The following is a 72,089-nucleotide window of genomic DNA, read 5'->3' as shown; positions in this document are numbered from 1 at the left end:
CACTTATAACCAGAGGCTCCAACTTGTGAAGGAGATTGGGGGCCCCCGATGATGTGCATGTGACATCACACACATGACATCACACACACAATATCAGATGTTGGGAAGAGCCATGGGGCAGAGCTGAATGTTATGGCAGCATGGCTTCGATGGCCAGTGGTTCCTCTTCTCCGACACTTGGCCTCCTTCTTCTCCTCCTCTCCCTCCTGCCACTGGCTGGGGGCTACTCCCTATGCGGCCGGAGGAGGAGGAGGAAGACATGGAGGAAGAAGAACCAGCCACTGAAGGTGTGCTGCTCTTGGCTCAACACTTGGCCTTCTCTGCCGCCTAGTTTTATTCTTCCACATTGGGTGGGGGGTCCTGGCTTCTCCCAAAAATTATTGGGGGTGAGGTGAGCAAAAGAGCTGGCCCCATAAGTGTTGGCACCTATGCTTCCGACAGATTCTACCAGTGCCCTCAGCAGCGCACCATTTTCCATTATACTGCTTTAAGCAAACTGGGAAGAGCTGCCTCTGCCACTTGTGGACTTCCAGAGAGATCACACCAAAATCTCCTGCACGCCGCAAGATCTTGTGAGATCTCACTGGAAATGTGGACGCATTTGGGGTTGGTGGGAACACCGACGGTGACAGTGCCTTGGGAGCTTCCATCATCTGAGGGTTCCCATTTATTTTACAACCCTGGAATATCAGGATTAATAGCTGCAGACCCTCCAGGTGTCCCTATTTTCCAGGGACAGTTCTGGATTTACCGAAGCTCTTCCGGTTTCTGGTGGTGTAGTGGTTAAGAGCGGTAGTCTCCTAATCTGGGTAACCGGGTTCGCGTCTCCGCTCCTCCACATGCAGCTGCTGGGTGACCTTGGGCCAGTCACAGTCTCTCAGCCCCACTCACCTCACAGAGTGTTTGTTGTGGGGGAGGAAGGGAAAGGAGAATGTTAGCCGCTTTGAGACTCCTTAAAGGGAGTGAAAGGCGGGATATCAAATCCAAACTCTTCTTCTTCTTCTTCTTCACGTCTCCCTCTATGAGTTGGAGGCATGATGGGAACTAATGAGGAGGACGACTGGGTTTTTGAACAGGGAAAAGGAATGCCAGAAAAGGACCAAGTGTTCCATCTATCTGAAGTTAGGGGAACACTGCTGCTGTGTGACTCGATATTCGTGAATCTGTTTGTTCCTTTCTGGTTGCCCATGTTTATGTATGTGGACAGAGTCAGCTCCAAAGGGGGGGGGGGCTGTTATAAATAGGTATAGCTGTCAGGTTGGGACATCTGGAGGAAGCCATGAAGGGGCCGTGGAAAAAACAAATAAGGCATTCCTGCTTCAGCTCAGACTGTCTCTGTAGTTACAACTGTATTCCTAACCTCCCCGACTTCTGAAAGGTGCCCCTTCAGGCCGGGATACGGTTTTACAAGGTGTTATTCACAAGGTGGACTAGCACTTACTAAACACTTAAGAATTCATCTGAACGGCGACGTCGAAAACTCACCCTTCAACTTCGTTTCGCAGAGTGGAAAGAGGAGAAAAAGCAAGCTCTATGAAGCTGCCCAGAATTGACCCTCACAACACCTTTGAAGCCATGAAGTCACCCGGCAGGAATATGATGTCAGAACTGTAAAGGGAGAGAGAAAGAGAGAGACTAAAAATTAACACCAGCTCCATTGCTGACTTCATATTAGCAACCTTTATGTTTTACATGGAACAGAAAACGCTCAGTGCTTCTCTTCCCCCTGACCTTCACCTCTTTTACAACGCTTCTGCTGGAATCACTAAGGGAGACAAGGGACCTGCCATTTCCCAGGGTTCCCGAGGGAATAGGCTCATTCTTCAAAAGGAGCACTTGCACCTTCTCCAAATGGTTTTTGCAGAAAGTTTTCAGCTTTTTTAAAAAAAAAAAAGTACAAGAAAGAGGCTATTTTTGGTTTGGGTTCTCAGTTATTGAAGGAGGAATTTTAAACTGTGTTCGTCTACCATTGGGGCTCATTTTCTGGGAAACAAAAAAGGTAGATCGTTTCTAAAATGTTATGTGCAGGTGTCTTTGTAGACACTTCTGCCACCTCTGTTGATGAAAGAGTAGCGAAATCACAGCTAAGAAGCTCAAATCATATATATGACTGACACCCTTCTTTGGAAAGTAAACCAATGTCCCGACTAACATTCAAAAACTTTACTTATAGATGAATTAAATCACAATATTTACAGCCACGTGCTTGTTCAAGCATGGGACTCCAGTCTCTTCTTGAAACTTCCAGAGCCAGTGTGGTATAGTGGTTAAGAGCGGTAGACTCGTAATCTGGTGAACCGGGTCCGCGTCTCTGCTCCTCCACATGCACTGCTGGGTGACCTTGGGCTAGTCACACTTCTCTGAAGTCTCTCAGCCCCACTCACCTCACAGAGTGTTTGTTGTGGTGGAGGAAGGGAAAGGAGATTGTTAGCCGCTTTCAAATCCAAACTCCTCCTCCTCTTCTTCTTCTTCTTCTTCTTCTTCTTCTTCTTCTTCTTCCTCTTCCAAATGACTATATTGTCCTCTCTTTCCAGAGCTCAGAACTCAGTTAGGCCATGCCTTTCAGCTTCTATAAGGGATTTCCACTAGTCCTACAGCTTTGCTCTCTTTCAAGCAGAGAAGAAGCACTCTGACGCTCTATTCAATTTAGCAGTGTTCACAGTGGAGTCTAAAACCCAACCATCTTGCTTCACATGAAATGGAGCGTGTCCTTCACTAGATACCTCCCATGTGATGAATGTTAGCCAATCACATGAGAACTGCTAGAGAACTCTCTAGAATTCAGTCACCAACCAATCAAATTTAAACACATAGCAATGTATACAAGCATTCACAATTTCAGTGAATTAAACTACTATACCAAACAACCTCCTGAAGGAAATTCACTGGTTGAAACACCTTTGACATCACAAGAATGTTCTTGGATGTTTTGCCTGAGGAATCCCTATGTTTGTTTCACATTTTGCTTCAGGTGAACATTCAGGAATAGGATGCTGAAGAACATGGGCCACTGGCCTGGAATCCTACTTCTCTGTGTCTCAGGATGTAAGCCCTTCTGTGTGGGATAAGAGAGAGGACCTTTCCAGTAGCTGCACCCACCCGCTCACTAATTTCCACTGGCTATGGAAAAGCATTTCATTCTGGCACACATTCTTTTATGAAGCAATGTTTCCTTTAGTAGCATTATCCTTTTAGCTGCTGACTCAGTCTTTATTTTTCAATTGATTCTTCTTTAACGTCATTGAAATTTTGTGTGCTATAAGCTGCCCTGAGTGGTGCAGTTAAATAAATGTAAAGGAATCAGTGTGTGGCAAGAGACCTGGCTCTGAGGTTTGGCACAATTCCCTGCATAAAACTTATATTGATAAAATTGGAAAGTAATGTAATTCTTTGCTCAATCTCAAAGTTTCTTTCTTTCTTTCTTTCTTTCTTTCTTTCTTTCTTTCTTTCTTTCTTTTCTGTAGCAAATCATAAAACACCCAAAAGTTGATTGTTTAAGAGAATATAGATTTCAGTGCTTGAAGGTGTTATCTGAATTAGGAATGTTTGCTTGTGTTTAATTTATCTCCATTTCCCTAATCGGCCCATTTTGGTTTCTCTCAGTATCGCACTTCCCTCCCCAGTCTTAAATTCAGTTTGCAAATTTCTGCAACAGTTTGTGATTCTATCTTGTTTTATTTTAAAAAAGTGTTTCGCCCAAAGCCTAATACAGTGGTGCCTCGCAAGACGAAAAGAATCCGTTCCGTGAGTCTCTTCGTCTAGCGGTTTTTTCGTCTTGCGAAGCAAGCCCATTAGCGGATTAGCGCTATTAGCGCTATTAGCGGTTTAGCGGCTATTAGCGGCTATTAAAGGCTTAAGGGATTAGCGGATTAGCTGCTAAAAGGCTATTAGCAGCTTAGTGCCTTAGATACAGGGGGTGGGGAGCAGAAAAAAAAACCCAGGAATCACAAGGCATTTTCGTCTTGCGAAGCAAGCCCATAGCAAATTCGTCCTGTGAAGCACCTCCAAAACGGAAAACCCTTTCGTCTAGCGGGTTTTCCGTCTTGCGAGGCATTCGTCTTGCGGGGCACCACTGTACACACATTTTTCAAGCAATTTTGTCTAGCGTAAGGCTCATTTGCATGTTGTTGTTTTTTTTAAAAAAAATGCATGCTTTTTATGCAGATATCACCCTGATATTCACAGTTTCACAATTTTCATTTTTAAAAAAATTTGGACTGGGGAACTGCACTGCAAAATTTGAAGAAGAAGCAGTTTCAAAAGAGAGCTGTGTTTCTTGTTTGAGCATTGTTCCAGGAAGCACAAGTTGTTCCAGGAAGCACAAGTAATTTCGCATTAAAAAGCAAACTGAACTGAATCCCTACCTGCCTCACAGTATATCTGTTCTGGTGGACAAGGTGCTGTGTTGAACACTCATTCCTCTTGCTATTATTGTGAGCTGCTTGGAACTCGACATTATTGTTGGGAAAGCAGAGTACAGTGGTACCTTGGTTCTCAAACTTAATCCATTCCAGAAGTCTGTTCCAAAACCAAGGCTCACTTTCCCATAGAAAGTAATGCAAAATGGATTAATCTGTTCCAGACTTTTAAAAACAACCCTTAAAACAGCAATTTACATGAATTTTACTATCTAACGAGACCATTGATCCATAAAATGAAAGCAATAATCAATGTACTGTACTATAAAATAAATAAGACAGTATTGTAGATGATAAAAATTAAAATTAATTTCTTTTCTTACCTGCACTGATGATAGTCATTGTTTGGATGGGGGGCTTTTATCCATAGGCACACAATCAATCAATCAATCAATCAATCAGTAGCTGAACTGGGTTCCACACAGTCACAGTCACAAAAACAAATTAACCAAAAAATCCTAACCCTCAAAAACAAAAAAGCAAAATAAATAGCAGAAAGAAAAGCACCAAACTTAATCTGTTCCGTAAGTCCGTTTGACTTCTGAAATGTTTGAAAGCCAAGATGCAACTTCTATTGGTGCAGGCATCCCAGAAACAATAGCTGACAGCCGCATCAGACATTCAGCTTCCGAAAAACATTTGACAACTGGAACACTTACTTCCAGGTTTTCAACGTTTGAGAACCAAGGTGTTTGCGTACCAAGGCATTTGAGAACCAAGGTACCACTGTACGCATATAAAATCTAAATCTAAATCAGAGGTAGACTGGCAATCCAAAAATCATTGGATGGCTGACTTTCTGCTATATGTTGACTGTGGCTAATGCAAGACTTGCCTCCATTTTCTGGATCCATTTTGAGACCTTATTGGTTTCCCCAAAGGAAGCATCTCCCTTAGGCTCAGACCCTTTGATGGTGCCCTTCTGATTACGCTATGAATATGAGACACACAAAGTAAAGCAAATATTTCTACTCTCCCCCCCCCATGGTTGACTTATCTTACTTAAATTATTCTTTCATCATCTTCTTCCCAAATGCCAGAGGCACAGGCAAAGAGGACGGCGCTTTTGGTAGGTGAGGCAATAGAGACGCAAGTGGGTATTCCCAACCTCACACGGCTCTAATTAAGAATAATTCTCCGTAATGGACTTTGGCTGCGGGCTAAATAAATATCGTTCCTGAATATTTTCTTCTTAAATCTCACATAAAATGTGCTAATTGAAAGTCTCACATCTTCTTCCAAATTGAATCCAACTCCATGTCCTTTGAATTGCTTCCTTTCATGTCCATTGTTCAGGCAGCTTCAACTAATTCCACTGTAGTTAAAGATCTCTCGCCATGTAGAGCTACAGTTCCCATTCCTCCTCTCCTCCAGGGAGATCTATTCATAGTCAGCCTGAAGCTGGGGGAAAACCTGAGACACAGAATCTCACACCATATTTGCACCTTTTGTAGCATAGATATAAATCCCAGAGACCAGCCAGTCTTAAGGACATCCAATCAGTCTTAAGGGCATCCATATCCATTCCTCCTGGCAAATAGAAGGGGAAGAAATGGAGGCAGTGAGAGATTTTACTTTCTTGGGCTCCATGATCACTGCAGATGGTGACAGCAGCCACAAAATTAAAAAACGCCTGCTTCTTGGGAGAAAAGCAATGACAAACCTAGACAGCATCTTAAAGAGAAGAGACATCACATTGCCAACAAAGGTCCGTATAGTTAAAGCTATGGTTTCCCCAGTAGTGATGTATGGAAGTGAGAGCTGGACCATAAAGAAGGCTGACCGTTGAAGAATTGGTGCTTTTGAATTATGGTGCTGGGAGGAGACTCTTGAGAGTCCCGTGGACTGCAAGAAGATCAAACCTCTCCATTCTGAAGGAAATCAGGCCTGAGTGCTCACTGGAAGGACAGATCTTGAAGCTGAGGCTCCAATACTTTGGCCACCTCATGAGAAGAGAAGACTCCCTGGAAAAGACCCTGATGTTGGGAAAGATGGAGGGCACAAGGAGAAGGGGACGACAGAGGACGAGATGGTTGGACAGTGTTCTCGAAGCTACCAGCATGAGTTTCACAAAACTGCGGGAGGCAGTGGAAAACAGAAGTGCCTGGCATGCTCTGGTCCACGGGGTCACAAACAGTCAGACACAACTAAAGGACTAAACAACATCCATTCCTTGCTAAGGGTGAAACTGCAAGTTACCGATGTCCTTCTCATCAACAATAGGACTCTACTTTCTTCAAAGCTGCAGCCCTAGTGTTGACAAGCATTGACATTTTGCCTGGGTCCGACTACACCTGGAGTACTGTGTTCAGTTCTGGGCACCAAAATTTAAGAAGGATATTGGCAAGCTGGAATATACGCAGAGGAGGGCAACGAAGATGATCAAAGGTCTGGAAATCAAGCCTTATGAGGAACAGTTGAAGGAGCTGGGCATGTTTAGCCTGGAAATGGGGAGACTGAGAGGAGATATGATAGCCATCTTCAAAGATCTAAAGGGCTGTCACATGGAAGAGGGAGCAAGCTTTTTTTCACCTGCTCGGGGGGGGGGGGGGTAGGACTCAAACCAATGGATTCAAATTAAAAAGAAAGGAAATTCCAGCTCTACATTCAGGAGAACTTTCTGACAGTAAGAGTTGTTCAACAGTGGAAGGCGGTGGACTGCTAATGATAGGTTGTGTCCAGGAAGGTTTCTCTTCCATGTGGCCGGCCCTACCATTAGGCAAAAATGACGTAGGCAGTTTAGGCAGACACCACCACTCTACTCAGTACAGTTGGGGTGCCCCATGCATTGAAACTCAACTGAGAAGCTGGGCATGTTTAGCACGGAAACGAGGATACTGAGAGGAGATATGATAGCCATCTTCAAATATCTCAAGGGCTGTCACATGGAAGAGGGAACAAGCTTGTTTTCACCTGCTCTGGAGGGTAGGACACGAACCAGTGGATTCCAGTTACAAAAATGGAGATTCCGACTAAACATCAGGCAGAACTTTCTGATAGTAAGAGCTATTAGACAGAAGAATGGACACCCTTATGGGTGGATTCTCCATTTTAAGCAGAGGTTGGATGTCCATCTGTCATAGATGCTTTAGCTGAGATTCCTGCATTGCAAGGGGTTAAACTATAGGACCCTAGGGGTGCCTTCTAACTCTACGATTCTATATTTCTGTGATCCTCAGGTGGTTGTCTTGGCTGCAGTGCCACTTTGAGGCTGCGCCTCACTTTGAAACGGTGTTGTGGAGCTACCTTTGAAGGTGACCCGGAAACAACAACTAATCCAGAATGCGGCAGCTAGACTGGTGACTGGGAACAGCCACCGAGACCATATAACACCAGTCTTGGAAGACCTACATTGGCTCCCAGTACGTTTCTGAGCACAATTCAAAGTGTTGGTGCTGACCTTGAAAGCCCTAAATGGCCTCTGCCCTATATACCTGAAGGAGTGTCTCCAACCCCATCGTTCTGCCCAGACACTGAGGTCCAGCGCCGAGGGCCTTCTGGTGGTTCCCTCACTGCGAGAAGCCAAGTTATAGGGAACCAGGCAGAGGGCCTTCTCGATAGTGGCACCCGCCCTGTGGAACGCCCTCCCACCAGATGTCAAAGAGAACAACAACTACCAGACTTTTGCAAGACATCTGAAGGCAGCCCTGTTTAGGGAAGCTTTTAATGTTTGATGCATTACTGTATTTTAATATTTTGTTGGAAGCCGCCCAAAGTGGCTGGGGAAGCCCAGCCAGATGGGCGGGGTGTAAATAATAAATTGTTGTTGTTGTTGCGTCGAGTTTAAATCAATCTGAGGTTTTGGTTTGGATTGCAAGGCCTTTGCGGGGGGGGGGTGTCTTTCCGCACACTGCCTTTCCAGCTATTAGTATGACATGACACAATCATGATAAAATTATACTGGGGTTTTTATTTGACTGTCGGTTGAAAAAATCACCAAATTACAAAGCTGGCAGTGATGCTACCAGCATCAGTTAATGTCAGCTAATGTGCTTTTTCCTCAAAAGGAATGTCATACTTAAATGCGGTTGAGAAGACTGCTCTGTCCTTGGGCACCCAGGTGAGAAAGATGAAGGAAGGCCTCTGTGGGTGCTGTTCTGTCCCACAATTTCAATCAAACACATTATCTTCCCCCATCTCTCACTCTTTCTCTCTCTCTCTCTTTCAATTCCATCCCAACTTGCTTTGGCTCTGCCTTGATCCCACAACATATGGGCTCCCTAGATGTTCCGCTGTTAACATGGAAACTTTGGGGAGCTGGGAATAGCAGATCACAAATAGATTGAAAAGCCCTATTAAATACCCCCTCAGGTGGCCTGGGCAAAGATTCATTTCAGAACATTAAAAAAACAAAAAAACAAGATTAGATGAGAGAGGGATTGTTTTGTCCATAAATGGGGCTGCATTAGCAAAGAGAATTGCAGCGTGCACCGTACACCATCCATAAAGGAAGTCAAATGAATCTTGGCTACCTTCATCCTTCCATACAGGTGGGTGGAGGGGGCAAGCAGAATATTCCAAAAAACTCAATTTATCTCTATTTTCACTTCACCTTCTCCCGGATATAAATACATTCCCTCATTTCCTTGTCTATTCTTGTAAAAACCAACAACAACAACACTTTGCTGACACACATATTGGGGCGAATTAGCCCCAAATACAGATGCATTTGCCAAACACTTCAGTTTCATTAAAATATAAAAGAGCCACACAAAAACTGTCCTTAAACAGAACAAAGCCAACGTGACTCAGAGCTGAGTCAATGAGACTTACACCCAGATTAAGTGTGAGGATGCTTGCAGATTTAAGGATTATTGTTCAATCATACAGGGGTACAGCAACATAGGGATGGTATCTGGGGTCCTTAAAGATCCCTGTGTTGGTTCTTATGGAGTCTCACAGACCTTATCTGTGTGCTTTCTCCTTGAACTCAAGACCTCATAGCGTTATGAATTTTTTTTGTTGTTTAGTCGTTTAGTCGTGTCCGACTCTTCGTGACCCCATGGACCAGAGCACGCCAGGCACTCCTGTCTTCCACTGCCTCCCACAGTTTGGTCAAACTCATGCTGGTAGCTTTGAGAACACTGTCCCACCATCTCGTCCTCTGTCGTCCCCTTCTCCTTGTGCCCTCAGTCTTTCCCAATATCAGTGTCTTTTCCAGGGAGTCTTCTCTTCTCATGAGGTGGCCAAAGTTTTGGAGCCTCAGCTTCACGATCTGTCCTTCCAGTGAGCATTCAGGCCTGATTTCCTTCAGAATGGATAGGTTTGATCTTCTTGCAGTCCACGGGACTCTCAAGAGTCTCCTCCAGCACCAGAATTCAAAAGCATCAATTCTTTGGCTATCAGCCTTCTTTATGGTCCAGCTCTCACTTCCATACATCACTACTGGGAAAACCATAGCTTTAACTATACGGACCTTTGTTGGCAAAGTGATGTCTCTGCTTTCCAACCATCTCGTCCTCTGTCATCCCCTTCTCCTTGTGCCCTCCATCTTTCCCAACATCAGGGTCTTTTGCAGAGAGTCTTCTCTACTCATGAGGTGGCCAAAGTATTGGAGCCTTAGGGACATTATTATTATTATTATTATTATTATTATTATTATTATTATTCAGAATAGATATGTAATAAAAATAAAGGGGTAGTCTTAGGTTCCATCATTCTGGAGGCATTTAATCCCCCCATTAACTTTGATGTGTACCATCTCTTATCTCTCTCTCTCTCTCTCTCTCACACACACACACACACACACACTGAACACTTTATTTTAGCTTGATCTGACCCGTGTCATTTTATTGAAATTTCTTTGGAGAGGCTAGAGACTTAAGAATATGAAAAGTAGGTAAAGGATAAATATGAATAAGTATGAATAAGTAAAGGTAAAGGCACCCCTGACCATTAGTTCCAGTCGTGGACAACTCTGGGGTTGCGGCGCTCATCTCGCTTTAATGGCCGAGGGAGCCGGCGTACAGCTTCTGGGTCATTTGGCCAGCATGACTAAGCCACTTCTGGCGAACCAGAGCAGCACACGGAAACGCCGTTTACCTTCCTGCCGGAGCGGTACCTATTTATCTACTTGCACTTGGATGTGCTTTTGAACTGCTAGGTTGGCAGGAGCTGGGACCGAGCAACGGGAGCTCACCCCGTTTGCAGGGATTCGAACTGCCGACCTTCTGATTGGCAAGCCCTAGGCTCTGTGGTTTAACCCACAGCACCACCTGTGTCCCTAATATGAAAAGTGGATCACACCAAATGCTCATCTAGTTCAGTATCCTGTATCCCAACAAGATACCTATGAGAAGTTCTCAATGAGGGTGCGAGGCCAATATTCATTTCCTGGTAATATCCCAGAACAATCAGCCCCTTCATATTACAATACACAAAGCACGACATGGATGAGGTTAAAAGGAAAAATTTCAATATGGACTTGTATGCTGTTGGAGGGGATATGCATGCAAACAAGCCAAATTGCAACCAACTGAATGCAACCATCGAAGCTCTGGACCCCTAACCTCTTACAGTGTGTGTGTGTGTGTGTGTGTGCCTATCCACATGATGCTGACAAAACCCACTACACTAACACTATGCAACAGAAGGAAAAAACAACACCCCCATCTCTCTCTCTCCCTCTCGCTCTCCCCTCTCTCCCCCCCCCCTTGTACTTTTCTCTGATTAAGGTTTTAAATGACAACTTTAGGTTTTATTTTAGTGATCAAATTTAATATATATTTTTAACTGCCGCTGTATCTGTATTGTCTCTGTTATACCCAACTGCAACTCAATGTATCCCTGTTGTGTTTTATGATTCTCCTGATATTGTAAGTGAGCCGGAACTGGTCTGTGACTGTAATAATAAAATTCATTCATTCGTACTTTTCTCTGCTCATTTGTCTGTTTTGTAACACAAGAAAATATTTAATAAAAAACATTTTTTTTAAAAAAAGGAAACTTTTCCCATAATTATCACCCCCCCCCCCCGCCGCACAACCCTTAAATACCACCTAGGCTAAAACCAATTGATAATAGTATTTCATTTCTCTAGTTAAAAAAATTAGTGCATATATATATATATATATATATATATATATATATTGCTATACTGTATTGCTATAAAGCACAGTGCATTAAAATATGCCCCTTATACTATAATGACACTTTACAGTGAAGCATTTGAAAGATTTAGACTCATGAATTGCTCCTATCGGAGCCCTCCAGCCCACCTGAGATAATATATATATTCCCTTCCATTTTTAGTGAATATCTTGACAGGTATATTGTAGTGGTTGCAGGGCTTTCAAATGAAACATAGCACCCAGAAAAACCAAGGAAGAACAATATCTAAGCTGTACGTTTGTGATTGCTAGATATTTACTTCCTGGAAACGCCATATATTTCTCCCTCCCTCCCTCTCTTTCCACTGGAGGGTTCAAACGCAGTCCAACAACAATTGGAAATGCCATCGTTGACCTCCAGTTAAGCTGGAAATACGAACAATATACTTGACAAAGGAAGGCAGATGCTCAGAGTCCCTAAGAATCTGTTGCTTGGTCGTCGTTCCCCCTGAAAACTGTTTCTCTGCGTTTTCCATTCAAAAGATGCATTGAAAACTACAGTCACAAGTGGAATGCTGTACCTTCTCCCCCTTAGTATGAAGGAGGCTTGACCTAAGTAGCCTTCAAAGACTTACATAAACCCCAGTGCAGACCTGGGACTGTTATAGTTGACATGTAATTTTCATTCAACTTTGATAAGAAATCAATATTTTAGTGTGGCAGCACCGACACTTCAGAATTCCCTTTCTGTTGACATCCGGCACCCACCCACACAGCCCTCTTTTCAGCTCCTGTTAAAATACATTTTTGTTCAGAAACGACTACTGAGATGGGTAGAACATTCACATGTGCTTTTAGTTTATCATTTATTTTAAATATTTTTTGAATGTTTTAATAGCTGTTTTTCCTGATAATGTTATTTTTTATCCTTTTTATAAACTTCTTTGAGGCGAGTTGTTGTTGTTGTTTCCAGCCAAGCAGTATATAAATTTTATGAAATAAAGATTTGCAAGGTTGCCATCTTGTTTTCTGGTCTCCCCTAAACTAAGGAACTCTATTTCCTTGAAATTTAAAAAATTGTACTGAAACTCATCTTTCTCCCCTTGAAATCCCTCAAATGTTTAAGATGAGGATGGGGATTTCAATCTATGACCATCCTTCAAAATCAGGTTGGAGGATGGGTTACAGTTAAAAACAAATTACAGTCATGGGAATGTGGCAAAATTGTGGGACAAATTTATTCCTGGACTCCTTCCAGGCTGGGCGGCACAATTTAAGAAGGATATTGACAAGCTGGTTGCCATTGGAGGGCAACCAAGATGATCAAGGGTCTGGAAACCAAGACTTCTGAAGAATGGGTGGAAGAGCTGGGTATGTTTAGCCCGGAAAAGAGAAGAAGAAGAAGAAGAAGAAGAGTTTGGATTCTATATCCCGCCTTTCACTCCCTTTAAGGAGTCTCAAAGCGGTTAACATTCTCCTTTCCCTTCCTCCCTCACAACAAACACTCTGTGAGGTGAGTGGGGCTGAGAGACTTCAGAGAAGTGTGACTGGCCCAAGGTCACCCAGCAGCTGCATGTGGAGGAGCGGAGACACGAACCCGGTTCCCCAGATTACGAGTCTACCGCTCTTAACCACTACACCAGACTGAGAGGAGATATTGCAGCCCCCTTCAAATATCTCAAGGGCTGTCACATGGAAGATGGGGGAAACTTGCTTTCTCCTGCTCTGGAGAGTAGGACTCGAACCAATGGCTTCAAGTTACAAGAAATGAGATTCCGATAAAACATCAGGAAAAGCTTTCTGACAGTACGTTTCCGAACACAATTCAAAGTGTTGGTGCTGAACTTGAAAGCCATAAATGGCCTCGGCCCTGTATATTTGAAGGAGTGTCTCCACCCCCCATTATTCTGCCCAGACACTGAGGTCCTCCTCCAGTGGTCTTCTGGCGGTTCCCTCACTTCAAGAGGTGAAGCTACAGGGAAACAGGCGGAGGGCCTTCTCGGTAGTGGCGCCCGCCCTGTGGAAGAAGAGGAAGAAGAAGAAGAAGAAGAAGAAGGAGAAGGAGAAGAAGAAGAAGAAGAAGAAGAAGAAGAAGAAGAAGAAGAAGAAGAAGAGCTGTTCAGCAGTGGAACAGACTCCCTGGGGATGTGAAGGTTTTAAAGCAGAGGTTGGATGTCCGCTGTCATTGTTGCTTTAGCTGAAATTCCTGCCTTGCAGGGCATTGGACTAAACAACTTTTGGTGTCCCTTCCAAGTCAACAGTTCTATGATTCTATGAACGATGGTGTCTCTTGCTCTCCTCAGTGGAGAACAGAGAAGAAGAAGAAGAGTTTGGACTTGATATCCCGCTTTATCACTACCCAAAGGAGTCTCAAAGTGGCTAACATTCTCCTTTCCCTTCCTCCCCCACAACAAACACTCTGTGAGGTGAGTGGGGCTGAGAGACTTCAGAGAAGTGTGACTAGCCCAAGGTCACCCAGCAGCTGCATGTGGAGGAGCGGGGAATCGAACCCAGTTCACCAGATTACGAGTCCACTGCTCTTAACCACTACACCACACTGTGCAGATGTGAACAGACATCTTTGCAGCTGCCGTAACCTGCTCTACAGAGGGAAGAATTTCACCAGTTGCTCTTCCCACTCTTTCTCGTCTAGCCCTACCATTGTTCGCATGTCTGCCCCCCCCCCAAAGGTTACCCATAAGGGAATGTGGAGTTTGGACTGAAAATGGCTCATAACCCCCTGGTCAAATAAAGCATTTGGAGGGCACTGGGTTGGGGAAGGCTGCTCCCCCCATTCCATGACACTGGCTCGCTAGGCAGCGGCTCCGTCGTTAATGAACGAGGTAGGCTTCTTTTCCCCAGCCTCATTAGAAACTCCTTTCGGCTTTTGCTGGTATCTCGGAGTCTCTGCATTGGAATCCTAGCCTGCCTCCCTGTAATTGACAAGCTCTCGGGTGCTGGATCAGAAAGCCGTCGCCTACAAACGCTGCAGCCATATGCAGTCTTGGTTGACCTCTCTCTTACTTTCCACGCACCCTAAATACATTGCTGCTTAAAGGGAGAATACTCTAGCTTCTTTTCAGAATCAGAGAGAAACAATAGGGCACCACAGTTGCGAGTTTGAAGTCTTTTATCTTTCTGCAAATTCAACCACAGTATCGATTCCTTATTGACCTAAACTCTCCTAAGCACGGCTGTGGTTTTCTTCTCCTTCTCCTCCTTACGTGGTCTATGGGAGAGTTAAAGCGGCTACTCCTTTACTATTGATTTTTGTGAAAAAGGTGCAGGAACGGGGGCAATTTGTGTCTGCAGTTGCTCTTCGCTGGAGAAGATGCCTTTGTTAAGCGTTTAAAGCATTATATCAAAGGTCTTAATCAGCAGCTCGCTCTCTCTCTCTCTCTCTCTCACACACACACACACACACGTACGCACACACAAACATGCACACATACCTTAGAAGCAGACTCGGTCAAATGTGTTATTGGTGTTAATGATATTTTGAAGTGAGGCAGATTCACCAACCTTTTTGAAGGCTGCAGCACTCCATCCTTTCATAGCCCCTCGTGGTCTTGCCATGCCATACCCTCCAACATTTCTCCGATGAAAATAGGGACATCCTATTTTACTTCAGGAAGCTTCTCCTGCCCCTGATCTTCTGACACACATAGACGCCATCAACACATCGACATCGGTCATCTACTACCCATCGGTCATCTACTACCCTTATCAGGTGTTAAGATCGGCAAACGGGGCCCTTTTCATTGTTTCACAACCCCCAGAGGTTCGGGGGGGAGTGGCCAAGAGGGCTTCATTGTTGTTGTTGTTGTTTAGTTGTTTAGTCGTGTCCGGCTCTTCATGACCCCATGGACCAGAGCATGCCAGGCACTCCTGTCTTCCACTGCCTCCCGCAGTTTGGTCAAACTCATGTTGGTAGCTTTGAGAACACTGTCCAACCATCTCGTCCTCTACTGTCCCCTTTTCCTTGTGCCCTCAATCTTTCCCAACATCAGGGTCTTTTCCAGGGAGTCTTCTCTTCTTATGAGGTGGCCAAAGCTTCAGGATCTGTCCTTCCAGTGAGCACTCAGGGCTGATTTCCTTCAGAATGGAAAGGTTTGATCTTGCAGTCCATGGGACTCTCAAGAGTCTCCTCCGGCACCATAATTCAAAAGCATCAATTCTTCAGCAATCAGCCTTCTTTATGGTCCAGCTCTCACTTCCATACATCACTACTGGGAAAACCGTAGCTTTAACTATACGAACCTTTGTTGGCAAGGTGATGTCTCTGCTTTTTAAGATGCTGTCTAGGAGGAATTAGGGACGCGGGTGGCGCTGTGGGTAAAAGCCTCATCGCCTAGGGCTTGCCGATCGAAAGGTTGGCAGTTCGAATCCCCGCAGTGGGGTGCGCTCCCGTTGTTCAGTCCCAGCGCCTGCCAACCTAGCAGTTCGAAAGCACTCCGGATGCAAGTAGATAAATAGGGACCGCTTACTAGCGGGAAGGTAAACGGCGTTTCCGTGTGCGGCTCTGGCTCGCCAGAGCAGCGATGTCACGCTGGCCACGTGACCCAGAAGTGTCAACCCTAGAGGCGCACAACCCTAGAGTTCTGTCAAGACTGGCCCGTATGGGCAGGGGTACCTTTACCTTTACTAGGAGGAATTGCTTTTCCACAAAGGCGTGCCTGGCACCTTCAACACACACTTTTGGGACCCTGCTGAAGACACACCTGTTTCTCCTGTCCTTAGACAGGAGAGGTGTGTTTTTAGGACCCACCCTATTCCTGTGACTGTAATGCGTTTTAACAGCTTTTAATACTGAATTCGAAATTCAGGACCTGCTTTTGAAGGACAGGAGGTGGTTGTTGTTGTTAATTTTCCCACCTGATCTCCTATGGTGTTACACTCCAAAAGGAGCTGCATAATACTGTAATTCTATTCCAATTATTGAATAGAATTGCCTTAGCTTTGTATCAAACAATAAGGCGAATTCTATGCCTTATTTTTGAAAATAAAAGGTGAGATTTTGAAGAGGCCACATTTCTGCCCTGGTATCATGATTCAGAGCAAGCATTGGATTAATAGTCTTGGTGATTAATCCAACACATTTTGACTGTAGTTTTGGTGGCTTTCCAATATGTTTAAGAGACATTTTTGTTTGATTATTTCCTTAAGTGATCCCCCCCCACCCTGGCTTGGTAAGGAATGGTGACTTCATTCTAGTTTCTTAATCATTTCACTAGAATTTTATATATATATATATATATATATATATATATATATATATATGTATGTATATGCCCCATGCCAACACTTTACATGCAGGAAACTGCAAATGAAGTTCAAGGGAAAGGTGTGATGGCTATAAACATGTCCAATTTGCAGAAATGAAAAGTTACAGTAAAAGGCAGGGGGCAAACAGCATACCTTTGAGGTTAGAGAAGACCTCCAAAACATTTCAGTGCTGATCTCAGCCGGCGTAGTATTTCATCTGGCTAAACAAATTGCTAATTCTTCTTTAGACTCTCCCTTTTATTTTCACAAAATATTTGTTCACACGAAAAGATTTCTTATGTTAGTCTTTGCATTCTCCATCCCATACACACTTGCTATAGACATTCTTGACATGTTACTGGCAAACTTTGCAAGTGTGATGGAAATGCCTTTCATTTCATTTCATGTTATTTATTTTATTTTATTAAACATGCCATTTTGCAGCCAGCTTTGATGGGAGGGGGGGGCATACCTGGTAATGTCACTGAATTCAAGAGTTGAAGTCACTGGTCAGTCTTTACCACCCTTTTGCAATGAGGTAGAAGTTCAGAAAACCACGCTGAATTGCCACCAAATCTCCCCCGCAAGTAAAATTTCAGCTCCAAATTGGAGAGACCTGTTCAGAAGAAAGCAAAGGAGGAATTCTGAGACTTTTACAAGGCATCGTTCAAGACGTTTAAAACATTTCTGGAATGAAGCCATTGTGTCCAGTTCTGGGCACCACAGTTCAAGAAGGACACTGACAAACTGGAACGTGTCCAGAGGAGGGCCACCAAAATGGTCAAAGGCCTGGAAACGATGCCTTATGAGGAACGGCTAAGGGAGCTGGGCATGTTTAGCCTGGAGAAGAGGAGGATAAGGGGTGATATGATAGCCACGTTCAAATATATAAAAGGATGTCACATAGAGGAGGGAGAAAGGTTGCTTTCTGCTGCTCCAGAGAAGCGGACACGGAGCAATGGATCCAAACTACAAGAAAGAAGATTCCACCTAAACATTAGGAAGAACTTCCTGACAGTAAGAGCTGTTTGATAGTGGAATTTGCTGCCAAGGAGTGTGGTGGAGTCTCCTTCTTTGGAGGTCTTTAAGCAGAGGCTTGACAACCATATGTCAGGAGTGCTCTGATGGTGTTTCCTGCTTGGCAGGGGGTTGGACTCGATGGCCCTTGTGGTCTCTTCCAACTCTATGATTCTATGATTCTATGATTGCATTGTTGGAAATGGTGTGGCATGCACATCCTGGAAAACGTTTAATGGAAATACGTATACTAATGAAGATTCAGGACGGATTTTTTTTAAAAAATCTCCAGCTGTTTGTCATAACAGGAGTCCGGTCACAAAACGAAGTGGCAACATTAACCCTGCTTTGCAGATGATCGCAGTGCCTGGAGAAAAGCTGTGTATCCACAGCAGTGGCCAGAGAAGGAATGACCGCTGGGAGAAGAAATACCGGGCTGCATCTCTAGCAGCACAAGTAGATCTCTTCATCTGCCCCAGCCGCAACAAAACATGTCTCTCCTATATCAGCCTCTACAGCCACAACAGGCACTGCAACTCTCCAGCAGATTGATGCCACTCACAAAGGCACACCCCTCCATTGTCTCCCAAGATCAGGTTCTAAATAGGAACCTGGTAGGGCTGTGCAGCATATTCCTAAATCAAATCAGCCGGATGCAAGGAATCTGGGCTGTGCCTGAGTTGGGAAAGGCAGTTCTGGATCATTGTGAGTTGGGCCAACCAGAGGGGTCTGGAGATGCGCCTCTGGCAGGAAGAAGAATCAGGTGTTGGGGAGGAAGACGAAACAGCAGTAAGAAGGTCTAGAAATAGAGGATCCTACTGGGCTGGCTACATCTTCCAGGGAGAAGATGTAGGGGCTGATGGGTGGGTGCGGTTGAATGTAGGGTGCAGAATGTTACTTCCCAAATGTCTTTCCTGTCTGATCTCTCCTTCTTCCTGCTCAATGCATGCATGACAAATTATTTGTTTCATTTCATTTGTGAGGTTTCTATAAAGGTAAAGGTACCCCTGCCCGTACGGGCCAGTCTTGACAGACTCTAGGGTTGTGCGCCCATCTCACTCAAAGAGGCCCGGGGGCCAGCGCTGTCCGAAGACACTTCCGGGTCATGTGGCCAGCCTGACATCGCTGCTCTGGCGAGCCAGAACCGCACACGGAAACGCCGTTTACCTTCCCGCTAGTAAGCGGTCCCTATTTATCTACTTGGACCCGGGAGTGCTTTCGAACTGCTAGGTTGGCAGGCGCTGGGACCGAACAACGGGAGCGCACCCCGCCGCGGGGATTCAAACCGCCAACCTTTCGATCGGCAAGCCCTAGGCGCTGAGGCTTTTACCCACAGCGCCACCCGTGTCCCTGAGGTTTCTATAGCACCCCGCAAAATCAAGACCTCTGGGTGGTTTCCTCAGAAAATGCAAACAGACCATGAAGAGGGTGGGTGGGTGGGAATCTGAAAACAGTAGCAACACAATATCAACACCCAACCACAGAAAAATCAGCAGACGGTCAATCTTAAAGCCAGCACAAGGAGCATAAAATCAATATTAAATCAGCATTGAAAAACCGCAAGTGGGGAAAAAAGATGAGTGCTCAGAATCTACAATGCACCACAAATATACAACGGCATACCTAAAAGTTTTTGGGGAATGAAAGGGATTTCCCCTGGTCCCAAAGGGACCATCAGTATAGACATCACATGAAACTCTCTGGAAGAAGAGGGCATTCCATAAACACCACAATCAAAAAGATCACTAGGCCACCAACCTCCCTTCACCAAGAAGGGGAACTTGCAAGGCTTAAGACCTGTAACTATAGGATAGTACATTGCCAGCAGGGACACAGGTGGCGCTGTGGGTTAAACCACAGAGCCTAGGACTTGCCGACCAGAAGGTCGGCAGTACGAATCCCCACGACAGGGTGAGCTCCCGTTGCTCGGTCGCTGCTCCTGCCAACCTAGCAATTCGAAAGCATGAAGTGCAAGTAGATAAATAGGTACAGCTCCAGCGGGAAGGTAAACGGCATTTCCATGCACTGCTCTGGTTCGCCAGAAGCGGCTTAGTCATGCTGGCCACATGACCTGGAAGCTGTACGCCAGCTCCCTCGGTCAATAAAGTGAGATGAGCGCCGCAACCCCAGAGTCGGCCATGACTGGACCTAATGGTCAGGGGTCACTTTACCTTTACCTTTACATTGCCAGGACAGCAGAAAGAAGACATGTGAGATCAACAGCAGGGTGATGAGGAGAGGGCCAGGGTGTACAAAGGGGGTGCGTTGGTGCAGTCCTCCCCGGGTGTCACCCTGACAGGGGTGACAAAATATTGGGCAGCACTCGTCTCCGCAGGGCCTGCAGTGCGCACGAGCCATGCATCTCGGTGCCAGCAATTATCGGGGGGTCTCATATTATTTGTGATGAAGGGAGAGAGAACCTGTAGGAGTCTGCTTTATATATCTTAAGTTGGGCCATTGGGTCTATACAGCTCAGTACAGTGGTGCCCCGCAAGACAAATGCCTCGCAAGACGGAAAACCCGCTAGACGAAAGGGTTTTCCGTTTTGGAGCTGCTTCGCAAAACGAATTTCCTATGGGCTTGCTTCGCAAGACGAAAATGTCTTGCGAGTTCCTGTGATTTTTTTTCGCTCCCCACCCCCTTTTTCTAAGGCACTAAGCTGCTAATAGCCTTTTAGCAGCTAATCCGCTAATCCCTTAAGCCTTTAATAGCCGCTAATAGCCGCTAAACCACTAATAGCGCTAATCCGCTAATAGGGTTGCTTCGCTAGACGAAGAGACTCGCGGAACTGATTCTTTTCGTCTTGCGAGGCACCACTGTATTGTTTATCATGGTTGGTAGCAGGGAACTCTCCCAGACAAAGGCGCCAACTTGTGAGGGAGATTGAGGGGCAACATTGCACACACAATGTTGTGCATAACGTTGAGTGTGCATGGCGTCCCGATTTCATGTCAGGGCATTGGAGGAGCCAGGGGGCGGAGTGGAACATGGCAACAGTGAGACTTCTCCTCTCCTGCAGTCACCACCACTGGCCACTGGCTGTTGCCCCACTACTTCCCCCATGGGAGAAGGAAGAGAAGGAGAAGGAGAAGGAGAAGGAGAAGGAGAAGGAGAAGGAGAAGGAGGAGCTGGACACTGAAGCCATGCTGTGCTCAACCCTGGCTTTCTAAAACATTGGGAGACACCCCCACAAAATATATTGGGGACCCTGCTCCCACACCTACCTGGAGATACCAGGGATTGAGCCTGTGACCTTCTGCGCAGAAATGAGATGCTTTTACCCCTGAGCTATGACCCTTTCATCTCTGTTGTCTTAGCAAGCGACACCATCCCCCTGGATTTCCTACTCCCGAAAGGAATTCCCAGGCGTCTTTTATGAAACAAACTCACCTGCCTTAAATTGTGGGCTGGCTCCCAACTTTATTAGTTGCGTCCACATTGCTCATTTCATTGTATCGTTAGACATGAGATTAACAGCTCCAAGATCCTCTTAGACCCAGAGTACAGGATATGAACCACCGAATGAAAACGAACAAAGGAGTGGAGGAAAGGACAAACAAGATTGCAAGCATGCCATGTAAGTTCTCCATTTGGATGAGAGAATTCTACAAGAGATCCGACCCCAATCAATAAGCAGATGCTTCTGTAAGGCCTGGTGAGCTTGCCTTTCCAATTCTGGACGTCCCCGCCACATCCTTATTTGGATGCCGGATCAACCCAGCCTTGTTTTCATTCCTATCTACATTGACCAGCTTTCCAATTTCCCTTTTATCTCCTCCGGTTTTTCACGCGCACACCAATGGCCATGTGGAAGGCTACCTAGGCAGCTGCGCGGCACCGATGCCAAGCTATACCTCCCCTTTGTTTTGCGGTGGCGTGCGAGCCCATGACTGGCCACTCAGACGGTTATCTGCGGGAAAAGGCTCCTATGCAGCTGCCCTGCCTCTTTGTCCTCCTCGCGCTTACAAATTCCAGGATGGGATTTTGCTTCCTTTCATGATAAAGGGACAGACAATCAAGGGGGTGGCTGGATTTACACCCCCACCCCCTCACAGGGCTCAAACGTGCCGGTTCCAGCATCATCCTTGCTTTTGCTGTGGAATTAGAGGGTGTGTGGGGAAAGCCACGCCACTGCCTGCTTTGTTTGCTGCCGCTTTGCTGAGCCCTCAGGTTAAAGCTAAGGCTGCGCCGAATGCTCACGTTAAAAGTGGTGCTTTGCAAGAGGTTGAAAGACTTTCCCCAGGCCTCATTACTGTGAGAACATTCACTGAATTTGAAGCCTTTGCGCCGTCACTTTCCCTGCTCTTTGCTCTTGCGCCATGCTTAATTTCTTCAGGTGACGCTGTCCTCTTCTGGCAAGTTTAATTGAAAGTATCTTCCCAGCCAATTGGGGATGGTGTAGTGAATGGAGAAACATTACAATGACAGAGAGCCAATCAGGTGTGGCTGTGCAATGACATCATTGTGGCTGTAGCAACCCAGACACATGTGTGGGGTCCAAGTTATAAATCATTATCATCATCACCACCAATGCAAATAATTGAGAGTGAGGAGAAGGCTTCCTGCTGTGTTTCTCAAACTTGGGTCCCCAGCTGTTGTTGGACTACAACTCCCATCACCCCTAGCCAGCAGAACCAGTGGTCAGGGATGATGGGAGTTGTAGTCCAGCAACAGCTGGGACCCCAGGCTTGAGAAACAGGCCTTCCCTCATCAGTCACAGGGACAATCCTAGCAAGTCAAGGATCGTGTAGTGAAAAGGCAAAATCAAAACTGACAAATTGGCAGGTTTGGATGGCACCCATGCAAGAGTTCTCAAAGCCACATTTGGGTGGGAGGCAGGCAGTGGAGGGCGTGCAGAGAACAGCTGCAGCCTCCTGCTAAAATGGGGCCATGTGTATTTCTCTCATGCTACTTGTAAAGATAAAGGGACCCCTGACCATTAGGTTCAGTCGCGACCGACACTGGGGTTGCGGCATTCATCTTGCTTTATTGGCCGAGGGAGCCGGCGTACAGCTTCCGGGTCATGTGGCCAGCATGACTAAGCCAAACCAGAGCAGCACACAGAAATGCCGTTTACCTTCCCGCTGGAGTGGTACCTATTTATCTACTTGCACTTTCACGTGCTTTCGAACTGCTAGGTTGGCAGGAGCTGGGACTGAACAACAGGAGCTCACCCCATCGCGGGGATTTGAACCGCCGTCCTTCTGATCGGCAAGTCCTAGGCTCAGTGGTTTAACCCACAGCGCCACCCGCTTCCCCTTGCTACTTGTGCATCACCCCAAAATGTGTGTCTTTAGATCCAGTACTGAGTTCTGAAGGCATTTGTAGCTGCACATGGAAGCTCTCCAGTCCTCCGCAAATTACTTGCATCCCTGGCTGTTTAGGAAATAATGCTTCCCTTTCAACTGAACATCAGTCTAATTATTCCGGCCTCCTCCCTTCAGGTCTGACTTGAAACCGAATACACGGTTGCGTGTTACGGTGAGGATGGGCTTCACGACATTAGTTAAATTGGAGTTAAATGAAAAAAGCTCCGCCAACTCTTGTCCTTGAGCAATGGAAACGCCGAGTTTACGAATAAACCGCTAGACATTCTCCGAGAATGAAGCTTCCGAGGTGGAAGACGGGTCAGAAACACCGAGATCAAAGTTTCTCTTCCTTGGAAAACGATCCCTTTGACAAGCCCCCACGCTCTCTTAGTCTGCTTGTTAATGTTTTGACTGGAAATTTCAGGAAGTGTCATCAGCAACAGAATATTTTTATGAACTTCTATCACTGTGGGATTCCCCCCCCCTCCTCTCCTCTTCTGGTGCCGACTCTAATAGCAATGCAATGGCTGCTTAGCCAGCCTCTGTTATATGTCTCTTAAGGGAATATTTTTGTTAATTGCAAATATTTGATTGACAAACATGGGATGCAATTAGCAGGCGAGCGCAGTAGGAATGAGCAGTGAACTGGATCTCTGAACCAACCGTTCTCAACTCTCCCAGCTTGATCTGAAATAGGCTGGAGCATTTAAACCATATGTTTGCCTCCAACTTCCCCCCACCCTCACCGCCGTACCCATCTTTACTTCTAAAAAGAAAGAAAAAAACAATGTTCATTGCCCTAAACTGGCTTTGATTTCTTCTTCCATTTGCCAAAGGAGTACCTTCTTTAATATCAGAATAAATCAAAAGAAAGGTGGGAAGCTCTTCACAAGCCTCAAATTCATGCTTGTGAGTTTTGATGGGGGCGGTGAAAATGAAGATGGTCAAAAGCCAGTGTGGGGCATAGAAAAGAGTGAGGTGGAAGAGAGAACGCAGTCTAATTCAACATTTGAGATATCTGAGGGCAGCGGCGTAGCTAACTGCTCGGGTGCCAGGTATGGCATGCGAATCCTGAAGCCAGGGGTGGGGCATGCTGCCCATGGGCTCCGTGGAGCCTCTCTGCCGCCTCTCCCTCAGCTGTTGGGCGGTTGAGGGAGAGGCAGTGGGCAGACGTATGCCCCACGCTGCCATTTCAGGCAACATTGAGCCTACAGGTGCCCAAGCCACCACGTCACTCCCAGGAGAGACACTTGGCTCAGGCACGCTGCAGGCCCTGTGGTAAGTGCTGGTCCCCACAGTGTGGCGCCCAGTGCCAGCTGCGTTATTTATACATTTGTTGACTGAACTAAAAAGTTCCGTGAGCCCATTTTCTTAAAAAAAAACTTGTATTTTTGTCATTTTGTCACCCCCCCAGATGACACTTGGGGTGAACCCGCAGCCTCTGCACCCGATTCCTCTGAGGGACATGTAACCCTGGTCCTGAAAGATCTTCATTGGCTCCCAGCACGTTTCCAAGCACAATTCAAAGTGTTGGTGCTGACCTTGAAAGCCCTAAATGGCCTCGGCCCTATATACCTGAAGGAGCATCTCCACCCCCATCATTCTGCCCAGACACTGAGGTCTAGCTCCGAGGGCCTTCTGGTGGTTCCCTCCCTGCGAGAAGCGAGGTTACAGGGAACCAGGCAGAGGGCCTTCTCGGTAGTGGTGCCCGCCCTGTGGAACGCCCTCCCATCAGAAGTCAAAGAAATGAACAACTATCTGACTTTTAGAAGACATCTGAAGTCAGCCCTGTTTAGGAAAGTTTTAAATGTTTGATCTTTTGTCATAAAAGTTATTAATATTCTGTTGGGAGCTACCCAGAGTGGCTGGGGAAACCTATCATTAGTATTACTAGTCGTCAATGCAGATCATTCCTGCCAATTCTGAGAAGCCAAAACAGGGCTCCATCCAGGAGTGCCAACTCAAGGAGGCTGAGCCATTTTGGACCCCCAATATTTCTTGGGAGGAGGCCAGGGACCTCCCAATGTTCCCCCAAAATCAAGGAGCGGACGAGGCCAAGCATAGAGCCGAGCACAACATGGCTTCAGTGTCTGGCTCCCTCTCCTCCTGAAACCTTGGGGAAGGAACAGGGAAGGTGATGTCACGAGGAGGAGCCACTGGCCATTAAAGCCAAATTGTTGCTACATTTGGCTCTGCCCACAGCTCCTCCTAACCTCCTGATGTCACCCATGCAACACCCACCCACCCATTGTCCTCTCAAGCTCTGTCCCAAGACAACCACTTCCCAACCCTATTTGGCGAAAGCACCAAAAGGCCTTCCAAGAGGTCTCTGAGCAATGGAGCAACGTGAGGCTCCAAGAACAAACACAGACCCTCTAGAGAAGGGATAGGAAGGCCACCTTATTCTTTCTGAGGGCCAAAGTGCCACCTTCCCTTCTAGGCAACCTTCCAGAGGCCCATGCCAGTGGTGGGTGGGATAAGAGCCAAAAGTGGGTAGAGGAGAGGCCATAGTTCAGTGGTAGAACATCTGCAGCGCAAGGAGAAGGTCCCAGGTTCAATTTCCAGCATCTCTAGGTATGTTTGGGAGAGACTTCTGCCTGAAATCCTGGAGCACTACTGCCAGTCAGAGTAGACAACAGTAGATGGACCAATGATTTGACTCAGTATAAGGCAACTTTCTGGTGTTCCTTTGTAGAGCAATAGATGTATATCTTATTGTCATTCAGTCATGTCTGACTCTTCGTGACCCCATGGACCAGAGCACACCAGGCACTCCTGTCTTCCACTGCCTCCCGCAGTTTGGTCAAACTCATGCTGGTAGCTTCCAGAACACTGTCCAACCATCTCGTCCTGTGTCGTTCCCTTCTCCTTGTGCCCTCCATTTTTCCCAACATCAGGGTCTTTTCCAGGGAGTCTTCTCTTCTCATGAGGTGGCCAAAGTATTGGAGCCTCAGCTTCAGGATCTGTCCTTCCAGTGAGCACTCAGGGCTGATTTCCTTCAGAATGGATAGGTTTGATCTTCTTGCAGTCCATGGGACTCTCAAGAGTCTCCTCCAGCACCATAATTCAAAAGCATCAATTATTCAGCACTCAGCCTTCTTTATGGTCCAGTTCACACTTCCACCATCTTCCCTTTCCGCATTTGGCCAGTGTCTACACAGACTCACATTTCCCTCTCTATCCAGACCAAGGAAAAGGCATGATTGGAGTTCAATGACTTGTTTTTGCCAGACAAAGACAGATGGGGTGTGAAGCAGGGTTGGTGAGCCATGTGGCATGGGGAGAGAAGGAATGGCCCGGGGAAAGTCCCAAGGGCCAGGCAAGTCTGAGGTTTGCCACACTCACTTGAAAGCCACAATGGCAACTGATATCTCACCCCTGCAGTGGTTTGATGGAAGGGAGCAGGGAACACTGAGTAAAGAGTAGAAATGGGTGAATCTGTTGATTCCAGTTTCTCCTTTTTCCACTCTTAAGTTCACTTTTCCACATTTCCACGTCAGTTTGCATTTTTATTTTATTTTAAAGAGACCTTACAAAAATTTAACAACTTTTTACTGCAGATTTCGCCTCATATACATGTATCTGTATGCAATTTGCAAAATTCAGAGAAATGCCATTTTCAAAAGATCGCTGTATTTTTGTTCACATATTGTTTCGGAAACAGAAATTTGGTAAGTTTGCCTTACCAAATTGGTAAGTGGGATCATATTTCTCTTCTATCTTTATTTAAAAGATGCTTCTTCAGGGTCCTATACGTTTCACTGCTAGGCTGAGGACAGAAGGAGCTCATGGGTGATGAAGAATTAACAATGCCATTATCCATCTTTTGGCAAATACATAGATTCATTTCTGAGGAAAAGGTATCCAAGTTTAGAAAGTTTACATTTTCAGTCAAACATCCTATTTCCTGGAAGAAGCCCTTCTCAGATGTTCAACTGGAGAGCCTAGCCAAGGTTCATAGAACTAGGGTGGCCATATTTTTATTTTTTTAAATTGCCAAAAATCACACTGCCGACATAGGTTGCCATACGTCTGGATTTTCCCGGTCATTTTTTCAGTGATTTCTGCCCGGACACTGCTTCTGACTGCAGTATTCCGGAAATGTCCGGGAAATTCCAGATGTTTGGCAACCCTAATAGAACTATGTTTAAGTCCCATGTAGGAAAATGGCAAACAGCTGGTTGAGAGATGAGGGAAGCAATTTATTGATGTGTGGGTACTTTGAGAAGGCTTTGCCTTGAAGGCAGCCTATAACTCTTGAGAGCTGAGAGGTCTGTCTTTTCAAGATGTTTGGTTGGAAGCCAGCCTTTTAAGTTTGCTTGAAGGATGTCCAACATAGCAGCCACAATTATAGATCATGAGACCTTCTTGCACCAGCCACACCAGTCTACAAAGCCCCTCCAGGAAATGGAACAGACCCACTTGGCAAGGCTTCTTCTAGACATTGACAGCGGCTGTAGTACTTGATGCAAGCATCACAACTCTAAAAGACGCCCAGAGTCAAGTGGTTGAAATTTGGGCAACACAGGACCTTCAGCAGAACATCTGGTGTTGTTGGATAAGTGCACATTTACTGATAATGCTACCATGGTCTTGGAACAGCGATGATGTCCCCTGCTTCTCTGCTCCCTGATCAGAGAGTTAGACCTCTGTCTGGTGGAGTTGCGAGGAAGGCAAGTAGAAGACGTGTTGGCCGTGAGACCATTAGGATGTCTGACTTTTCTGTGGCTTCCTGGGGAAACTTGGCCAAAACTGGTTTCTTGGTTGTCTACTTTGGGGAAGAGAAGAGGTCCAGCAATGAGACAATTGAAACAAAGGACTGGCCAATGGAAAAGTCCCTTGTTCAAAGACCATCATTCTGAGCTGTCTTCTGGTGGTTTAGCCAGTCTGCTATACGGAGCCAAATTAGCCAAATTAGGATTATCAAATTAGGATTATCTACCCGGACACTGAGGTCCAGCACCGAGAGCCTTCTGGCGGTTCCCTCACTGCGAGAAGCCAAGTTACAGGGAACCAGGCAGAGGGCCTTCTCGGTAGTGGCGCCCTCCCTGTGGAATGCCCTCCCACCAGATGTCAAAGAGAACAACAACTACCAGACTTTTAGAAGACATCTGAAGGCAGCCCTGTTTAGGGAAGCTTTTAATGTTTGATGTATCAAAGTATTTTAATATTCTTTTGGAAGCCGCCCAGAGTGGCTGGGGAAACTCAGCCAGATGGGCGGGGTATAAATAATAAATTATTATTATTATTATTATTATTATTATTATTATTATTATTATTATAAATTATTATTATTATTATTTTATTCACATGTCTTTCTCATTCTGATAGAAACCTTAGGGCAGGAGCAGCTAACCTTTATTTTTATTAGCTCAAGGGAGGCTTGCAAATTTTTAATCATAAAGGCTTCAATGTAAATTTCTTTTCTTTTTTGAAGGCAAGTTCCACCCCAAATCAAAAGCACCCTAAACAAGTTCACACACACACACAAAAACTGCTTTGGAGATGATGAATTAACAACAGGGGTCATCTTGAGGGCCAAAAACAGGGCAAAGGTAGTTTCTCCAGAACATTGCTTTATTTAACTTCAAAATCGTAGCTTTAAAATAAATAAATAAAGCGCAGAAGTTTAGATTCTCATCCTCCCCCGCTTGGCATGCTGACTATCAAAAATTGGATGTGATTCAGCTGGCAAAGGCAGGCACAACAAAGTATAAAAAACCTCCCCCCCCCTCCTTTTCACACAATCCATTGTTCGCACCAAGATTACCTGAAACGTAGAATAATTGAGAATGGATGTTGCAACTTAATGTCAATTTACCTACAGATTTCCCCCTCCTCCTCCTGATGGTACCAGTATCTTGACTACTAGTGGGGTCCCGAATCCTTTCTGCTTTGGGGTGGGGGGTGGGGTTGAGACTATTTGTGCTTTTGCATAATGAAATGTTTTCAACCCCGGCAACCATTGCTGCCCCTCCATTGTTCCCACAGTTTAATAACTCAACGGCAGAAAAAAATAAAAACAAAAATACAGAACTTATTATGGAAATTGAGTTGTAGAAATGGGACCCGCACCCCGTCTCTCTCCCTCTCTATTACGGTACCAGGGCTAAACTTGCTTAAACCTCTGCCAGTCATATGATATTGCAATATTAGCCTTCTGTCTTCTCTACCCCCCCCACCCCGCCCTTTGTTTTCCCCTTCTTTTCTTCCCCTCTCTTCTTCTTCTTTGTGATGATTGTTTTCTGTCCATCTCAAGCCGGGTGTCAGTTCATTTAGATTTACATCAAGTAGTAAATTAAAATGATCACTCAGCAAACACTCTCGGCTTCAGTTTTCCCTTTCAGTCAGGAGTTGCGCGAGATGCTCGGAGCATTCATGCAGAAAATATTGCTGTCTAGATATTTGTCCTCTGGGTGATAAAAGAGGCATTGTCTTGGGACCTACTCAGGCCTCGGAGCTGATAGTTGCCGCGCATCGCAGCTGTGAAGTGTGCTTTGTTATGTGTCTGAGGATTAGAGTTCAAGACCTTGTTTTTCTTGAAATTCCAGACTGATCAGAGCTGCATATGTTCAGGGGAAAGCCGAGGTCGAATGGTACTCTGTCCACATTTTCACTAGATTATTCTTGGACAGAACTCTAGGAGAATACCCGGCTGCTGAAAGGCATCCCAAGAGCTTTCCCACTCTCTCTCTAACCCTCCACTTTCTCTCTCTCTCTCCCCCCTCCCATTTTTTTATTTATTTGCAGATATTCTGCACAATACCACTCATGGATTTTTTATTTTATTTTTTAAGAGGCACGGTTTTATCGACGTGCATCTGAAACAAAAGACGGCAGCTTCGTTGAATCTACCGGCTTAGAAGTTGTGCCGGCAAAGCAGGGAACTTGCCCCTTTGTGTAATATTGACTGCCAGGAAAGGGGAACCTTTTAACCACCACCCAGTGCAAATAATAGTAGGGTCCAAGGAGAGGAAAGCTGGCCGCTAGGTGTGCCACCTGCCTTAAAGGGAAGAAGGCTGACATTAATTGGGGATACGATTACCCACCTTATCAAATCTGTTTTTCAGTGGTTGCTTTTATATTTGAAAGCCCCTCTGAGTGGTTCCTATGTGGAGGGGGTAAACACTGCGTTATTTTTACAGTGGTACCTCGGGTTACAGACGCTTCAGATTACAGACTCCGCTAACCCAGAAATAGTATCTTGGGTTAAGAACTTTGCTTCAGGATGAGAACAGAAACCACATGGTGGTGGCAGCGGGAGGCCCCATTAGCTAAAGTGGTGCTTCAGGTTAAGAACAGTTTCAGGTTAAGAACGGACCTCCAGAACAAATTAAGTCCATAACCCGAGGTACCACTGTATTATTACTTAAAATGAATGAGACTAAGTCTGTGTATATATGTCTCTGCACGATTGTATTTTTGATTATTATTGTATTTTTGAAATTATTAGCCAAAAGTCCATCAAAGCAGATACAGTTCCAGTACAGTCATACCTTGGAAGTCAAAAGCTTAGTTCCCGAACGTTTTGGCTCCCAAACATTGCAAACTCAGAAGTGACTGTTCCAGTTTGTGAACTATTTTTGGAAGCCAAATGTCCGACGAGGCTCCCATGGCTTCCAATTGGCTGCAGTAGCTTCCTGCAGCCAATCAGAAGTCACACTTTGGTTTCCTAATGTTTTGGAAGTCGAACGGACTTCCGGAATGGATTCCATTCGGCTTCCAAGGTATGCCTGTATTTTCAACAAACCCGCTGCTCTGCGACTATCCCCTGTTCCCATCCATTATTGGGGCTATTGCAGACCTCCATCTTTGCTTTCAAAATGGGCCTACACAAGAGAGTGGATCCATTCAGTCCTATGGAGGGACTAAAAGGGTACACTGGTGACAGATTTCAGCATAGTCAGGCTTTGCCAGCATGGGGAGTACATTGCATGCCAAGGACCAATGGCCCCATCATCCCCGATATAATGAAATAACCAGACAGGACAAATAAAGGTAAAGGTAAAGGTACCCCTGCCCGTACGGGCCAGTCTTGACAGACTCTAGGGTTGTGCGCCCATCTCACTTAAGAGGCCGGGGGCCAGCGCTGTCCGGAGACACTTCCGGGTCACGTGGCAAGCGTGACATCGCTGCTCTGGCGAGCCAGAGCTGCACACAGAAACGCTGTTTACCTTCCCGCTAGTAAGCGGTCCCTATTTATCTACTTGCACCCGGGAGTGCTTTCAAACTGCTAGGTTGGCAGGCGCTGGGACCGAACAATGGGAGCGCACCCCGCCGCGGGGATTCGAACCGCCGACCTTTTGATTGGCAAGCCCTAGGCGCTGAGGCTTTTACCCACAGCGCCACCCGTGTCCCTGGACCAGACAGGACAAATAGTGTAATTGTAAATTGGGTAAACTAAGCCCAGACTTTTGCTGATTACAAATATGAAAGGTTTGGGATAGGCATTGGGTATGCCACTTGAACCCCAGCCTGCCTGCTGGGAGTGTTTCTAGGGTCACCTCCACTCCGGGGTAGGGTTTCCATGACCTACATCAAATAGGGGCACCCCCATTGGAGTGCCATGGCTCCCCAATCCTGGGTTGACCTAAATCAGCTTGACTCAGGTCAAGATCCAGGATTTGTCCCATGGGCTGGGGGTTCCCCTACCCCTTTCTTAACATGACAGTAGGAGACCCTGCACTCACTCTGATTACACCACTCTGGACCCAATTAGAATTAGTGTGATCATACTCCAGAGGACTTCTGGGCAAAAGCAAAATAAAAACATGGCGGCCGCCAGCTGTTGGTGTGTCTGGAGATGCCCCCACCAGAGCTATGTAGCATGTTTCAGACCTGGGATCAACAAGTTTTCATCCAAATTCTGCAACATCTCTTGGCTTTATCAAGTAAGGTTGATAAAGTAGCAGCTAATCCACTGTTATTGTGGGAGCACTGAGAGTAGTCCTGTTCCCATTTGCTCCTTGTAGAAAGGACACAACACATCCAACCCCTTCCCCAGCCCTCAGCCTCACCCCCATTTCCCCCACTTTCCCTCAAAACTCTTTGCTTTCCCTTGCAGCTTGGTGACACACCAGGGGTACAGATATTGGAGCATTATTGGAGCATTCGCCTCCCTAAAACACATGCACACAGCGGCTTAGGCTGGCTGGCCATAATTATGGGTCAGGAAAAGTAGAACACAAGGTTAATATCTCACTGGTTTACCAATGTCGTAAGCCCCACTCACAGAAATGGGAGCCTTGCGTAGCTTGGTGGATATAAGACCGAAATAAAGGGAGGGGGGGGGGAATCAAAATCATGTTGGCTTTTCTCTTTGGGGCAACCGTAGTTCAAATCCAGCTTAAAGCTCGAAAATTAAATGAGTCCCTTAACCTCTCCGAGCGAAGGAGGTGATCCTTCCAGGTCACCAGCGAGGTTGCTGGCAGGTCAGTGTCTTGATGCTGGTGTTGCCTTGGCCTCTGCGCGCTTGCTTAATGGCATAAACAAAGGAATTAAGGTCCAGAGCTTGGCTGGGTGCCAGAGAGGCAGCAAAGCTTTGGCAGTGATGTGTGCACAGCTAGCCAAGTCCAGGGAGAATTCTTGAGTCGTTGGGCAGGATAACGGCAAAGCGGTGGTGGGAGGAGAGAAAGGGGGGGGGCAATGAACTCTAGGCTTCATGTGTATGAACAAAGACAACTGGCATTCAGTGCTGCTGCTAACATGATCAGAAACAAGGCATGCTCCTCTATGCGATCCCGGAGCACTCAGTTTTGTTTACCAACATAGAAAGCAGCCCTATACCCAATGTAACTCAGTGTAGTCTGCACTAACTGGCAGAAACTCTCCAGGGTTTCAGATGCTCTACAGGAGATGCCAATGTTTCAACGTGGGACCTACTGAATGCAGAGCAGATGCCATACCGGTATGGTCCTTCCCCAAAGGCATAGACGCTGGAAGCTGCCTTATATAGTGGTACCTCGGGTTAAGTACTTAATTCGTTCCAGAGGTCTGTTCTTAATCTGAAACGGTTCTTAACCTGAAGCACCACTTTAGCTAATGGGGCCTCCCGCTGCCACCGTGTGATTTCTGTTCTCATCCTGAAGCAAAGTTCTTAACCTGAGATACTATTTCTGGGTTAGCAGAGTCTGTAACCTGAAGCATATGTAACCCGAGGTACCACTGTACAACATAAGGTTATTGGTCAATCTAGCTCAGGGGTCAGCAACCTTTTTCAGCTGTGAGCTGGTCCACCATCCCTCAGACCATGTGGTGGGCTACATTCCTTTCCCACAATACAACATAATCCATGGGTAGGTAAACTAAGGCCCGGGGGCCAGTTCCGGTCCAATCGCCTTCTCAATCTGGCCTGCGGACGGTCCAGGAATCAGCATGTTTTTACATGAGTAGAATGTGTGCTTTTATTTAAAATGCATCTCTGGGCTATTTGTGGGGCATAGGAATTCGTTCATTTCCCCCCCAAAAAATATAGTCCGGCCCCCCACAAGGTCTGAGGGACAGTGGACCAGCCCCCTGCTGAAAAGGTTTGCTGACCTCTGACATAGACTATGATTTAGCAGAATGGGAGAGAATCATATTACAGTGGTACCTCAGGTTACATACGCTTCAGGTTACAGACTCCGCTAACCCAAAAATCGTGCTTCAGGTTAAGAATTTTGCTTCAGGATGAGAACAGAAATCTGTAGAGTGGTGTAGAGGCTCTGTAGAGTGTTGCCTACACCCTAACATGAGTTTGACCAAAGTGCGGGAGGCAGTGGAAGACAGGAGTGCCTGGCGTGCTCTGGTCCATGGGGTCATGAAGTGTCAGACATGACTAAACGATTAAATGACTAAACAACAACAACAACAAGGGTGTTACCTGATTTTCCTTTGTGGACCTTGATCTTCTACCTTCCATAGCTGTCCTTATCCTGACCTACTTATTTATTAAATTTCAATACAGTGGTACCTCGGGTTACATACGCTTCAGGTTACATACGCTTCAGGTTACAGACTCTGCTAATCCAGAAATAGTACCTCGGGTTAAGAACTTTGCTTCAGGATGAGAACAGAAATAGTGCTCCTGCGGCGCGGCAGCAGCAGGAGACCACATTAGCTAAAGTGGTGCTTCAGGTTGAGAACAGTTTCAGGTTAAGAACGGACCTCCGGAACGAATTAAGTACTTAACCTGAGGTACCACTGTACCGTTAGATGATGCTACTGGCAGACATGGTGCCTATTGTGGAGAATATTCATTCATCCATATGCCCAATTATTATTAAAATTCATAGCCAACATGCAACACCGGTTCTCAAAATCCCCAAGTGTAAGAGAGCAAGAAGAGCCCTGTTGGATCTGGCCCATCTATCCCAGCAACCTGTTCACCCAGTGGACAACCAGATTCCTTTGGGAAGGCTGCAAGATGGATCTGAGGGGAAAGATGTGCTTCCCAATTGAAATTCCTGCAACTGGAATTCAGAGGCATACAGTCTCCAAGAGTGGAGGTGGAACACAGCCGTGATGGCTAGGAGCCATTGATGGCATGGTTCTTCCTAACCCCTTTTTAAAGCCGTCCAAGTTGGTGGTCATCGCTACATTTTGTGGGAGCAAGTTCCATAATGCAACAACACTTTGAGAGCATGAGGCTGGGGACACCTGGATTTAAATTTATTGTGTACCTCACCTGGAGTACTGTGTCCAGTTCTGGGCACCACAGTTCAAGAAGGACACTGACAAACTGGAACGTGTCCAGAGGAGGGCAACCAAAATGGTCAAAGGCCTGGAAACGATGCCTTATGAGGAACGGCTAAGGGAGCTGGGCATGTTTAGCCTGGAGAAGAGGAGGTTAAGGGGTGATATGATAGCCATGTTCAAATATATAAAAGGATGGCACATAGAGGAGGGAGAAAGGTTGTTTTCTGCTGCTCCAGAGAAGCGGACACGGAGCAATGGATCCAAACTACAAGAGAGAAGATTCCACCTAAACATTAGGAAGGACTTCCTGACAGTAAAAGCTGTTCGACAGTGGAATTTGCTGCCAAGGAGTGTGGTGGAGTCTCCTTCTTTGGAGGTCTTTAAGCAGAGACTTGACAACCATATGTCAGGAGTGCTCTGATGGTGTTTCCTGCTTGGCAGGAGGTTGGACTCGATGGCCCTTGTGGTCTCTTCCAACTCTATGATTCTATGATTCTATGAAATACTTCATGTTTTCTATATAGGAAAGCAAACTTATTGGTCTTTTCATGCAGGCTAGCTACACTTCGTTCCCTCCCCAATACCTGGTAGTTGTGAAAAGAAAATCATAAATTGGTAGAGGTGCCACTAAAGTGAAATTTGTGGCAAATCTGGGGAGACCTAGTCAGATGAAACAGCTAGTGAAATATCAAAGACCTCCTGTAAGGTTAGGAAAATTTAAGGGGTCTAGGGATGAAATTTTCTGTGCGCCTCTTGGATGAAAACTACAAATGAGTGAATCTATCGGTTTTGGTTTCTCTCAGTTTCTCATTTTTCAAACATCTTCCACATTTCCACATCAGATTATGCTTTGTTTCCAAAAGAATTCCTCACCAGCATATTAACGCAAATTTCTCCAAATATACAATGTTGCCTCATATCCACATTTTTGCAAGCAAATTTCTATAATATAATGCATGTTGTATGCTATTTCCATGAATAAATATGCATTTTAATGAATATTTTACCTAACTAAATGTGTTTATATATACCTTTATTTGGCTGGAGAACAACACTGCAAAATTCAGAGAGGTGTGAATTTTAAAGGATAAAGTTGCTTCGGTTTGCATATCCTGCAAATTAAACAAGCTTGACTCCAAATGCAAACTGAAGTGACTTTTTTCCTCCATCCGTAGTCTGGATTCCTGCTCTGAATCCTGCCAACACAGAGGGTTGTTACCTAGCTTTGCAAATGCTAAGGGATAAGTAGTTTAATAATCAAATTTCACCCAAATGCATAAAAAAAAATATTATTATCTTATCTTTCTTGACACTGATATCTTCAAAATCTCGCGTTTGACAGTGACTGATCTCAATCATTTTTTTAAAAAAATTATTAGCTGGAATATGTACATTTGATGGAGAGGTTACGAAAGATCGTGTATGGATTCACTGCGGGGTGTCTGAACTGTCAGCAATATGCAAGACACAGGAGGAACATGAAGGCAAAATGAGAATGTGAGCCTGGCCATCTGAATGGAGTGTTACCCTGAAACAAAACACCTGTCTCTCATCCGAGGATGTACTGACAAGCAATAATTTAGTTGTCCAAACACAGAGCTTTCTGGATTCCAGACTGCATAAAAAGTCAAAAAGGCTGAGAAAGATGCGCCGATAAGATTCAAAGGTAGCCTGAAGCACTGGCAAATCATTCAAAGGGGGTTGGCTTTAAGTTAAGAATTGCAACCAGCATCTCATCCTAAAGTGAAATTTGAAACAAATATCGAAATTCCTGGCCAGGTGAAGTGTCTAGGGCATTTTGAAGGAGTCCAAAGAGAGTTGAGAGAAGCCTGGGGAAATATTATCAGAGGTAAGAGGGCAGGCTTTTTCCCCATATATCTCTAGGTTTCACCTCCAGTGAAATTGGAAAATCTAGTTCTGGTGAAGTTTGCTAAAGGGAGCCATGTTGAAGTCATCAGCTTTCAAGGATGAGGTACAACCAACTAATTCCTAAGAAAAACTACCTTCTGGTCATACAGTGTTCACACAACAGTGTTTAAGACAGGGGTCAGCAAACTTTTTCAGCAGGGGGCCAGTCCACTGTCCCTCAGACCTTGGGGGGGGGGCTATATTTTGGACAAAAAAAATGAACAAATTCCTATGCCCCACAAATAACCCAGAGATGCATTTTAAATAAAAGGACACATTCTACTCATATAGAAACACACTGATTCCCAGACCATCCGCGGGCCAGATTTAGAAGGCAATTGGGCCTGATCCGGCCCCTGGGCCTTAATTTGCCTACCCATGGTTTAAGACAAGGTCATGTTGTCAAGACGGGACTTGAAAGGTGGAAGCTTCTCTCATCAGTGGCATGTGATGGGCACAGAGTTCAGGTCACATCCCACCTGTTCCGGTTTAGAATCCAGCAAGCAAAGTCAATGTCATACAGTGGTCTAGTTCCAACTAAGGTCAGAGTCCGATGAGCAAGGTCAGGCAAAGCAAAGGTCATCATTCAGAGAAGTCAGTCAAACAAAGCCCAAAGCATGAACTGACCCACACCCTGCAATCATCTTCAGAGGCCCTTCCTTCTCCGTGTGCCTCCTGCCTGAGAGATCCAGAGGGTGGCAACATACAAACATACCTTTTCTGTGGCGGCTTTCAGTTTGTGGAATGTATTCCTCAGGGAGGCTCGCCTGACACCTTCATCGCCTATCTTGAGGCAAAAACATTCCTCTTCTCCCATGCCTTTGGCCTATTAAACAACCTATGGCATTTTAAACAGGGCAGGGTTGTTGTTTTATTGTATTTTTATATTGTAACCTTCCTGTGATCCTCAGATGAAGGGCATTACAGTGGTACCTCGGGTTAAGCACTTAATTCGTTCCGGAGGTCCGTTCTTAACCTGAAACTGTTCTCAACCTGAAGCACCACTTTAGCTAATGTGGTCTCCTGCTGCTGCCGCGCCGCAGGAGCACGATTTCTGTTCTCATCCTGAAGCAAAGTTCTTAACCCGAGGTACTATTTCTGGGTTAGCAGAGTCTGTAACCTGAAGTGTATGTAACCTGAAGCGTATGTAACCTGAAGCGTATGTAACCAGAGGTACCACTGTATTGAAATTTAATAAATAAGTAGGTCAGGATAAGGACAGCTATGCAAGGTAGAAGATCAAGGTCCACAAAGGAAAATCAGGTAACACCTTTGTTGTTGTTGTTTAGTCATTTAATCGTTTAGTCATGTCTGACGCTTCATGACCCCATGGACCAGAGCACACCAGCACTCCTGTCTTCCACTGCCTCCCGCACTTTGGTCAAACTCATGTTAGGGTGTAGGCAACACTCTACAGAGCCCCAATTGAAGGCCAGGCTATTACCAATCAGAAAATATGAGCCTCAGTGTCCTACCAGCAAACCCAGACTGTGCCTTACGTACGTGCCTTTCTCTGGGTACCTCTCAAATGGGACCAGTCTGTTTTAGTAGCCTTATACTTCAGCAGCACAGCAGAGGGTAGGGTTCTACCATGGCTTCCAAGGTGAGGTCTGAGGATTTAAGTGCAATCTCTTCAAGCTGGAGATGTTCTGTTGCTGGAACTCCTGAGGGATCTAGAGGTGCTGAATGCTATTCTGAGGGCAAATCCTTCTCCTAGTTCAAGACACTCTCTGTATCCATGGCCTTTTCCTCTAAGAACTGGGAGTGGAAGCCCTGGGTCACGACACAAGTTGCATCTTCCCACAAATCCATGAACAGGAGTACTGCCAAGTCAAAAGAGAGTTGGGTCTTAGCAAGAGGTCTTTTCACACCATGTGAGGACTGGTCCTTTAGTGTGGTGGCACCTAACCTCATATTATCTGAAAAGCACCTGTTGAAGAGCTTTCTCTTTCAATCAACTTTCTAAGTCGGCATTGTTATCCCTGTAGGTATCTGCATTTGATTTGAAATTGTTTTTATATCAACATTGCTTTACCATTTCATAGGAATGATTCATAAACGATGGTGATGTTTATCTCAACAAGGTGATATATCTGTAGAAAAACTGAGCCTTTTCATATCATATTGGAATGAATGAATACGGGAGGCATCTAGATTATTGGGGAGATACAGAGTAAAATACATTTGTTGTCTAGTTTTATGCGAAATATCCTTGGCTTTAGTAATTCCTTTTGTAGAACTGTGATAATTTAATAAATTAAAAGGAACAATCAGGTTATGTTGCACTATATGATGCTGAATGTTTTTGCAAAGTGTGCATTTAATATTTATATAATATTTCTGTATATATAGTCTTTATATGTTTGTATTAAATAATCATATTAATAAAAAATAAATGTAGAAACATATAAGAATAGAAAATATCAAACATTAAAAACTCCCTGATACAATAATAATACACACAGACCTGTCACTCACCATCCTTAGGAAGGAAAAAAAAACACCTTTATGGCTCCTCCTCCCAAAAATGCATGATTCTGTCCACTTGATGGGAGATTTCCATCTCTCTTCTGCATAAAGTCCTATAGCACCTTACTCTCCCAATTCCAAACAAAACAAAAAGAAAACCCATTACCCCAAATAACTTAAGGTTGTGCTTTAACTGAATGACTCAGTGCCATTAATTTAAACGACAGTAACCAGATGCAATTTAGTGTGATGCTTTAAATTGTTTCTTGCGTGTGCATTTAATTGAAATTTATTGAGATGGTTATTTATGTTAATAAAATAATTAAAGGCAGTTATTTAAGACTAACTATGAAATAGCTGTGTAACTACCTATATTAATAAGACAGTTAGTTAAGGGATAATGTCTATTGCTTTATAGTAATTGCTATAAACAGCTGCTGAGTTTGATTAAACGCCGACGACAGCAAAAGAGAGGGAGCAATCGCGGAAGCAGCTCGTGGTGAGCACGCAACAAAGGGAATGGTGATCATGCCATGGTTATAGAGGAGCAGCGGGGAGGTATTGTTCTCCACTGGAGCCAGAACCATCCTGAAGACTGAGAGCAGGAAAAAGCTTTAAATAAATCAATGGAGCCACAATTCACTCCTACGCTACCAAAATGGCAGCATAAGACGCTAAGAGCATGCTGGAGCAGTTCACTCGCCCATCTAGTCCAGCGTCCTGTTCTCACAGTGGCCAATCGGGTGCCCAAGAGAAGACAGAAAGTGGGACCTGTCATAGCGTGCGTTGCTGGCACCCGGGACACGGCAAGTGTTATGTCTCCCGGTGGACCGGGCATCTGGGGTGGGGGCTCATGCCAGGGTAGCACATGCAGAGGGTGAATGGAGGCCACCTGAAACAGGCTCCTTGCCTGATGCCTCTGTCCACCAGTCCACTAGACCAACCCAGTATACCTGAAAGAGTGTCTCTACTCCCATCGTTCAGCCCGGACACTGAGGCCCAGTGCCGAGGGCCTTCTGGCAGTTCCCACACCATAAGAAGTGAAGTTACAAGGAAACAGGCAGAGGGCCTTCTCAGTAGTGGTGCCTGCCCTGCGGAACACCCATCAGATGTCAAGGAAATGAGCAACTCTCTGACTTTTAGAAGACATCTGAAGGCAGCCCTGTTTAGGGAAGTTTTTAATGTCTGATGTTTTATTGTGTTTTTAACGTTCTGTTGGGAGCCGCCCAGAAACCCAGCCAGATGGGTGGGGTATTATTATTATTATTATTATTATTATTATTATTATTAAACCCACATGCCACTGCAACTCAGCTGCCAGGACTCCGTGCCTATCATGGGGGCACCTGCTTGGGCCCCCTCAAAAATGTGCACCTGTTTAGGGATTGTAGGACAAGCACTCCCCCCTCCCCCATTTTCCATAAACAGGTACAGTGGTACCTCGGGTAAATACTTAATTCGTTCTGGAGGTCCATACTTAACCTGAAACTGTTCTTAACCTGAAGCACCACTTTAGCTAATGGGGCCTCCTGCTTCTGCTGCGCCGCTGTAGCATGATTTCTGTTCTCATCCTGAAGCAAAGTTCTTAACCTGAAGCACTATTTCTGGGTTAGCGGAGTCTGTAACCTGAAGCGTATATAACCTGAAGCGTATGTAACCAGAGGTATCACTGTATTCAGAAGCATTGCTGCCTTTGACCATGGATGCTGAGCATAGCCATCAAGGCTAGTATCCATTGACAGCCATTTTTATCCTCCATGAATTTGTCCAATCCTCTTTTACAACTTTCCAAGTTGGTGGCCATCATTGCTACCAACTTGGGAGAGTTCCATGGTTTAACTATGTGGAATATTCTCATATCTGTCCTGAATCTTCCAATATTCCGCTTTGTTGGATGTTAGGAGAGAGTGGGAAAAACTTTTCCCTATCTACTTTCTTCACACCATGGATATTTCAATCCACTCCTACCATGTCTCCTCTTGCTTGCCTTTTCTCTGAACTAAAAAGCCACAAATTTTGTAAACTTTCCTCACAGCGGAATTGCTTTCCCAATTCTACAATGTCATTTTGGAGGTGAGGCAACTGGAAGTTTACAGCATTCAGTTCTTCACATGCCCACATCACTTTCTGATTTCAGAATTCTTTCTGAATTCCCCACCAGCATTTTAGTACAAATTTCTCCCGATACACGTTTGGTTGCAATTTTGCCCACTGGACACATTTTCTTGTACGTTGTTTTCACAAATATATGCATTTTTATGCTCACTTTAGCGTTTGCGTTTCAGTACATTCCTCGGCTGGAAAACTGCATTGCAAAATTTCGAGAACTGAGTATTTCAAAGGAGAGCTGTGTTTTGCTTCACATACAGTTTTGAAAATGGTGAATTAGGTGGTTTTGTCTTTCAATGTGGACTGAATAAAATCTCTAGGCAGATGAAGGTGATGGATCACTGGCGCCAACTCCAGGGGGGTCCCGGGCCCCCACAAAACTTTTGTTGTGGGGCCTTGGGTGTCACTTCTGAGTCCTGTCTGAGGCCTAAGGGGCCTTGGAAGCGGTGCCCTAGGCTTTGCTTCTGACACCACTTCTGGTTCCTTACAAGGAACCGAAAATGACATTGGAGGCCCCATGGGCCTATGACGCCACTTGCAAGGCCCTGCAAGGCCTTGGACAGGACCTCTGGTTCCTCGCGAGGTTCTGGAGATCCCATCCAAGGCCTCATGGGGCCTTGGAGGTAGCATCCAATGTCTTGTGGGACATTGAAAGTGGCATTCTAGGCCTTGCAGGGCCTCTGACGCCACTTTTGGAGGTGACATAAGCTGATGTCATGTTATGTTGGTGTTGCTGGGCACCCATGATCCAGAACCCAAGTCAGTGCCCATGTGATGGATGCAGGACCCTGTGTGAGAGGCAGGGAAGGGAAACTCTCCCAGGCTGGAAGAACTGGAGAAGAAAGTGAGGCTCTCAGGTGAGAGTTGGGAGGGTTCATCTATCTCTGGGTGGGACAAGTTAAGATTGTCCTGTGAAAGAGGACGTTGTATGGTTCTACTTTTCTTCTTCTTTAGTTTTTGTTCAGATTAGTTTTTTTATTGAAATGTATTATGAAAGGTCTTAATAAAATCTTATAAAATAACAATAGCAACAATCCTGTCCTTTGAGGTAAGTTAGGCTGAGAGTCAATGATTCTCCGAAGGTCACCCAGTGAATTTAATGGCTGAGTCAGGATTTGAGGCCAGTCCTCTCAGGTCCTAGTCCAGCACTTTTAATGACGACCTTAGCTTTCTTATGAAACATAACCATTATTTGTAAACTCTTTTAAACATGTGGATAAAAGGAGGATAGGAAAATAGATGAATTCAAGGGGAACTGAGTTGTTATTATTTTTAAAAAAGAAGAAATTATTTAATTGACAATCAAACGAAATTGGAAAAATATTTTGATTACTTTAATTAAACGTAATTCGTAGTTTATGAGACAGGCATTCATGTGAAGCAACTTGTGCAGATCTATAATGGTAACTATGGTGATTACGCTTTGGTGTTATTTATGTTTACATCTCTTAGTATTGCATTTATTAAAAACTATTCAGTAGAACGTATTGAAAATGCCGCTGCCTGGCTGCATTCTTGTTGGCAGGGAGAAGAGAACTGCCCCGTACAATCTCAGAAACAGGAGGAGTTGTCACAATATGGATGGGGAACCTGGTCTCTCCAGGTCTTTTGCGGGACTCCATCTCCCATCAGCCTCAGCCAGCATGGCCAATGTTTGTGGACGATGGGAGTTGTAGTCCAGCAACACCTTGAGAGGCAAATCTTCCCCATCCCTGCTTGAGAAAGTTAGTGACATAAGCAAACTTTGCAATTGCTAGTTTGGGACGTGAGTTTTGTGCACTCAACATGGCACTTGCAGTCGTCTTCATCTCCTTCTGATATTTAAAAAAATCTATTTGCATCTCCCCCTAATCTTCTCTACTTCAGACTAAACATGCCCAGCTCTTTCAAGCATTCTTCGTAAGACTCTTTGCCATCTTTTCTGCCCTCCTTACAGACAGGCTCAGGTATGTCAATGTCCTTGAAACATGGCATCCAGAACTGAACACAGCACTCTAGATTTGTTCCCAGTTTGTTCTGCGTCCCGTTTTTCAAATAGTTTTGGACCGCCAAGTGGGAGGTCTTCTGCTCCATTTCTTTAGTGTATTCATTCAGTTCCAACTTCTACATCTCATTCCTCTCCAGTGATGAAAGGAGGCTTATAGACACTGCAAGAGCTTTGCTGGATCTGACCAAAGGCTCCTCCTGTCCAGCCTGTCCTTCTCACAGTGTCTTCTCACTAAGCATGGGCAGGACTAAGCAGAGCACCACTCTCCCCAATTGAGATTCTAAACAATTGGTCTTTAGAGATTATCTTGTGGTTGTTGTTTAGTCATTTAGTCATGTCCGACTCTTCGTGACCCCATGGACCAGAGCACGCCAGGCACTCCTGTCTTCCACTGCCTCACGCAGTTTGGTCAGACTCATGTTCGTAGCTTCAAGAACATTGACCAACCATCTCGTCCTCTGTCATCCCCTTCTCCTTGTGCCCTCCATCTTCCCCAACATCAGGGTCTTTTCCAGGGAGTCTTCTCTTCTCATGAGGTGGCCAAAGTATTGGAGCCTCAGCTTCAGGATCTGTCCTTCCAGTGAGCACTCAGGGCTGATTTCCTTAAGAATGGATAGGTTTGATCTTCTTGCAGTCCATGGGACTCTCAAGAGTCTCCTCCAGCACCATAATTCAAAAGCATCAATTCTTTGGCACTCAGCCTTCTTTATGGTCCAGCTCTCACTTCCATACTGCCTCAAAAAGTGAGGTAGAACTTAGCCACTATGGCTAGACATAACGGTAGCAGGCCCATAGAAGGCCTATAGGGTGCACCATAGTTTTGACTGACTTCCCTCCCCTCCCCCTCTTGATTTCATTATTTAATACCTTTTCACACACGTTCTTAAAACCTTATATTCTTACTGTTCCAATTTTAAATCTTCTTCATCTTACTACAAGTGACATATAGAAGTTTTCCTAATGTGAGAATCTATACACAAAGCTTAAAAAATATGCAAACCTTGATCCCCTAAGATAAAAAAAGGGGAAAAAGAAAATTTCAAAGTGCTTTCTTTCTTGGGTTTCAAATTAAATAATTTGTCCTGCATAGTTCAATAGTATATTTTGCCAGTCTTCTTTATCTTCTTTGGAAGGGGCTTCTTCCTTCTATAAGGGTGGGCTAGTCTTGGCCTGGGGTCCAATCTTGAGAACAGGAACAAAGTCTTTTGTTCAATAAGTTCAACAAAGCCTGTACATCTCAGTCTCACGACTTCAGGGTTTTTTTAACAACAGTCATTTTCCACATTCCTTTCCAGTCCTTATATATCTTCTCCCAGGCCAGCCCCACCCCACATAATCAGTCACATGACACAGTGCACACACACACCATTTGAATGGCAATGCTCATCAACTTGGAGGGGCCAGCCCCCTCAAATATTTTATTGGGGGGCAAAGACCCCTCAGTCCCCAGGAGTTGGCCCATATGGGCTACACCTTCTGCTAGCTGGCCAACATGGAGTTCTGCTCCCCATCTTCCTACTCACTATTTAAAATAAAATAAAAACCCTTCGAAAGAAGAAGAGTTTGGATTTGATATCCCGCTTTATCACTACCCGAAGGAGTCTCAAAGCGGCTAACATTCTCCTTTCCCTTCCTCCCCCACAACAAACACTGTGAGGCGAGTGGGGCTGAGAGACTTCAGAGGAGTGTGACTAGCCCAAGGTCACCCAGCAGCTGCATGTGGAGGAGCGGAGACATGAACCCGGTTCCCCAGATTACGAGTCCACCGCTCTTAACCACTACACCACACTGGCTCCTTTTTTCCTGTGGTGACATCACACCCCCTATAACTTTTGAGCAACCTCCCACTCCCAACTCTTTTGTCTCTGCCCAATACTCAGGACCCGAGGAAGGACAGTATTTCCATTGTCATACACTCTTCATGGCCTAGTATTCTGCTATCTCTGTTTCTTAACGGAGCCTCCATCAGCCAATCTCCTAAACAGGAAAACTGTATTTTTACATTACACCTGGTGCCCTCCCTTAATATTTCAAATATTAGCTAAATTATAACATTTACTAAATTTAAGAATTCAGGGGGATCTCTCCACCCCCACAAGCACATAACATCATGTTCTAGATGTGGATCATTCCTACACAACACCTCCGATAAGATGAGCCAATTTAATTCTCATTTTGCTAATTGCTTCTCATGGCTAATGTGCTCAGAACAGGGCAAGCTCCTGTCTTTACCAACGTCTTATTTAAGTGTGTGGGGGGGGTGGAAGCCCCCCTGCGTTGTAGCCTAGTTAAGCTTCTAGGTCTAGCAGGCCTTGGTCAAACCGCCTCAGGGGAAAAGCTGTGCAACAATGGATAAAAGACTTTGGCCTCCTGGCTCAGTTACAAAGAGATCGTCTTCTCTCATCCTCTTAGTGAGAAATCTGATTGAATGCTTTAAAAAAAAAAATCAAACATTGCAAAAATATATACCTCACATCAGTCTTCTTAAAACCTTTCCTACCCAGCCCTCTTGACTCCAGCACTGAGATTGTTACCACCCATGAACCATTTCATGAAAAGAAACCCATCAAGATGGCTTCTGTGCGTCGAGCGCAGTCGAAAGCAGCCTGTATCTCGGCCTTTCTCCTATGAAGGACAAAATGCCTAAACCATTTGCTAGGCAGGCTGGGAGGATTAAGCCAAGTCACATTCATCCTCCATCATATTAGATTGGGTAGACCTTATACCATACTTTCCAACATTTCAACCATGAAAACAAGGACTTCCTTTTCAATAATAACTGTATTACAATGGTACCTCAGGTTACATACACTTCAGGTTACATATGCTTCAGTTTACAGACTCCGCTAACCCAGAAATAGTGCTTCAGGTTAAGAACTTTGCTTCAGGATCAGAACAGAAATCGTGCTCCGGCGGCGCGGCGGCAGCAGCAGGCCCCCTGGTGCTTCAGGTTAAGAACCGTTTCAGGTTAAGAACGGACCTCCGGAACGAATTAAGTTCTTAACCCGAGGTACCACTATATTTATACCCTGTACATTTGACTGGGTTACCCCAGTCACTCTGGGCAGCTTCCGACACATAGAAAAACTTAATACAGAGGTACCTCGGTTTAAGAACTTAATTTGTTCCGGAGGTCTTAACCTGAAACTGTTCTTAACCTGAGGTACCACTTTAGCTGCACCGCCAGAGCACGATTTCTGTTCTCATCCTGAAGCAAAGGTACTATTTCTGGGTTAGTGGAGTCCGTAACCTGAAGTGTGTATAACCTGAAGTGTCTGTAACCCGAAGTACCCCTGCAAAACATTTAAAAAGACTTCCCTGTAGGTAAAAAGGTAAAGGACCACTGGACAGCTAAGTCCAGTCAAAGGTGACTATGGGGTTGCGGTGCTCATCTCACTTTCAGGCCGAGGGATCTAGCGTTTGTCCACAGACAGCTTCCCGGGTCATGTGGCCAGCAGGACTAAACAGCTTCTGGCACAATGGGACACCGTGATGGAAACTAGAGCACACTGAAACACCATTTACCTTCCCGCTGCAGTGGTACCTATTTACTTGGACTGGCATGCTTATGAACTGCTAGGTTGGCAGGAGCTGGGACAGAGCAACGGGAGCTCACTCTGTTGCAGGGGTTCAAACCTCTGACCTTCTGATCGGCAAGCCCAAGAGGCTCAGTGGTTTAGCGCCACCCGCATCCCACCAACCTCCCTATACAGGGCTGCCTTCAGATGTCTTATGCCACCTATCTGAATGGGTTGCACCAGCCACTCTGGGTGGCTTCCAACAAAATGTGTAAACACAAAAAATGCCCAGACATGGGGGATCTTTTTTCATCCCAAAGGTCATATTCCCTTGTGAGGAACCTCCCAGGGACTGAATGCAAAACACCAGCTGCAACTGTTACCTTCGTAGAGGACTGCGCATTCCAGCCAGCCAAAAAGTTAAAGGTTTTGACAAACTTCCCTGCACGCACAACTCTCTTCCCTTCACTCAAGCAGTCAAGAAGCGTGATCACAGGAGAAGGACACAGGAGGGTGGTGTGCGCACAGCCTTGGGCTCCTTCAAAGAACAGTGGGATATATAAATAATAAATAAGTAAATAAATCAAGTTGCATCCTGGCTTGTAGATCCTGTGTTGGTGATTGGACTAAATGCCTTCTAAAGTCACATGAGATTTTATGATTCTGTGAAAGGGGGGGAGTAGTCCCCAAAACTCATTTTGAAGGTGGCAAAGGAATACCTGAGCTCTGGGACATATGTGGTGCCATTGTCTCTGAGCATGCGAAGAATGTGGAGACCAGGTTTTGCTTCCAAACCACCAAGTGCTCCACTTCCATCTCCTCTTCCAGCTGAGTTTCCTCCTCTTTCTGCCAACAACTTGTATTTGAAACCCGGCCATGATTTAAATCTATTGAAACTTGAAATTCCCTATTAATCATTCACCAAGGCCACACAGGCGAGTGCAATTCTCCCATTGGTTTAGAGCATATGGGATCTTGAGTTTACTGACGTGTCTTTCCATTAAAAATTATATTTGGAAGCTGGCTGGGGGAGAGGGATCACCCTTTGTGCCTCCTTCAGTCTGACACCTCACTTTGACTGGATTTTACACTGGTTCATTAGTCAAGGAAACAAACAGCTCCATTTCTGTATTATTCACAATATCTCATAGTGTATTCCAGGTCATACATTTGCCGCAACTTGTTTAATAATTCTTTTATCCTTTAACAAATTCCCATTAATCTCTGACCGGGACGAGCAATAATAGGTTACTTAGTCATCATATATAAAAATCAGAATCAAGTATCTTTAATGGCTTCCATTAATTACACGTCTGCCGAGGGGAGTGGGTGGGGAGACAGAGCTACCTCTCTTAAGCTCAGTATCTTGTCACTTGTCAAGAGGAATCTCATTTCTGAAATTGAAGCAATGGAAGCACCGGCCAAATCAAGCAAGGGGGGGGAGGAGGAATCCACAAGGGATGCAGCTATTGCGTTTGCTGTTAGCATGCAAGTTTTTGCTTTCTTCTCCACTGATTTTCTAATTTCTTAAACAACAACAACACTTTTTCTATTTCCTAAGTTGAGGAATTCCCTCCCTGATGTCAGGGACCGTGCTGAGGAGGGCTGCACTGAGGAGGAATGGTGGGAGACACCCCCTCCCCCTGATCCTGATCCTGAATCTTCCCAGAAGCAGGAGGACAGTATAGATTTGGAAGAGTGGTTTGCAGAGGGGCATAGTTCAGAAGGCAGAAGCTGGGAAGTACTGGATAGAGAACAGCTAGAAGAAGAAACGCCGGAAGAGAGAGAATTAACAGATTCACAGTCAGTGTGGTGTAGTGGTTAAGAGCGATAGTCTCGTAATCTGGCGAACCGGGTTCGCTTCCCCGCTCCCCCATATGCAGCTGCTGGGTGACCTTGGGCCAGTCACACTTCTCTGAAGTCTCTCAGCCTCACTCACGTCACAGAGTGTTTGTTGTGGGGGAGGAAGGGAAAGGAGAATGTTAGCCACTTTGAGACTCCTTCAGGTAGTGATAAAGCGGGATATCAAATCCAAACTCTCCTCCTCCTCCTCCTCTTCTTCTTCTTCTCTGGACAGCATTCACTCCCTGTCTCCAAAGTCACGTAGAGCTCAGAAAGTGTCAGAACTGAAAGTGCAGAGGGTACAAAATCAGATTACAAGACGTAGGAGTGACGTGGATTAATAGGGACGGAGGGGGTGTGAGCCCTAATTGGGAGCACCGCCATTTCTAGGAGACTTGTTCTTTGTTCTCTCACTGTGATTATTAAAGATTCTAGCTGGTAAGACCTTCCTTTCATTTGAGCTTCATATCTGCTGCCACGGGGGGACAAAGCCGATTCCCCAAAGCCTGACACCCACAGAAGTCCATCTGGCACCATCACTATACAGTTTTCATCATATGCTTGAAGACACACCACTTTACCCTTCCCCTTGACATTTGAAATGGGTCCAGATTGAGGGAAGTAATAGTACCACTCAACTCTGCCTTGGTCAGGCCACACGTGGAATACTGTGTCCAGTTGTGGGCACAACAGTTCAAGAAGGATATTGGCAAGCTGAGATGTGTGCAGAGGAGGACGACCAAGATGATCAAGGGTCTGGAAACCAAGCCTTATGAGGAGTGGTTGAAGGAGCTGGGTATGTTTAGCCTGGGAAAGAGGAGCCTGAGAGGAGATATGGTAGCCGTTTCCGAATATCTCAAAGGAAGATGGAGCAAAGCTTGTTTTCTGCTGCTCTAGAGGGTAGGACCCAAACAAATAGATTCAAGCAAGGAGATTCCAACTGAACATTAGGAAGAACCTTCTGACAGTAAGAACTGTTCAAGAGTGGAATGGACTACCTTGGAAGGTGGACGACTCTCCTTCACTGGAGATGTTCATGCGGAGATTGGATGGCCATATGTCTGAGATTCCCCAGCTGTGATTTCTGCATTGCAGGGTGTTGGACTGGACATTCCTTCAGGTCCTTTCTAGTTCCACAGAGTTATGACTCTATGAAATGTATGACTAGACCCTGCTCTGTAAAACATGACATTTGGCCAACCTAACTGGAGACATTTCCTTTCCTGTCTAGAAGCCTGGATGTAGCCTAGGACTAGGGTTTCCAGTAAACTTGTAGGTTTATTTACCGTATTTTTCGCTCTATAAGACGCGCCAAACCACAAGACGCACCTAGTTTTTGGAGGAGGAAAACAAGAAAAAAAATATTCTGAATCTCAGAAGCCAGGACAGCAACCACACAGCGAAAGCAGCGATCCCTCTTGCTGTTCTGGCTTCTGGGATAGCTACACAGCCTGCATTCGCTCCATAAGACGCCCACACATTTCCCCTTACTTTTTAGGAGGGAAAAAGTGAGTCTTATAGAGCAAAAAATACGGTATTTGATTTTATTTAAGAAAGCCTCAAAGCAGAGGAGAGCAACTTCTAGCCAGAGTAGTCAGTACTGAGATAGAGGCACCAAGGATCTTTGAGCATAAGATTGTGTGGCAGGAGCTGCCCTGTCCTCCTGTCCTGGATGTTTTCACCAGCTCTGTTCCTGCATCTGATTGGGAGGTGGATGGGGAATGCTTTGGTGGAAAGCCATAGCTCACTGGTAGAGCGTCTGGTTTGCATGCAAAAGATCCCATTCCCAGCACCTTCAGCTAGGTCTTCCTATGTGAAACATTGGCTCCCAGTACATTTCCAAGCACAATTGAAAGTGTTGGTGCTGACCTTTAAAGCTCTAAATGGCCTCGGCCCTGTATACCTGAAGGAGCGTCTCCACCCCCATTGATCAGCCCAGATACTGAGGTCCAGTTCCGAGGGCCTTCAGGCGGTTCCCTCCCTGCAAGAAGTGAGGTTACAGGGAACCAGGCAGAGGGCCTTCAAGGTAGTGGCACCCGCCCTCTTGCATCAGATGTCAAGGAAATAAACAACTATCTGACTTTTAGAAGACATCTGAAGGCAGCCCTGTTTAGGGAAGTTTTTAATGTTTGAGGTTTCATCATGTTTTTAATATGATGTTGGGAGCTGCCCAGAGTGGCTGGGGAATCCTAGCCAGATGGGCAGGGTACAAATAATAATAATAATAATAATAATAATAATAATAATAATAATAATAATAATTTTTGATGTTAATGATGATGATGATGAGCTAGATGGTCTACAAGACAGTTTCCTATGTCCTCTAAATGATGCCTCTCCTTATGGGCACATGAAACACCTTGTGTTTGATTAGGCAGTTCTGAGTACCCTAGAGGAAAGAGGGTGTGTGTGTCAGAATAGGAATCACAACACCAACATTTTTCTTATTCATCAACTGTTCCAAGGGGACCATACCCAAATGTTCCACCTTGGAGGGGTTTTGAAACCTGATTTCTCGCTTAAATTTGATAAAGCGTGTTCTCCATAACAGAGAGCACGTGTTGCGGTTGGGGAAACAGGCCACCCTGTCGTGACTCGGCAGATTTGGAGAGGAACCCAAGCCTGTAAATGGTTAAAATTGGGTTGCTGGGATTTTTGATTGTTGCCAATTTGGAGGAGGGGTCAGAGTCTTTAAATACAGGGGCCAGACGTTGGACGTCCTCTTGGCCGTTTTGCACCGGATCACCCGCCCTCCCTCCCTTTAATAGGGTGGTTTTTTTCTGTTCGCTTGACCTTGCTATGCCTGTCATGGGGTCGTCCGCCTTGGAGCGGGGGCCTGGTAGGAATTTTGCCATCTGGCTGATTGGCTGGTGCCATTTGGTTTTTGCCTACTGCGTAGCAAATCGTCACAACTTGTAAGGCTGGCGGTTAGGCATTGGTTAAATTGGTGCTTGGAGGGGTAAGTGCCTACCCCTCCAAATGATGCGGAAAGGGAATTCCGTTAAAGGAATCCAGGGGCTTACCATTCTTTCATCCTTGTCCCTGGCATCGGACTTGGGCCGTGCAAGCCCCACAGGAACATGAGGGTAAGAAGTGAGGGACTGATGCCCAGCTTCATTTTCTCACCCAATACTTGTTTCCCACGCTGGCTTCCGTTGGTGTCCGGAAGACCAGCTCTGTCCCTGAGGGCAAGGACAGATAGTCATAACCAATGCCTAAGCAACCACTCACATTTTTTGTATTTTGAATAAAGTTGTGGCCAAAATTATGCCAAAAACCTTAACAAAAATTGATGTGTGATATGTGACTTTTTTGGGGGGTGGCCTTGTGGGACTCAACACGCAAGGACCAGCTTGTAGGCAGTGGAATTCAGATGAATATGCAAGAAACAGGGATAATTTTGATCATCCTCGGCACTTTGCTTCAATTTGCCCTGTCCTTTTGTGAAAGGGGAGGGGGCGGGGGGGGTTGCATACAAGATGTCCCCACCATCGGCACCAGTCTCTCCTCATACTAATAGTGACATGCAAATTATTTGATAAATAACATTGGTCTAGGCGAAAAGAGAGAGAGAGAGAGAATGGGCGAGAGAAAGAGAAGATATTAATTAAGAAACGGATTTAGGCCGCCTCAGTCTCATACATGAGACAAAAGGTTAAGTAAATGCCAAGGCTGCTATGGCTTTTCAAACAATGAATATTAGTTTTAGAATCATTAATGTCTGCTTAGAAAACAGAGTCATATTGGAGACTTATATGCCAAAATAACCAAGGCTAGGGCTGTTTCTTTACAAAATTGGAAGCTAAGTTATTCTTCAGCCGAGGGCTAAATACATGCAATTAAGAGTGCAAGGTAAGGCAGTGGGGAATTAGTCCTTCACAATATCACCAAAGTGAGTTGAAATCACTGCCTCAGTGAACAGGTCACTGCTGATAATATTCTGCCCCAAATACCCCCAGAGCCTGAGATTCTGGGGGCATCGGACAGATGTGAAGACCAGGGCTGCCAGCACCTCTTGTTCAATCGGCACTTTCATCATAACTGAATGTGGTGAGAAAGGACCACAGCTCTGTGTCAGGGTATCTGCTCTGCATGAAGAAGGTATCAGGTTCAAGTCTTGGCTTCTCCAGGTAGGGCTGGCTGCAACCCGTAGATTTCAACAAACCCTAGAGCTGAATTGGCCCCATGTGTTTAACTTTCAGATCAGAGCATCTCTTGCAGTACTCAGGTTTGAATCCTTCTTCATCTTATTACAGTTTGCCATTTTTGTGTCGTTTGTGGATTTCGTGTCGTGTTGTTTGCTACCCGTCTTGACGCCGCGTGGCCTGAGGTGAGAGGAAACCCTACAAAACCAACATTTCCTCACTCCTCTCTTCCGAAGCTCTGAAGGGATGCACTGCAATTAGAGAAAGCACTTTATGATTTCAACAGACACACACACCTATTTGGCTACGTATAGGCCTTGCTTGTTGTCTTTTAAGAAAAAAAGTGCATGGTATGTTTTCAAATAGGCCACAACACAGCATGCATTCAGTATCCTGAGATGATTGGCCTGAGGTGATTCTGTCTGCTAGATGTGGAGGAGATGAGCTAAAGAGGTTTGGAAGCCTTTGGTCCTTTGGGTTTGGGCGCTCGTGGCTACAGAAGTGTCTTTTGCTCTCCACCTGCTGCTCAAGCAATCATGTCTTTCTTGTAATTCTGAGGGCTCCCTCCCCCCCGACTGCTTCTCACTACTGGCACTGCACCAAAATGTCCTGTTGTCTCCTGCATCTGTCCTGGTGATCCAGCAGGGTTGATATAGCTCCGCTCCGATAATAGATCTGAGTTCCTGCATTTAACTGCTCTTTGGAGACTCACGCTGTTCTTTTTCTATCTTAGAAAGGCTGGGAATATGAGGTGGGGGGAGAGTGGCTGTGGTGTTATTAGAATGGGAAGGAGGGTTTTGATTGCAAAGTTCTGCGGCATACATACAGACACACATACACACCAAGGCAAAGGACAAAACAGAATATAGTCATACCTCTTGTTACGTTTGCTTCAGGTAAAATCTTTTCAGGTTGTGTCCCACGGCGACACGGAAGTACCGGAAAGGGTTACTTCCGGGTTTCGCCGCTCGCGCATGTGCAGACGTGTCGAACTGCGAACTGCGAACCGCGCATGCGCAGACACGCAGATGCGGGTTGCATTCTGCTCATGTTGTGAACGGGGCTCTGGAACAGATCCCGTTTGCAACCAGGGGTACCACTGTACAGTGGTACCTCGGGTTAAGAACTTAATTCGTCCTGGAGGTCCATTCTTAACCTGAAGGTACCACTTTTGCTAATGGGGCCTCCCATTGCCACTGCGCAAAGTTCTTAACCCAAGATACTATTTCTAGGTTAGTGGAGTCTGTAACCTGAATCATCTGTAACCTGAAGTGTCTGTAACCCGAGGTACCACTGTACAGTGGAACCTCGGTTCTCGAACGTCTTAGTTGACAAATAAATCGAAACCCGAACACTGTGAACCCAGAAGTCAAGGCTTTGGTTTGCGAACTTTTTTCAGAAGCCGAACGTCCCACATGGCTGTCTTCTATTGTTTCCGGGGCGCCTGCAGCAATTGTACAAGTATCTCAGCAAAGCCAACGAAATGGCCCTTCTTCTGATGTCTCTCTCTGTGGCATCCTGAGGAACTGTAGGCAGGGCTAAGGGCTGTAGTATAACGGTGACATTATGAATAACACCAAGTAGGAAAGAATTTTTGGGGGATATAGAAATCAACTCAGCTTTTGCTCAAAAAGAGAATTTCCTCAAGGTTGGTTAGGTAAGCTTGAGGACTGCACAGGGACAGCCCCAGATTTACAGAAACCATCCTGGATTCTTATTTGACCCCAGAATGTTCAGCTTTTCCTTAGGACGTCCCTATTTTCATCAGAGAAATGTTGGAGGGTGTGAGGGAGCCCCCTCCCCCTTGTGAAACTCTTGAGAGCCACTGCTGGTCAGTTCAGACGATAGTGAGCTAGATGGACCAGCAGTCTGGCTCAATATAAGGTACATTAAGGTAAAGGTAAAGGGATCCCTGACCATTAGGTCCAGTCGCGGATGACTCTGGGGTTGCAGCACTCATCTTGCTTTATTGGCCGAGGGAGCCGGTGTACAGCTTCCGGGTCATGTGGCCAGCATGACTAAGCCGCTTCTGGTGAACCAGAGCAGCGCACGGAAACACAGTTTACCTTCCCACCGGAGCGGTACCTATTTATCTACTTGCACTTTGACGTGCTTTCGAACTGCTAGGTTGGCAGGAGCTGGGACAGAGCAACGGGAGCTCACCCCGTTGCGGGGATTCGAACCGCCGACCTTCCGATTGACAAGCCCTAGGCTCTGTGGTTTAGACCACAGCTCCACTCGCATCCGTAAGGTACAGTAGCGTCCTATAAATGAACTTTGCATGGCATTTCAGATTTGCAACATTATCCTTTGGAGACCAGATTCCAATGCTCAACATGTAGGAACATTTACGAACGCTACCATTTCACAGCTTAACAAGATCAGTTGGGCTTCTTGATTGCAGTGGAATATATTTATATATATCTAGCACACACACACAGCAACAGCGAAATGTTTTAGAAGTCCCCCACTTTTCACTTCTTTTTCATTTGGACCCTGACAAGCCTGTCGGCAAAATTAAAGGTATGTCATTCGCATTGCACAGACGTTGCAGCGGACTATAAACCTGCCAACCTCTTTGATGAAATAAAAGGGCTTTATTTATGATTCAGGTAGGAATATGAGGTTATTTTTATTCCGTCAGTGCACTAATAATCAGAGGAGAAGCTCGGGAAATGAGAAGGCAAACTGACAAGGAAGGTTCTTACCAAGGGAACCCCTCTGGGGTATTCTGACCCCTTTGTAATCTCCTCATTTTGAGTGCGAGGTGAGGAGAGTGTCAGGGTGTGATTCTCCAACAAGCGTGGCTTGTTGGAACAAAGATGAAAGCGATCCTGTGGGAGCCGAGCCATAAATCCCACAAGAAAGAGGAAAACGCCGAAAAGCTGCCAAAAGTTTGTGTTGTCGTGCCACAAAGTTGTGGAGGCGGCCATCTTGGTCTTCGACGGCTCTCCTGCTTGCAGAACTGCCCATTTGGCCACAAGAGCAAATAAGATAAACTGGCTTGTTCCTGTTGTGAAATCATGTGCTTTTATATATTAGATTGCTTCCTTGTCTCTGTTTATCAAAAACCCTCAGTTCACTTTTAGGACAGCGTCCTATGTACAAGATGCTTACGTGCATGCGAAACTGAGGTTTATCCTCTATTTATTTTATGAACTTTACAATTTGCTTGATTGTAAAAAAAGGGGGGAGGACATGGGTGGCGCTGTGGTCTAAACCAGCCCCCGCCAAAAAAAAAAAAAAAAGGATTTAGAATGTGATTGTTGTTGTCCATCTTGTCTCAGGAGGCAGTTGAACAGTGGCCCTTGGGGGGTGAAGTCAAACCATTGGAGATCTACAGTGCCTGCTGTGGCTGTAGAGACCAATACAGGAGAGACATGTTTTGTTGCATCTGGGGTTGATGAAGCCATCTACTGCAGATGCACCATGGTTTTTCTTCTCTCTGTGAATCATAGAATCATAGAATCATAGAGTTGGAAGAGACCACAAGGGCCATCGAGTCCAACCCCCTGCCAAGCAGGAAACACCATCAGAGTACTCCTGACATATGGTTGTCAAGCCTCTGCTTAAAGACCTCCAAAGAAGGAGACTCCACCACACTCCTTGGCAGCAAATTCCACTGTCGAACAGCTCTTACTGTCAGGAAGTTCTTCCTAATGTTTAGGTGGAATCTTCTTTCTTGTAGTTTGGATCTGTGCTCCTTCCATTGGTCATTCCTCCTCTGGTCACTGCTGTGGATACATGACCTGACTGTGTGTCTCCAGGCACTGAGATCATCTGCAAAGGGATTCCCACATAGCAGGGTTAATGTAATTAGCTAGCTAATAAATCAAGAAAAGAAAGGAGCAAGGAAAGTGCGTAATCAGAAGTTATTATGCAGAAGATCCAGGTTCAATCCTAGCCATCTCCAGATAGGGTTTTGTTGCCAAAATCCAGTATCGCCTGAGCTCTGCAAGTGCAGCTTTCTCCTGGTTGAAGTGCAGAGTGTCTGAGGACTGGGACATTCGCAGGGAAATCAAAATGCTCGTTTACAAAGCTATTATACTACGAACCTTTCTGTGTGCTTGTGAAATGTGGACCACTTATAAACGCCATCTCCAACTCCTAGAAAGATTCCATCAATGGCGTCTCCAAAAGATTTGACACATCAGCTGGGAAGACAGGCAAACTATTGCCAGTGTACTGGAAGAAGCAAAGATCACCAGTGTTGAAGCAATGATTCTTCAACATCAACTTCATTGGACTGGCCATGTTGTTTGGATGCCTGAATATCGTCTTCCAAAGCAACTACTCTACTCCAAACTTAAAAACAGAAAGTGTAATGTTGGTGGTCAGCAAAAGAGGTTCAAAGACTCTCTCAAGGCAAATCTAAAAAAAAAAAAAAAGTAGTATAAACACCAACAACTGGGAAACACTGGCTTGCGAGCGCTCCAACTGGAGAACAACCTTTACCAACGATGTCATGGGTTTTGAAGACGCTCAAACTCAGGACGAAAGAGGAAAACATGCTAAGAGGAAGGCACACTTGGCAAACCCTCACTGTGATCAACTCCTGCCTGGAAACCTATGTCCCCACTGTGGAAAGACGTGTGGCTCCAGAATTGGCTTCCACAGTCACTTACGGACTCATTGTTAAGACCGTGTTTATGGAAGACAATATTACTCGGCTACGAGTGATTGCCAAAGAAGAGGAAGAAGCCTGAAACTCTGAAGAGCCACTTCCAGACCATGTAGAGAATACCAAGCTAGATGGCGCATATCTCACTGTAGAATGCAATTTCCTGTTTTTCTAAGTAGCCCTGCCCACTGCTGCTTTGCCTGAAAAGTTGACTGGGAACAGAAGCAGGAAGGAATGCATACTGTCCCTGGCAACTTCCTGTGCCCTCCATTTTGAGAGCAATGGGCCCCACCTTTTCTTCATAGCCACGACAACCATTGTTATAAGGAAAGGATTCCCTATGAATGAAAATGGTATCTGAGTTCTAGCTATTTTTGCCACAAGTACAGACATTTGCGGAGTGGCTGTGCCTTGCAAGGGAAGCCCAGAAACCACATAATATATGCAGGATGAAGTGAACCAAAGTTCAGTAAAGTAAGAAAAATAGCTCTAATCCCTCATTCAATAAACTCCGGGTTAAATACATTCTGTGTGCATGTTGAGGAAATGTAAAAGCAGAGTGGTCGGACAAAATGTTAAAGGCAAGACTCACTTTCTCCCCGAAGACACGAGGGATATTTAGGCCTCGGTTAATAAGATGAGAAGGTCTTGAGTGGCAAAGCTCAACTCTAGATCCTTCCGCAAAGTTTGAGTGTGTTTGAATTTGCCCTTACAGGGACGCTGTGCTGCGTTAAATAGACAAGGGTAAACTTTGCGTAGGATCATTGAACTGCCTTTTGGAACCATAAATGGAGATTATGGGCTTGGTAGCATAAATGATATTCATGGGCAAGGAGGGAGAAGGCAAGGATTCAAGATGGCTGCCCTCCAGCACAAATTCCTCCCGTTCCTGAACAGCAAGTGGTGGGTTTATTTGCTTTCCCAGAGTGCAGCTGACAGTATGAAAGGAGTTGGATTACCTAGCACCATGAAAGCCCCTGGTGGCTCTCCAAATTTTCCACTGGTCTTTCCTACCACTGGCAGAAAGATGTAGTAAGACACAGATGGTTCTTAAAAATCATGAAGGATCGTGGCATCAGGGATCGATCTCCATTACCAATGTAAGAAGGCATCATTTCCCGTTCTGCCCTGTGTTGACTGCATGCATCACTATTTCCATTACTCTGCAGTTCGTCTTCTACCAAACGCACCACTAATGCACTATTAATGTGTCAAGAACGTTTTGCGCTGAATCCTTTTGCAACAAAACACCAGTCTGGAGGTGCTGTAATGAGCACATTTCTTTCTTCCTTCCTTTTATTTAAACAGTGGTCTCTAAGTGATTCATTAAAAAAAAAAAAGGAAGACAGATTAAAACTATAAAATCAAACTTCAGTTAAAATGTCTGCTGGAATAATAAAAAAGGCTTTATTCGGCACAAGGAGCTCAGTAGGGAAGGGTCTGTCTAACCTCAACTGGAAGGAAGTTCTATAAAACTGGACCCACAATAATAAACACATGGCTCCTCGTGGAGACGAACCATGCACCCTCAAGATTTTATAAGAGCTTGTGAAGGGCTCTGCTGGGTCATGCCAAAGGCCCATCTAGTCCAACATCCTGTCTTCAGAGTGGCCAACTTGATTTCCTGTAGAAGGAAACCCACAAGCCAGGCATCTGTGCAACAGCACTCTGCTGATTTGTGATTCCAAGTCACTGCAATTCTTTGCCTAAGAGAGAATCATCCTGAAATCTGATAGCGCGGAGGCAGAACTCTTATGGTCCAAAAATGTAAACGTAAGAACATGGGAAGAACCTGTTGGGTCAGGCCAGTGGCCCATCTAGTCATAGAATCATAGAATTGTAAGGTTGGAAGGGACCCCAAGAGTCAGGTCGTGATTCTGCCTGTCCATCACTCTTCCCTCCTCCTGCCCCTCTTGCAGAGGACAGGGATTCAATGCCCTGCAATGCAGGAATCTCAACTAAAACATCCACGACAGATGGCTGTACAATAGTCCTTCATCACAGTGGCCAACCCTCCTGTGGTAGGGTTGCCATATTTTGAAGAGGATGACAACTCTCATTTTAAATGCTATGACAACTCTCATTTTAAATACCCCTTCTATATGTAGGCTAGGGATGCAGGTGGTGCTGTGGGTTAAACCACAGAGCCTAGGGCTTGCCAATCAGAAGGTCAGCTGTTCAAATCCCTGCGACAGGGTGAGCTCCTGTTGCTTTGTCCCTGCTCCTGCCAACCTAGCAGTTTGAAAGCACAAAGTCATGCTGGCCACATGACCCGGAAGCTGTACACTGGGTCCCTCGGCCAATAAAGCTAGATGAGCGCCGCAACCCCAGAGTCGTCGGCAACTGGACCTGATGGTCAGGGGTCCCTTTACCTTATATGTAGGTTATAGAAGCTGTGGGGGCAGAAGAAGAGAATAGGAAAACTAGTCTTCAGCCACCAGTTATGTCTATGTCACATCCAGAAAGTACAGCCAGAGGCATTTTGGCAAATTTAAAAAATCCACCTGGACAAAAATTTTACCCCTGAGAAAGAGGACGTGTCCTGGAAAAGGAGGACACATGGCAAACCTGCCTGTGGGAGACCCACAAGCAGGACCTGAGCACAACACTCTGCCCACCTATGGTTTCTAGCAACTGGTATTCATTACTGCCTCTGACCATGAATGCACAGCATAACCATCATGGCTAGCAAGCCTCGTTCTTCATAAAATGGTCTATTCCTATTTATAAGCCATCCAAGTTGGCTCCCACCACTAAATCTTGTGGTCGCCAATTCCATAGTTGAACTATGTGTTGCATGAAGGTGTAGACAGCAAGTAGCTCATCTATGAACTCTGCTCCCAGAAGCCATCACTGCATCGGGGTGGGTGGGGAGCGTGTTGTCTAGTCTTGGTCCAGCCCTAGCTTCACTGATGCTCAACCAACATGGCCATTTGCAACACTGTTCATTTGCAACACTGTTCATTTGCAACACTGACAAATCCAACCAATTGATTGGATTTGGATTTGATATCCCACTTTATCACTACCCTAAGGTGTCTCAAAGTGGCTAACAATCTCCTTTCCTTTCCTCCCCCACAACAAACACTCTCTGAGGTGAGTGGGGCTGAGAGACTTCAGAGAAGTGGGACTGGCCCAAGGTCACCCAGCAGCTGCATGTGGAGGAGCGGAGACACGAACCCGGTTCACCAGATTATGAGTCCACCACTCTTAACTACTACACCACACTGGCTCTGGTTGCCTTTATATTCCATCTTTCCTCCAAGAAGCTCCAAGTGGCTTGCCTCGTTCTCCTCCTGCCCATTTTATCCTCAAAACAACCCTGTGAGGTAGGTTAGGCAGGCCTCTATGTCACCCTGTGAGCTTAATGGCCAAGTGGGGATCTGAACCCTCGTCTCCCAGGTCCTAGCCAGAAACTCAGGCTCCTACAGCAGACTAGATCCCCTTCAATGCATTGCTCAGCTGGTTAGTGCACGATGGTGAAAATGCAAAGGTTGCAGGTCCAATCCCCATATGGGACGGATGCATATTTCTGCATTGCATGAATCAATGATCCTCAAGGTCCCTTCCACTTCTACCATTCTGCGATATACTGCAATTCTTTACCTAAGACAGAATGATCCTTTCACTAGAAAGTCCAAGGGCAGGTTGAAGCATATACAGTGGTACCTTGGTTCTCAAACGTCTTGGTACTCAAACAACTTGGAACCCCAAACACTGCAAACCCGGAAGTAAGTGTTCTGGTTTGTGAACCTTTTTTGGAAGCCGAATGTGCTCCGTTTTGAGTGTTACGCTTCCGATTTGAGTGCCACACTTCCGTTTTCAGTATTACGCTGAGGTCTGTCTGGTTTTGCTATTTATGTTGTGTTTTCGCTGCTCTTTTTTGTTTTGTTTTTGTGACTGTGTGGAACCCAGTTCAGCTACTGACTGATTGATTGTGCGACTGCAGTACATTGTTGATTGCTTTCATTTTATGGATCGATGGTTTCGTTAGACAGTAAAATTCATGCCAAATTGCTGTATTAAGGGTTGTTTTTAAAAGTCTGGAACGGATAAATCTGTTTTGCATTACTTTCTATGGGAAAGCGCACCTTGGTTTTGGAACGCTTTGGTTTTGGAATGGACTTCCAGAACAGATTAAGTTTGAGAGCCAAGGTCCTACTGTAAAATCATAACTGAAGCACTGCTCCCATCAGTGTGGGATACTGCCCCCGATTCCTGAGGTCACTGAGTCCATCCTTGTTGTGCCGGTGAAAACAGAGCAGGGTCGTGATTCTGCCTGTCCAGTGCTCTCCCCTCCTCCTGCCCCTCTTGCAGAGCACAGGGATTCATTATACTCGCTTTATCAGCGGCGAGGTTTACGGCTGAATCCATGAGAGAGATTCGTGTGAAACATGAGCCGAGAGTGAGGCATTGCATCTTTTCATTAATAAGCCCTCTTCTGGGATCCGGCATTAGCGAGATTCAGCGGATCATAGAGCACAGGGGTATCATTTTTACATGATTACTCTAAATTCTTAAACCGGAGGCTTAAGAGAGAGGCTTCTTACAAAGGCAGCCGAGGGAATTGCTTAAACGATTGCCACTGTGCAGTGGAAGAGGATGAACCGTGCCAGGTACATTCTGGCACGGGGGGTGGGCAGGTGGGGCAGGGGGCAGCAGCAGACAGTTTCAGGGCCCACCGGGGAAAGGCAAGGGTGAGAGATACAAGGAACACATGAGCCTGGCAAAAGCAGAACCCCTTCCGTGTTGTCTGCATCTCCCAAGCCAAGCCAAGCAAATCTTCATTATTGACATTCTGTTGGACCTCGGACTTAGATCTTTCCTCAGGCCATCTTTCCTCCTCTCCATCTTCTCTATCGCATTCCCTTGTGATAGTTCTGCATAAGGAGTATGGGGAGTATGGGGTATTAGGTGAGGGGTAGTACATCTGGTGTTGGGACGCGGGTGGCGCTGTGGGTTAAACCACAGAGCCTAGGACTTGCCGATCAGAAGGTCGGCGGTTCAAATCCCCGTGACGGGGTGAGCTCCTGTTGCTCAGTCCCAGCTCCTGCCCACCTAGCAGTTCGAAAGCACATCAAAGTGCAAGTAGATAAATAGGTACCACTCTGGCAGGAAGGTAAACAGTGTTTCCATGTGCTGCTCTGGTTCACCAGAAGCAGCTTAGTCATGCTGTCCATATTACCCAGAAGCTGTGTGCTGGCTCTCTTGGCCAATAAAACGAGATGTGCGCCACAACCCCAGAGTCGGTCACGACTGGACCTAATGGTCAGGGGTCCCTTTACTTAGTACATCTGGTAGGGGGCATACCATGCTCCTTCTGGGGTAATTTCTCCACCTTTGGTCCGCATCATGCACTCAGCTTTCACTTGTGGCTCCTAGAAGCTGTCAGTATGAGACAGTGGCCACACCTTGGGTAATCAATAGAAAAAAGCCAGTCACGAAATTGAGAAATTACACAAAACAAATGAAATACCGTGAAAATCCCTGAAATAAGAAGTAATCGACTAGAAATATTATCTAGTGGAAATAAACTAAATAATAAAAAAATCAAAAAGCTTAAGGAAAAAATTAGAAAAACCTAAAATAGAACAAAGCCTTAATGGGATGCCGGCTACAAACCTCGTTTCACTGGACTATTCAGTTTCCTCAGAAGGAAATAGAAAAATCATAAACTTTAAATGACCAAAATTCCAAAGAAGAAGAAGAAGAAGAAGAAGAAGAAGAAGAAGAAGAAAGGGTAGAACCCCCAAAATTAGAATACTTCAGAATTTTGGGGGTTCTACCCTTTTTTTGAATTTTGGTCATTTAAAGTTTCTAGTCAATTACTTCTTGTTTCAGGGATTTTCACGGTATTTCACTTGTTTTGTGTAACACCTTGGGTAATGGCTTTGACTGGCCGGCTAAACCAGGTGAGGGTAGCCGATGGGTCTCAAACCCTTGGGGAGTTAGGGACTTTCCCTGCATGCAAAGACAGGTTCTGGCAGATTGAGCAGATGAGACAAATACTGGGTTCAACAGTCCAGAAGGCAGTTTCTTCATATGCTGTGGAGGGAAGTGAGGGGCAGATGGAGCTCATCAACCTGAGAAAGTAGCCCATCTAGGAGAAAGAAAACTCTTATCCGAAACCTCCGCTGCCTTGCAGGATATCTTTGGGAGAAGAAAAGGCTAAGAAGTAAACCCTACACAAATCCGAAGGGGACTCCCTAGGACAGTTGGATGTTGCCTTGTATGCCTCCTTCCAGCAACTCCTGCAGCCCAGCTAGTGTCAAACATATTGCTCTGCTTTCCTTTGGACCACATCAGTGATGCTGAGAGAGGGTGTCTTGTTGTCTGGGCAGCCCAGGACCCCCATACACACTGCCCAGGCTTGCACCACAGAGAGGTCACTTTGATGCTGGTCACACAGCAGTTTGACTTCATCAATGGAGGAGCACTCCATTGTCCCTCAAGACAGATGGATGCCAACAAATTCTTCTTCACCCCTCTTGAGGAAAAGACAGAGAGAGCATAGGTACATAAACCACTTCCGACCTCGGGAGGAGGTGGTGTTGCGGGCTTCACACCCCCAACACACGCACAGGCTTCACCCCCCCAACACGCGCACGGAGGCTGGCTTCCAGCCCCCGCGCAATCAGGGGAATCTTCAGGGCCACGTCATCCCCTGAGCCAGCCAATTGGCTAGGTGGCTTGCCTCACTTAAGCCAAGCGCGGCCCGGGGATCTCCCTCTTTGGCCGCTCAGCTGCTGAGGTTTCCCAACCCAGCCACCCTTTAAGGTTCCCCTTCTGACCTTGCTATGGACCTCGGTTGGTCGCCATTGAGGGGCCTGGTAGGAACTTTTTTCCACTTGGCAAATTGGCACTGGCCATTTGGTTTTTTGCCTACCTCGTAGCAAATCATCACAACTCCTTTTGGTTTGGGCGGTTAGGCATTGGTAGGGGTGTTGTTATGTAGATGTGTTGCGGGGAGGAGTGCCATCACCTCCCCGAAATATTGAAGGGTAGTCCGGTAAAGGATTCTGGGGGGCGTGGCCTCATCTGAAGCCTATGGAGGCCAGGGCCTAAAGTACGCCCCCAAGCGGTGACCCCGGGGGAGTCCCTAGTTGATGTGCATCAGCAGGGCTCCCCTGCTGGTGTTAACCCTTCCCAGTCTTCAAGCAAACAGGCTGAAGCCGGATAGTCTGTTAGGACCAATACCTGTAACCAATAAAGTTGTGGCCAATTTTAGCCCATTAACCTAAAATAATGGTGTCACGTGTCTTTATTTCTACTGGTGGGAGCCGGGAACTTGCCACGCAAGAAGTGGTCTTATCCTGTGTCAGACCATTGGTCCATCTAGCTCAGTATAGTCAACACTGAATGGCAGCATCTCTCTGGGGTTTCTGGTGCCGTGTCTCTCTCAACCCTATGTGGAGATGCCAGGGATCAAACCAGGGATCACGAAGTTGTGAAGTTGTTGTTGACACCCTTCCATCTCAGGAGACAGTGGAAGGGTGCATCTTTGAGGGTCAAGTCAAGTCACTGAAGAGTTACAGTGGCTGTAGAGACCAATATGGGAGAGACATGTTTTGTCTGAAAAACAGCCCTCGAACCATGTGCAGAGTGCATGCTTTTAATCAGCAAACCCCTAGGCATCCAAGAAGGAGCAGGGAATGTGGTGTTTTTGCAGCTTGCCACATCCCATAACAGAAATTCTCTCTGAGAACCTTCACCTTGCCTGTGGAGCGAGTCCTAGGGCAGTGTGCTGAGTGGTTGACCTGTTGAACAACTAATACAACTATTGAAGTTTCATTGGCTCCCGCTGCTTCCTGGTATTAGAGCAGACCCGTTGCAAAGTTTCCTCACACAGTGAGGACCCTCGCCATAGCCACAGGATGCTACGGGCAGAGCTTTGAAGCCGAAATGTGTATCATTTAGGAAGATTTGAGCCTGGATGGACCATAAATGCAGACTCTCTCACACACACACCCCACCTTCTGTGTCCTGCCCTGCCTCCCAGGATAGCGTGGTCTATTATGCCTCAGAGTTTCAGATCCTCTTCTAGCAAACTGTTCCACCTCGCTTCAACCTTTGCTGGGGACCACGCCGTTAAGTCACAAGGCTGTTAACCTCTTGGTTGGCAGAAGCAACCATAACAAAGCCCGATGTACAAATTGCGCCAAAGCGTGAAGGCGTCTGAAGAATGGCTCCTGATAAAAGGTTGCCGAGAGGTGAGTGATGTCACCAGCTGGGCTAATAATCACTCCGGTACAAACCCAGAAGGATTCAGGCAAGATGTAAAGAAAATGGTCTTTTATTTTAATGATCTTTTCAAGCTTTGACTCTGACGCTGTGGCATATCAGGCACGGCGTATTTGATTCCTGTCCGGTATCTACCTGCAGGCTGTTTTCTGTTTGTTGGTGCAAATGTCTCTGAAGTGGTACAGTCCTCACATGGGGACCGTTCCACCCAGAGCTGAATTAAGATATGAAGAGGCCCTAAACCATTTTAAGAAGCTCTATAGCATTGCGCCCCAGCCCCCTGCAAAAAAAAGTGTACATTAATATGCTAACAGAAAATATAAATCATAGAGTTCGACAATTGCACCGGTGAGGGTGCAACTCAAAACTAAAAATCTAACTAAAACAAATTGTCTTGCAATATGCCTGTTTGCATATGGAACACCTCTAAATGAAAATGCTGAATGATTTCTTACTTAGCCTACTGTATATGGAGCAGTTAGGTACAAACCACTTAGCATTTGCGAAAGGGAAGAGGCAATGCAACATGCATATGACACGGTTTATTTTCCGCATTTAGAGATCCTTCCTAATATGAGGCCCTAAACTGGTTTACTTTGCTTGTGCAAAAACCCAACACGGATTCTGACTCCAGCTTCACAGATGGAGTTGTTTCGTTCATATTCCGCGGGCAGGAGCTGTAAGTATCATGGCAAGATGATCAGATACTTTTAAGAGTGGGGTCCCCCTACAGATTGGCTCTTTTTGGGGTCCCGTCTCCTGTCATCTTTTGCCAATACAGCAAGACTGAAATGACTGAGAACTATAAAATCAAATTGCCTTACAGATGCAATTCTCCTCTTTAGCCTTTGATGAATGAGTTATCATTACCACCGTTATTTGTATATATATCTTTAAAAAAATTATTTTTATTAAAACATTTTCATAGTTAACAAGGGTACACGAAATGTCTATTTTCAATTCATAGAGTCCTTTCTACAGGTCAGTTAAATTCAGTGAGAGACACCGTTGTCATAGACATTGTGAGGTTGTGGAAGGAAAGAATTGGGGAGGGGGGGGGTAGAAAGAAGGCACGTAGTGATCTTTCGTTCTTTTCCTAAGTATAAGTGCAGAAGTTTTGTTGTCAGAGTTGTGAGGATAGGGTCTTCAGTTGTTTGCTGGGAGAGCCAGTGTGGTGTAGTGGTTAAGAGCGGTGGACTCGTAATCTGGTGAACCGGGTTCGCGTCTCGGCTCCTCCACCTGCAGCTGCTGGGTGACCTTGGGCCAGTCACACTTCTCTGAAGTCTCTCAGCCTCACTCACCTCACAGAGTGTTTGTTGTGGGGGAGGAGGGAAAAGGAGATTGTTGGCTGCTTTGAGACTCCTTCGGGTAGTGATAAATCGGGATATCAAATCCAACTTCTACTTCTTCTTCTTCTTCTTCTTCTTCTTCTTCTTCTTCTTCTTCTTTGCAACTGACTTTCAGGGTTGGTGTGTTGTGCGACAAGCACACAGAGTGGAATGAGGATTGAGTGTTTGTGGGGGGGAGGCTTGGTTAATTTCATTGTACGCAGGTTGTACATTGATAATAAAGGCAAATAAATAAATAAATAAATAAATAAATAAAAGTTGGCATGCATTTTAATCTGGTTTTTTCTTTTTTCTTTTTGTTCAACAGTTTCCTTGAGTGCTCCCAATGCACTCTCTATTCTTTGCCCCTCACTGAATGATGATCAAGGAAAATAATAGTACCACTCTATTCTGGCTTGGTCAGAACACACCTGGAATACTGTATCCAGTTGTGGGAGCCACAATTTAAGAAGGATATTGACAAGCTGGAAAGTTTGCAGAGGAGGGAATCCAAGAATGATCAAGGGTCTGAAAACCAAGCCTTATGAGGAACGGTTGAGGGAGTTGGATATGTTTAGCCTGGAAAAGAGGAGACCAAGAGGAGATATGATAGCCATCTTCTAATATCTAAAGGGCTGTGACATGGAAGAGGGAACATTCTTGTTTTCTCCTGCTCCGGAGGGCAGGATTCAAACCAATGGCTTCAAGTTACAAAAAAGGAGATTCCGACTAAACATGAGGAAGAACTTTCTGAAAGTAAGAGCTGTTTTGTGGTGCAACAGACTCCATTGGGAGCTCAGAGGTGAGTGTCAGTCTTTACGAAACCCCAAATGGCATCAGACAAAATTTGAGGGAAACCCAAGGTTTGCAGAAGTACAAAAATATTTAGGTAGGTGGGAGAAAGGGAAACCCTCACCTGAAAAAACAACAACCAGCCTAATGAAGATTGGGCATGCTCATTGGGCAGGAAATGCAAATTGGCTGAGGAAACCAGGGGAAGAAAGGGGGGGGGGGATGAGAAATAGCGTGGAGTTTCTTGAAGGAGACCAGGACTGCAAAGTACATGTCTGGGTAGATGTGCTTTAAGAAAAAAAGTTTTTAGCAGGTATCAAAAAACAGTACAACGAAGGCACCTGTCTAATATTAATAGCTAATAGTAGTTAATATTAGCAATTAATAGGTAGTAGTAGCAGCTTGAATCCCCAATAGTAAATTAGATATCACTTTATTAGAGAAGTAGAAGACAGCTTTCCACAGGTATATGGAAAGAACTTGAGTTGTGGACCATTTCAGCCTCTGACTTAATTGAATAGCATCTTTTTTATCTCCAACCAACCCACCCCCTTCCTTGATCAAACTGCTTTGGAAAAAGAAAGAAAGTGATACTTCACATATCTGCCTAAGTGCTGTTAACAACCTCTGCCTGCGGTTTGTTAAAATTAAAAAAAGGAGAAAAATGGGAGGAGAAGGGGGGAGAAGTGTGATCTTGCTAGAGAAGTAATTTGCTTCTCTCCAACCAATGATGGCTTGCACTTTATGCAAATTGGTACCTAGGGACAACAAATCCCATTTAATACATATGCATAGTTCATAAAAAAAGAAAAAAAGGGGGAAGAAAGGGGAGGGGGACACACGACATGAGAAGGAGAGAAAAAGATAAAGCTGCGAGTCAGCAAAAGCCCAGGTTCCCAGGAAATTTATTGTCCCAAATTGGACATTTGTAACAGATGATGCGAACAAGTGTTAAGTTTGTTTGCGGCGGCTCCTCGCGCACCTTCGCTTAGATACCGCGCGGATTATGGCTTCGGAATCTGAACTGTAATAAAAGAGGGAGAGAAATGGGAGAGGATTGAGAAGAGTGTCTGTGAGCTTTGGAGCGTTGGGTTCCATATGGCCAGGAAAAGTGCGGAGTTATTGCGACAAGCATCTTGTGAAGCTCATTACGGGCGGCGGCGGCAGCAGCAGCAGCAGCCTCCTCGGATGCGAAGTAGCTATAGGGTACATCTATGACAACCCACCGTCAGCAGATAGCAAGTGGAAATGAAAGATGTCGAGGCACAGACTACAGCTCCGGGGAACATGTTAGACAAAACATCTGCTGGTATTGGAGTGCCACATTATCAGATCATTGTGGCCATGAATTTTTTATAACGCCGTTCTGCACACACACACACACACACACGGCAACTTGGAAAATGACATTAAAATGGCAGTAAAAGGGATTGTGTTTTGGGACTTTTGGGGGGGGGGATAGGGTGTGTGAGAGATGTCATGGTAAAGGTAGACCTATGGAGGGTGGGAAATAGGAAAGGGCAGATCTATCTATTTCTGATCTTTTTCTTTGTCATTCCAGTTTTGCATTCTGTTCTTCACACCTATGCAGCAATTTCTGGATTAAAACAAAAAACACTCACGAAAATTTGCCAGCGTTTTAGTGCAAAATTCTCCCATTATATCCGCTTTATGCAGTTTTGACGAATGTACAGATTTATCACAAGCTGTCTTCCCTGAATTGATGCAAATTTTGTATGCTAACTTCATGACATTTTTTTGGGTCCTCTTTCCACTAATATGTGCATTTTTGTAAGCATAGTTTGCTAGGAGGACCGCACCACAAAATTCAGATAAGGACGTATTTTGAATCACAGAACTGCAGAGTTGGAGGGAACCGCGAGGGCCATCTAGTCCAACCCTGTGCAATGCAGGAACCACAGCTAAAGAATCCCTGACAGATGGCCGCCCAACTACTGTTTAAAAGCTTCCAAAGAAGGAGACTCCACCACCTTCTGGAGATGGCTATGTCTTCGTTCCTATATTGTTTCAAAAACTGCAAATTCGGTCTATTCGCCTTTAAATGTTTCTCTTCCATCTCCAGGGGAGGGAATAAAATGAATGGGGGAGAGAGATACAGAGCTTTTTAGCAAACCTAATTTGGGTATGAATAGTGAGATACACCACTCCAAAATATATTTGAGTTCCTTCCCAAAACTGTGGTTATATAGGCATAAGTTGAATCCTGCAGCTGGTGCGTCAGAAAGACAGATAGACAGATGCTGAAATCCAGCTAAGGCTGCAATGCTGACCATAGTTACCTGGGAGTAAGGTGCATTGAACTCAGTGGAAATGACTTCTAACACTGATTATTACTCTTATGTAATGAGAGAGAGAGAGAGAGAGAGAGAGAGAGAGAGAGAGGAAGCAGCTAGCTATTGCTACTAAGAGTAGATCACTAAATCCTTAGGTGAACAAATATAGGATCCTTCAGGGAATATTTCAGGAGAGCTAGGGAAATTTCTGTAGTTAGTTCCATCCACCCGAGAGCTGCAAAAATATGAATGCAGGTTGACAGCCAAATGCGCTCTGTGTACATGCAAAGGAGTGGGGAGGATGTCCTCTGCCTCTCAGCAGCACCAGAGGTCCTGGAGTGGTGGAGGGGAAAGTTGATGAGACCTAGGATGAACGCCGCTGTGGAATTTCACCTAAAGCAAAACATCAAGGCGGATTTGCAGGTTGCTGCATGGGAGGGACATCTGCAGCCTTCTGTAGGGAGTGCCAGGTTTGCATTAGAAGAGCAACACATCTCAGGAAGGGTTCAGATGTCCACACAGCCCTGCCCACAGATTCTCTTGTGCCAGTGTCCCGAGTTGAGAATGGTACAGTCATACCTCATGTTACGTTTTTTCAGGTTGTGTCCCACAGAGACCCGGAGGTACCAGAAAGGGTTACTTCTGGGTTTCGCCGCTCGCGCATGCGCAGAAGCGCTCAATCGCACTTCGCACATGCGTACAAGCTCCAAATTGCACCATGCACCTGTGCAGATACGGTACTTCAGGTTGCGGGCTTTTCATGTTGTGAACAGGCCTCCGGAATGGATCCCATTCGCAACCAGAGGTACCACTGTAATACGATTCAGAGTTTGTCCTGCTGCTGAATAAAAGTGAACTGATTTGCCCAGAAGTAAATACAGAAGGAATTTGGCATGGCATAAGCGCCTACTCAATAGTAGGACACATAGGCTTCAGTTTTATCAGCTGGGGGTGCCAAGGTGTATGGGAGCGAATCTCCCCATATTGTCCTCGCTGATTATCTGAATTCTGTGTGATGGAATGGGAGGCTCTGGTCCATAGTGGTAGCACACATGCTGAGTGCCCTCTGAGTTGGGTTGGGGAGATACGTCCATTTCAGTTTCTCCCAGTTTCTAATATTTCCAATCTTCTCCACACTTCCACATCAGCTTGCAATAATTCTTATTTTTAAAAAAGTCCTCCTGAAAAAATACCAGCATTTTAACACAAAGTTCCTGCAGTATGCACATTCTTATGTTCATTTTTGCCTAGTGCAAAGAATATCCCCCCTGACACAATACATTCTTTAATGTTATATTCATGAATATGTGCTTTTGAAAGCACACAACTCCGATATGTGCATTTCTGTGCACATTAATTGGCTGCAAAATTCAGACACGTGTGAATATCAAAGGCTATCTGTGTTTCTGTTTGTGGTTCATTTTAGAAAGTATGAATTAGGTAAGCTCACATGGAAAGGTGAACTGAAGTGAATTTCCCCCCCATCCTTGCTTCTGAGATCCACCCGGTGCCAGCATTGATTTCATTTAAGACCCTGGGTAAAACTTGGTTAATTACTCAAAAAGAAATCTGTACTATTCCACACCCCCATAACTGAAAACGTATCATGCAAATGTTCCTAAATTAGATTTACTTTTGAATGTTGATCAGAGAAAATAATAGTACCACTCTATTCTGTCTTGGTCAGACCACACTCTACCCAGTTTTGGGTACCACAATTTAAGAAGGATGTTGACAAGATGGAACATGTGCAGTTTTCCCTTGGACAGGAGAAAACAAGCTTGCTCCATCTTCCATATGGCAGATATTTGAAGATGGCTATCAAGTGAGAGCTGGACCATAAAGAAGGCCGATCGCCGAAGAATTGATGCTTTTGAATTATGGTGCTGGAGGAGACTCTTGAGAGTCCCATGGACTGCAAGAAGATCAAACCTATCCATTCTGAAGGAAATCAGCCCTGAGTGCTCACTGGAAGGACAGATCCTGAAGCTGAGGCTCCAATACTTTGGTCACCTCATGAGAAGAGAAGACTCCCTGGAAAAGACCCTGATGTTGGGAAAGATGGAGGGCACAAGGAGAAGGGGACGACAGAGGACGAGAT

This window comes from Podarcis tiliguerta (assembly GCF_965153285.1).
Source record: "Podarcis tiliguerta genome assembly, chromosome: 3".
Classification (NCBI taxonomy): Eukaryota; Metazoa; Chordata; class Lepidosauria; order Squamata; family Lacertidae; genus Podarcis; species Podarcis tiliguerta.
Note: the sequence above shows the minus strand (reverse complement) of the source record.